This window comes from Solanum dulcamara, chromosome 1 (genome assembly GCF_947179165.1).
Source record: "Solanum dulcamara chromosome 1, daSolDulc1.2, whole genome shotgun sequence".
Taxonomy (NCBI): Eukaryota; Viridiplantae; Streptophyta; class Magnoliopsida; order Solanales; family Solanaceae; genus Solanum; species Solanum dulcamara.
This window is the reverse complement of record NC_077237.1, coordinates 48000510-48072598: the sequence shown is the minus strand read 5'-3', so window position 1 is coordinate 48072598 and position 72089 is coordinate 48000510. Positions and strand designations below refer to the sequence as shown.

Here is a 72089-nt window from a genome sequence, read left to right as displayed (position 1 = left end):
TATTTGCACAATATGATAATAATTAACAACTAATTCTCAAACTTTAAAATAAAATAAATTAAACTTACCTCAAATTGAAAACTTCAAATTTGATAGATAGATAGAGAGAGAGTTAGTATTGAAATTTTTTTTGAAGTAACTCATTTGAATGAACAAATGTTGATATAAATAAGGAAATGTTGATTTTTTGTTTCACATGAATATTTGTGCATGAATTAAAAAGAAAAAAAATTGAGAGAGACAACTGGTTGCTTATTATTATTTCAGATTTTTTTTTATTGAAATGACAATTCAATGTTTGCATTAATTGTAGTTGTATGCATATAAAGACAAATGATTCCTCACATTATTCAAACATATTGTTGCAAAATTGTAAGTATTCAAGAGAGGAAATACATCACACCATGATTATTTATTAAATTTTCATCAGTCACAAACTAATATTTTCTTTGTTGCCTTCAATTCTTTAATATTTTAAAAATTAACAAGCAAATTTATCTATAAAACAAATAATGACCTTGAGGGTCATTTTCGAAAATTGGAGCGAAATTATCATTCTACCCGTATCATTAGTACCCCCGAGTATTATTTGTTTAGTTTGTGTGGTTGAATGTATTAAAGTCTTAATAGATTGTGAAATGGACAAATTCTTGAATTCTATAGAGTTAATTTGTGAAAAGTAGTTTTCAGGACCAAATGAGGGTACGGGTCTCGAAATGGAATTTCGTCAGTTTCATCAACTCCGAAATGTGGAAATTGGTCTAGAAGATTCATCGGAAATAGATTTGGGGTTTGATATGTGAATTTGAGGTCTAGAGTTGAAAAGTGAAGTTGTAAATGAGTTAGTTTAACTATGGTCAACAAATTGAGTTCGGAGACTCAGATTGGATTTCTAATAATTCCAATGGTTTTTTTTTTTTTGGGGGGGGGGGGTAATTCTAACGTTGGAAATGGCTTTTTTGTAATTTTTAAAGGTTCCGAGGGTATTTTGAGTATTTCAAGTGTCAAAACTAATTTAATTGCGACTTATCAAATTTCGAGTTCCATCGAGTTCGGAATATTAAATTTAGTAGGAGTGCATATAAGATTTGTGAGTGGGATTCCAAATAATTTCCAAGGGTCCAACCGAGATCATTTTGGACTTATTATTTCAGCTGTGATCTGGTTTCTAATGCAGGTATCTTTGTTCATCACAATCGCGACCACAGGTCACACGATCGAGATAAGTCAGGGTAAGGGTCTTCGCGATCGCAAAGGTTGGTTCGCGATCGCGATGAGTTAATTCTTTCTGTGCCTTTTGTGATCGTGAGAGTTAATGAATCGCGATCGCGGAGGTCATTTTTCACCTGAACAGGCGGGAAAACCCCCATTTCCACCATTTTTGAGTTTCTTAAGCTTGTTGGGGCAATTTTGGAGAGGATTCTTCGAGTAATTTCGTGGGGTAACTAATATTTCACTAAAATATTTCATATTACATCATTTATATTATGATTTCAACTTCTAAATCTTTAGTTTTAAATCCTAAATTTCTTATTTTCTTCCCTAATCCGAATTTAAGAAAATGGTGATTTCTAACTTGTTTGTTAATATATTTTTATGGGATTTTCAACCATGAGTTCCTTATTATGCATAGAACATGAGTTTTTCAATAAAATTTCAAATTTGACCCTTTTCGAATTTGTGGACTGTTTTACCCCCAATTTCGAAACCTATCAATATAGGTGTCATTGGACTCCTTATGATGCATATGCTTAATTCTTGATAGTGGGTTTTCATTTCGGGCATTGAATTTAAGAGTTGATTGTCTGGTGGAGGTATTCGAGTGTTATTTCGGCTATCGAGGTGGGTTTGGCTATCCTTCTTGGGGCTGAGTTGGGGTGATTAGTCAAATTCTATGTTGTATACTTTGGAATGGGGTCGTAGTGTAGTTTGAGACTGATAATTGATATTGTGATACCCTTGTGGGGGCTCATATGTGTTGTGTAGCCCGTGTGGGGGCATTATGTGATATTTTTTTTGTGATTGAGACTGTGTAATCAATGACTTAATTGAGTGGAACTGTGAAGAGGTTATTTGACTTGTAATGCCCATCTGAGGGGTTGGGTTGGGAGTTTTGAGCATGCCTGAGTATTGAGATATTGTTGAGAAAGGACTAAACAATTAATTTGATGTATTTCCTTTTCATTACTGTCTATTAAAGGTGAATATCATACTTGGGTTAGGTTTTGAGAACTTTGAACATTGTACTACATGTTGAGTTGAATATTACCTCCATGCCTTATACATTGTGATTGCATTCATCCTCAATCATACTATTATTGATCATTGGAAAGTTGAGAACTTTGGAAATCTATAACATCCCTCAAAATTCTCACAAGTGTCTTAAGAATGCCTTGGGAAGAGGTCGTTCATGTAATGCATTATCCTTAATCGTTTTTGGAAAATTTGAGCTCGAAATATCGATCAGGGGGTCAAAACCTGCAGGAAAATAGTTTTGGTGAATTTTTAGGACTCGTAGATCGAAAGATAAATTTCTCAAGAAACTGTACAAAACAGAAAGGTCCGCGACAAGTCCGTGTCGCAGATCTGGCAAGGGTTTTCTGCATGAGTTGGATTTTTAGTAAGGGCATTTTAGACTTCTCCCAATTATTAGCTAATGAACCTAGACATTTTTAGGACCTAATTTAACTCTATAAATTAACCTAAACCCCTTATTCTATTCATTCTTCTACAATTCACCTACTCAAATATTTCTCTCTCTACAAAAGACTCTCAAGGACTCCAGGAATTTTGATTCAAATTATGATTATGAGTCTATTTTGATATAAATTAATGGTTATTGCATTAAATTGAATAGTTTTTTCATGAATTCTCCTATTTTGATCTCTAGGGTTCATGAAGTAAACTATGAGTATTTTGAATTATATTTCTAAAGGATATTATCTATATGAACTATGTATGGGCTGATATAAAGTTTATGATCATGCATGTTTTCAAGTCAATTTCATGATTTTCAAGTCAATTGATCATGCATTCATGTCTTACCCTAATTTCAAGTATAAGCTATGATCATGAATTTCCAACCTACGAAACCAAGGTCGAAAAGATTGAAAAAATCATGAATTATGTCTATGTATGCATGATTTATAATGTGGAAGGAAAATTCCGCATTGGACTTATGTTATGAAAATGAGATATTCTATGATTTTCAAACCTATGATCATGACTATGATATATGTCATTATGATTTCTATGTTATGTATGTATTCCGTGGGATTTGACTTAGCACCGAATGTGGACTTGAGGTGGGGACTCGAAATATGGGGTCCTTATATAAAGTCTCTTATCGCATAACTACGTGCCACCGTAGGTACAAAGGGATTAGAAGCGAATACCCAAATCTCTAAGAGGTGAGTACCCGAGTCTAAGAACTAGGGGTGAGTACTCGGTTCACATAACCGCTTAGTGGATCCACTTAGGCATATAAGAGTCTACCTTGGCAAGTAGTCTCCCCCTTTCCTCCGATGTAGGGGCAACATTGGGAATCCATGTTATAGCTCGCATGGTCTTATTGTCGATTATGGTTCCTACCCACATATGTATGGTCCTTTTTATGATCTAAATAACTAATCCTGTCTTTTACTTCGCCTCCAAAAATTATGAAATTAGTGTCTAAATGACCGTAACAATATTGTGATTCTGTTTTTGACAGCGTGGCAGTGTTACGAGGCCATTTGGAAGGGAAAAGCTCTGACGCAGTAATTTGGAGCGCGTGTTCATCCTACAAGTAGGCTACGACTTTCCTTTCTTTAAATTGAGCTGGAATGTGTGAAAGCATGTTGAAAGAGATGAAATTTGGGTTGGGTAGCTTATTTGTATATATTAGGTGTTTAGAAATCATATTTTAGCCCTTTGTCGGGTTTTTTCGATAATTGGAAGCATGTGTTTCTTTCCATTATTTGTTGGTATTGTAAGAAGAGCTGAATGCTTATGTTATTGATATTGTGGAGCATGTTTGCTTTAATATAGGTTATAAACTTGCCTTAGTTGCTCAGGCGGTCTTAGATCCTTATAGAACGGTGTAGCGGGTTAGTGCTTGATAGTTTGGCCTTAGCTAGATGGTAACCTTGCTTTTATGAGTACCCTTATTCATACCTCCGTATGATTGTGACTTTCAAGATACGTTGGCAACACTAAACTGTGTGAGCATTCATTTTTGTCTACGATTCGAGCTTTGATGGTGTCACAACCCAACCTAGAGCCTAGATGTGACACGGCGAATGAGAACCCGAAAGTACCTCAAATAAGCCTCTTAGCATTCATTTATCCTTTCATAGGTAATGATAAAAAAACAAGCGGAAACCATAATAGTAAATTTTCAACTTACAAATGTCCAACAATACCTCTAACTTTTAGATTTACGGAGGCTAAGACAAGTCCCTAGCTCACCCTCAATCAAAATAAAATGAATTGCCATAGTAAGTATCTAGAGGTCTCAAAATATCATAAGCTAGAAAGATAAAGGAGAATTGTTCCCAAAACATGAGAACTCACCAAAAATGGTCTTCAAACGAAATCTCAACTAGCCACGTGGAGGAGAACGAGGAGGAACACCGGTCCCTACATGGTGATATCATGTAGGCAAAAAAGTATGCGTTAGTACTTTGAATGTACTAAGTATGTAGGCATGCATGAACATAGAGGAAACATTAAAACATTTATGTAATATGAAACATAATGCAATACTTGCATAATCAATCATATAAATATCCTTTAACACATTTATTTTGTGGAAAGATGACCATAACCGACATTTAAAACCATGCGATCTATTACATAAAATCCAACATAACCCCCTACGTTGATTAGGGAGACTACTTGCCTAGTAGAACTCCGTCAACTTCATTCATTTCTTTAACTTTAACTTTAAGGGCTTTCATGGATCCATTAGCCTAAGCTTATAAGGGCTCCTATGTTGGCACATAGTTAATGAGACAAGGGGTTGCTACTAGGATTCACTTACCGAATCCCACCTAAATGCTCCGTTCAGTGCTAAGTCAATCTACGGAATAGTTTAATACTTTAAAATAGTCATAGCATATAACTTGAGAATTCAAAACACCACATTCGGTGGAATAGCCCATTAAATTTTTAGGGATTCAAATATGCAAGAATTGTCCTCATAGCATAAAGAAACCATCATTCATAGCATTTCATCATTCTTAGCATTTCATCATTCTTTTATTTCATAAGACTCCTTTTTTATCATAAACATTGCTTTCATAAACATTTATTGGAGTCAAAGCTTTCAAGTCGAACTTCATTGAAAATATAGTAAAACTAGGTGAGTTTAAATCACTTCAACTTTCAAACATATATGTAAATGAAATTATGCATAAATACTTTGAAATTCATTAATTAAAATCATGCTTTAAACAACCCACCATGAATTTCAAGAAGCTTTAAACAACCCACCATGAATTTCAAGAGCCTTTAAAGAGCTAAATAGAGAAAATACTTGCAAACCATCAATTCATATAGAGAAAATACTTGCAAACCATCAATTCATACATATGAAATCATTTTGCATCAAAATAGACCAATAATCATTAGTTTAATCATGATTCATGCTATTAAGTAGAAATAAAAATTACACATAAGATAATCTTATTTGAAATCAAGAGATTTAGTTGAAATAGTTTTGAACTCCATAGGTGGAAGAACCCATGGATAAACACCCACATACCTTAGAGTAAAACTTAAAAAAAATAAACATAATTTATCATATAATCAAAATACTTTAGTCATGAGAGTGGAAGGAATACTCTCATTGAAGCCTTACATACCTTAGAGTAAAGTTTGAAAAGAATTGGGTAAATAAACATAATTTATCATATAATCAAAATGTTTTAGGCATGAGAGAACATAATTTATCATATAATCAAAATACTTTAGGCATTATAGTAATGGAATGCACCAATTTAAAACATACTTGAAACAACCCACCAATTCACTTTAAAACCTTTTCATGCCTTCATATAAGGACCTTTGATAAATCAACAATTCAATGTATTTAAGAGCCAACATAAGATAATATAAGATAAGTAATTAAACTTCAAATATTTAATAATCTATGCATTTGGAAGCATGATATGAAAACTTATAAAGTTTCATACTTGAATTAAATAGAAAACTTTGATAATTCATTTGGGCTTCGTGGATGAAAGGATCCATGTAACCAATTATCTATCAACATTACCTCATACATTGAAGACCTTTATGAATTCACGTATCTTAGCTATCATTGATCACCTCTCTATTGATCTTATTGTATTCTTCGTTAAAATTTAATTATACTAGTTACCAAACTCGAAACTACAAAAGAACTTATTAACACACTCAAGTCAAACGCCTATAGAGTTATTTCTCAAATCTTATCCAATAATTGTTAACCCATATGAATAATACATAACACTGCCACCATAAACAGAGCAAAATAAACAAAACCACGTGTCACTAAATTTAATTCTCCACTCTCTCTAAAGATACATTCGACCCTAACAACCAGAGTAAATATAATTCTTCTCGCCTTGTTTCGATGGCAAAACTACATTTCACTAATTATTTTCATTTATGAATCTAGATTCTTTCAATTTTATCCGAGCGGTGTCTCAACACATTCTACGATTTTCTATACCACCAGCCACTATAGTAGAAAACTGCAATTTAGATACTTGCAAGTCATTATTATCATATCGAATCTATTTAACCAAAAATCCTTAAAGTATGGTTGTGTCCGGATCATAATCCATCATAAATTCTTATTACCGTTATGCTCAATAACCATTGCCATCATCTCGAAGTCAACCTTCTCAATCGACAAGACACCTTAAATCTAGTTATACCTACCAAATCTAATGGAATAAACCAATTTTATGCACACTCTCACTAAAATTCTTAATTGCCTTCACACAAGTATACTCACTGCTACTTTTTTTATCCATAAGCTTATCATTCTGATATCGATCCACTCCCTTGGAGTTTACGGTTAAATTATAAGTCCTCACATAGAATTCTAGGGATACACTTCACAAACTAAACGTATTAATCATACCAAAATCCACCACTAACATCTTTCTTATAAATAATGCTTACCCTAAGCGTGCGTAGTAACAAACTAGTTGATTTTTTTCAAATGTGAATGCAACATCAAATCTCATCATATGAGAAGATGTACAATTAATAACTCCTTAAGTAGTTAGTAATCACACTTGATAATCGATGTATTTGTTTTTGTATACCAATAGTACCACACCGTGAAAGTTTGATAGATCCACCACTAGAATACATCATACCCACCGTAAAGATCATATCTACATAGTCTACACCTTCCTATCCATTGCGTAACTGTCATACATTACCAACGCATTTTAGTCTCCACTCAAAATTAATATCACCCTTCAGTAGGTAAGGTCAATAGCAGAAACAACACAACCCATAACCCTAACTAAATAATCACAAGTACCGCGGTTGTAGACTTATAATAACCCTTCCCGATATACATCCACCCTATCAAACCGCTGTAGAGATTCTGATCTCGATTAGCGCAAAATCATCCTCATCACACACTATGTAACTCATTCTTTCACGATGAACTTCACAGTCTGTAGTCTCCGAGGGCACATTGCTCACAAAATAGTCATTCCCCTAACTATACCATTCTCAATTGTAGAACCACTTCAAACATCGATTAGGCCAAACAAGCATCATTCTCGATGCTTAACCACTATCCAGAAATATAAGTCGTTCATATAATCCTCCAAACCATTATTCCTCTTCCTATACCCTATCCTTCCTTACTCACTCTTTTAAAATTACCATGCATTACAAGTCTCACCATACACCCTTTCCATAAGTTTATTACTTCTACCTCTAAATTAAACCTAGACCACGTGATGACATTTAAACTATACGCACATAGAATCAAGCAAGAGTCACCACTATATTTGAGAGAATGGAGTGAGACAATAGAAAATAAATTGGATCAAGGACACATGATAGAGAATGAAAAGGTGAAGATATTTCCTAACAGTCTTCATAGCCTCTCGAAGATAAGTACAGACGTCTCTGTACCGATCCTCAAGACTCTACTTAAACTCCGCTTGTATACACGTGAGACTTATGAACCTGGGGCTCTGATACTATTTTGTCACGACCCAAATACGATTGTGATGGCACTCATCTCTACCCACCGAGACAAATCAGCCTAATACCCAATGGAAAGTAGATGCGAAAAAAAGACATAAATCAAAATTTAACTTAACTTAAAACACCTAAAACGACCTCAAAATCCCCCAAGATTGGTTAGCACGTGTACAAGTAACTAATACATTACCAAAGTACAAAAGAAAATATAGTCACAATATCTTTGTCTCTAGAATAGGACTAAAACATAATAAAAGAGTAAGAGGTGCCCGCTAGATGGATGTAACAGTTACCTCAACACTTGAAATGATAGCCTCAGATGTAGTAGAAAAAACTAAGAGATCAAGCAGGTCCGGGATCACAACCTACACAAGTATAGAAGCAAGGGGTGAGTACCAAACAATACGGTACTCAGCAAGTAGACAACTAAAACTAAGCAAAGCTCAATAGATACAAGTACTCCTGTCCTCCCAACCGAACCTCCTTAACTACAACCTGCATAAAACCAGCCCAACTCTACACTTGTACAATAATAACAGTAATACAGTCCACGAATACTCATCAATAGTCTCATCAATGAATCATATCAAGTCAAGTTCAGCATATACAAAGCAATAAAGGGGTAAATACAAATTCAAAAATATCAACAAAATGCGATGCAATGCAATGAGATGATGCATGTCTGTCCTATCGGTACACATTCGCTGAATTACAGTCTAAAATCCATGGGGACATATTTGTCTATTTAACCTACCATGGAGCGTGTGACTTGTCCCCTCAATATATATATCCTGCCACGGAGCATATGGCTTGACCCCTTTATTTTATAATAACTGCCACCGAGCATGTGGACCGACCCTTTTATTTCATAATACCTGCCACGGAGCGTGTGGCCCAACCTTTTTTATTTTATATTATTTTCAGTCTCAACACAATATGTTAGAACCAATGCACTCAATTCATGTTCATATAATTTACGATAATAACATGACAACAATAATATTTTTTCTTATCTCACATCAACATAGTCATTTCACATGTCCAAAATAAATACATAATCACAACATATCAATTCCACCAATACATGTCATTAGAACACCATTTTATATCCCTCATCTCTATTTTTAAGGTCAATCATAAAGTCAATAACCCAGTCCAATTTTCATTACTCTTCAGTACACATAACACGGAAATACAAGCATCTACAAGTTTAAACTGAAGTTTAAAAATTCACTTGCCTTAATTAATCAAGCAATCACTCCGGAACTTGAGCCTTCCCTTTTCATTGGGCCACCAAATCAACGTAATCTAGTCAAATAAATAATCACAATAAGATTTTCGAAATTAACAACACCCTTATTACCATATGTCTAGCCTAGACCCAAAAATTTAAGCAAATCTATAAACACGTTCCTAATCTTGATGCCACTTAACATGTCAATTCTCATATTTTCTAAATTTCAAAACTAAGGTTAAACCTCAATTAAATTGAATAATTACTTTAAAACTTGAGCCTTTCATAATGCTTCCTAACGATTAAAATCTTTTTAAATACATAATCTCCATAAGAATACGATTCTAATGACACCTATATTGCTATATTTATTTTTGGATCAAAAATTGGGTCAGAAAGTCATCCTGAGTCATTGAAGTCAAATCTGAAATTTTCTTTCCGATTATGTTCACTCATAATAAAATAAACTCACATTTCAAATTTCAGCTAAAACGTATCGTTATTCGACCTCCAAATCAAGATTTTATGTGAAGAACCCTAAGGTCATATTTTCTTATTTTAGCATTATTTCTCCACCAATATATCCTAAAATATATTCATAATCGCATAAAAATTTAATGGAAAGGATGAGAATAATTACCTTGACGCTTTGGAATAAAAATCCTTATTTTTCTCTTCTCCTTTACTTTTCTTTTCCCCTTTTTTTTCTTCCTCCGTATTTTTTTTCCATTTCTATTCGTTTTTCTCGTTTTCTTATCTATATCTGATGGCTTAATGCCATCAGATTTTTTTGTATATATATATATAAATTCTTTTCTTTTATTATTTTTTATTTTTTATTCCTTTTCCAAACTAACTATGTATTAAAATTTACAAACCCTACTAACCTATTTTAATAAATATAAGAAAAGTGGTATAGGGTATTAAATAAATTAATACTTTAGCCCATCAATTAAATTAATTCTCTAAAATTATCCCTCAACTAATTAACCAAAGTTACCGAAAAGTCCAAAATTTTCAACTTAAATTTACGAAAAGGGTCTTCTATGAAAGGAGGAACTCATTTTCAAAATTACCTAATGGGTTATTACACCTACTTAGCCTCCGAATCTTAAGTTATTGTCAAAGTTGTAAGTAATGATGTTGGGGTTATTCAGAAATTTGAATCACCTAATTTAGACCATCTTATGAAAAGTTATGCCCAAATTACAGAAGTAGTATTATCTTCGTAATGATTTGGAGCATCCTACAGTGAGATATGATTTTTCTTCTACAAATACTCCATTTCGTCACAACACTAAGTTTTGCAAAGATTAATTTATTTGACCTACTTAGCGTCCGAATTTTAAGCTATTGTCAAAGTTGTAGGTAATGACGTTGGGATTTATTCAGAAATTTGAATTACCTAATTTAGACCATCTTATGAAAAGTTATGCCCAAATTACAGAAGTAGTATTATCTTCGTCGAGAATTGGAACACCATATACAATGTTTTTAGGGGGTGTTACAGGTAGCATATCAGTTGACTCATTGGGAAAGAGATTCTCGAAACTATTATCGTTCAGTTGGAAAGGAGAATATTTGGCACATTGGGATATTTATTTGTGAGCATCCGGGTACCCAGCCCCGGCCTCCATTTTGAATTTCCATCAGGGAGAATTCGGGTACCCAACCCCGGCCTCGACCGTACCAATATGTTATGGCAAGCATCCAATTATCCAGCCCCGACCTTGATCATACTGATACTTTATGGCGAGCATCCGGATATCCAGCCTCAGCCTCGACCACCTTGAATACTCGAGCGTGCATCTAGGTCCCAGTCCCGACCTCAACCCCTAAAGCATTCCTAGTTCATCGATTCTTGGAGATTATTGGTTCAGAAATGAAATGGTTTTTCAAATCTTGGCATTATAGATTCTTGGTTCCTAGCCTTGATAGTTATGGCTATTCTGTGTACTCGATGGGCTTATGAGGGTTCGTTCAGATATTTATTTTAACCTGCGCACGAGTATTCCGGCTAGGCTTATGGGGGCGCAGTTGGATGTAGTTAGCTGTAGTTCTCTTAGCTAGTACTTTTTTCATCTTAGATGCTTATTATGATTCATGTTTAAGCTTATTCCTCTTTTTCATATTGTTCTTACCTTTTCTGCTTAGTCGGCCTATGATACCTACTGGGTACTTGTTATCTTGGTACTCATACTTTACTCTGCATCTCCTTTTGTGATGCAGGATCGAGCACCAGCTACCATCGCGGGTAGATCGAGCCTGTTGTAGTCAGCTTCGGAGACCAGGGTGAGCACTTACCGTTTTGAGATCCTTTCTGTCTCCTTCAGTTTGGATGACCTGTCTTTTGCACTTCTAAGACTTCCCAATTGATGTTTATATTTTTGGTCCACTTTTGAGACTTGTACTCGTATTTTGTGTTGTAGCAGCTTTGTACATGTGATCTCCAAATTTTGGGAGGGATCCTTAGTTGTATATAACAGGTTTTGATTTTGCTTTCGCTTATCTGTTTTTGCTTATGTTAAAAATTTCCTGTTCATGATTAGTTTCTATCCTCAAATCCATTACTTGTCGTCCCGGATTACGGGTTGGCTTACCTACTAGTGAATTATACTAAGTGTCATCATGAACTGAGAAATCGGATCGTGACATCATATTTGCTAGATATTGAAATATATGAGCATTTTAATATCATATTGTATAATATTTTGTCTCATACATGCCACTCATTGTTGCATAACATTGGAATATTTGCTGCCTTAGTTACGTGAGTAGTGGCGTTTTTGCATCATTACTCACATGAGTTAATGGTAGAAAGTGGCCATAATTTTCCTTGTAACCCCTAACTCATTATTCACTCATTATTTTATCTCATTATGTCTTGTAATTTATGTAATCTTTTGGCCATTCATTTACCTACATTATTATCCACATTATTTCTATTCAAGGAAGAATTACTCACCTATAAATAATGGTGTTTCTTTCTTTGTGAAGTGTATGTCAAAAAAGATGAGAAGCGTGAAAAAATATTGTAGTGTGTAGTGAGAGTAGTGTAGTGAAAGAGAGATTTGAGATAAATAAAATATTCTAGGTCTTCAACTAATTCACTATTTATAGAAGAGAGTAATTATATGTTGAAGGAATGTGTTCTTTGTGTGGAGCTTTGAACTCTTCAACTAATTTGGAGTTATTTGAATTGTACGACGTTGTTGGATTGTTGTATCCTGCAGGGACAAGTCAAGAGATATACCGTTGGATCGGTATAAATTATGCTGCAGTGGGCTTGAATCTCCTTAAAGAGAGCAAGATATCTGCGTCTCAGCCTGAATATTTATTTATTCATTTTTATTTTTAATTGATTACACCAACACTATATTTGTAGGTCTTCCTCTCCCATCATCATAGATTTATTTTCTACTAGACATGGGAGCGTTCCTTCTACAATTATTCTTTTTTGTTTTGTTCACATTTTTATCACTTCTTATTTGATATCTAAGCTCCTCAACTTTAAATTTATACAAATAGACATATAAATTTATATAGAGTTGAATAAGTAGACACACATGTTCCGCTTGACTTTCTAAGTGGCAATTCACATCTTATGCGCTATTCTAGGTGCGTTCTACGTGTATTATATCACGTAGAAAGTGTATATCTACTTGTTTAATTATATACAAATTTAAGTATTATACCACATAGGAAGTGTTTATCTACTTGTTTAATTCTATATAAATTTAAATATGTATTTGTGCAAATTTAAAGTTAAGGGGCATAAATACCAAATGAGCGTAAAGCTAAAAAGATGAATTTATGTATTATGTGTATTACTTTACTACTATATAGAAGTGGCTACAACAACCATCTCTTGGTCACATGCTTGCTTGCCGACCAAAGGGTAATTTCTAGAAGTGGCTACAACAACCAGCTCTTGGTCGACATGCTTGTTTGCTGACCAAGGGGTAATTTTAGCATATTCAAAATTAATAGCTTTGTCTAACTTGTATCAAAAGCTATTTCGGTTATACTATTGTTTTGTTGGACGAAAAAGGCCAAAGCATGTATGCTTATTTATTCATATGCCTTGTGGAAAGAGTACTATTTCTCCGACCTTGTAGACCCCACTTCGTGCAGCACATCTATGCTACACGTGTACTCTTTTTTAATGGCTGAAAGGTGTGCTGTTGCTTGAGATTTCTATTGCACGCGCTTCATTTGCAATTCTCTTTCAAAAAAGTGGACCCCTTTAATATTTTACGTGATAGCTTTATACTTTTTCTTGACTTTTAGGGCCTTTTGGAAGGCCAGTGAAACTAAAATTTGGTGTAATTAAATGTAATTACTTGATATGTTTGATAGATCAAATAATTATTAGGTAAAAAAAATTTGAGTGTAATTAAAGTAGAGTAATTATACTCTTTGATTTTAAGAGAGGATAAGAAATAAGTGTAATTACACCATATAATTACAGTGAAACTTTTTAAATTTCTCTTCTTTCTTTTAAATCTATTTGTATTTTTTTATTTTAATTTATTTTTTATTTCTATTATTCTCAAAAAAAATATTTTTATTATTCTAATACTTTCTAAAATATATTTTTATATTTTTTATTTTTATATTTCATTTTCTTCTCATTCTCAACCTTTACTTTTTAATGTGATTCCATGCAATTTTTTATATTATTTATTTATTATTCTATTATTTATTTGCATAATTTTGTTAATTAGTATTCTAATTTTTAAATCAAAGTAGAATTCATTATTGAATAAGGTTATATAATTGCGTTTTTCTTTTCTTTTAAATCATATTTATGTACGTTATATTGAAATTTGATATAGGAGTATTATGTTAGTTTTTTGTTTTGAATTTAGAACTTATGTCATATTTTCAATTTCATTTGTTTTAGTAGTATTGACTTGATATTTCACATTGCAAGCCATTTCTATTTTTAGTTAAACTTGATAGATTATCTTTTTGTCAAATGCTTTAATAATTTTATGAAATTATATTTATAATATTAACAGTTTTGTCAAACATGCATTTCATGATGTTCAAAAATCTTATACTTTTAGGTTTTATGATTAAATTAATTAAAATATACTAATTTAAAAAATATAAATTAATTATTATTTATAATATTAGTTAAGAATGTATGTTTATTAATTAATATATATTCAAAATACAATATACGTCTTAATTTAATTTAATATCATTTATAAAGTCCTTATTTGTCTAATATAAATTTTAAATTTTAGATGATTAAATTTATTTTAAAAAATTAACATAACCTTATGATTGCCTTGCGCAACCAAACAGTACACTTGACACAAACATATCATTACTAGATTATTAATTACTAACATAATAATTACATCAATTTCAATTACTAGGTGGCTTTCCAAACAAACCATTAAGTTGTCTCACCAGTTAAACTAAGATTCTGCATAGTAGTACAATAGCTTTTTAAGTGTTTTACATTGATTTTAAAGAGTTACAACTGATCAAATTTTATACCTCCTCTATTTATTTTATGTGATATTATTTGATTTGGAATAGTATTTAATCAAAAAAAATATAACTAAGCCTTTTAAAATTTATGATCTAAAACAATCCTAAAATATGTGTGTGATTATTATAAATTATTTCATCAAGAGTAAAAAGAAAATTTTAAAGTTAAATTATTTCTTATCACAGAAAAAGTTGATCATTTTTTTGGAGCAGATTAAAAAGAAAAAGGTGCCACATAAAATGAGACAGAGAAAATAATAATCAAGAAATAACAAATAACTTAAGAAATAAGTATAATTAAGTAACATCACTAATGATAATTTTGTGATCAAAATAATTAAATATGTTTATGGATGATTAAATAAATTATGTTGAGTTTTATTGCAATTTTTAATATTTTTAAAAAGTAAGATAAATATTATATTATCAAAAAAGCATTTTCCAAGGTATCATTTTTTAAACTTGTTATATATTTAAAAATTACATAAAAAGTAGTATAAATCATAATAATTAATTATTTAAAAATATTTTTTAAAAAATATATTAAAAAATTAATTGACTCTAAAAATTTTACTTATGTCATATAAGTTAATACAAAATATTATAAATTACAATATTTATAAAATATATAAAAAATTTAATTGACTTTCTAAATTTGCCCTATATAGTTTAAGGAGAAAAGATGGTGTAGGCCTTGTGCGTAAAAATAGGTTCTTTCTTCTACCGCTCCCTGCCGTAGGATCTGTGTGTTAATCACTGTATAGCTCAGAAAAGCCATTAAAGCGAAGGCATCCATTTTCCGCCAAATTCTTTTCTCAAACGATACTGAACAAAACTAACCAAATATTCTCTTTGATCAGCCTCTACAAAGTTAGGGTTCCGGTACAGTGAGGATGGCGGAGCCGGCAAGTCCAGGAGGTGGCGGAAGCCATGAGAGTGGCGGTGACCCGAGTCCTCAGTCCAACTTGAGAGAACAGGACAGGTACCTACCGATCGCTAATATTGGACGCATAATGAAGAAGGCATTGCCTGCTAATGGAAAGATCGCTAAGGATTCTAAGGACACTGTTCAGGAATGCGTATCTGAGTTCATCAGTTTTATCACTAGCGAGTAAGCTTCTATTTTGTCTTTATTGCTTCGATGAATTAGACAACTGTGTAATTTACGTGTTCAATTGTATATCCTGAATAGGAGGAATGCGAATTTTATAGTAAGTTTATACTAAATCATAAAGATCGCTATGTCAACTCAGATTTTGTGGCATTGTACTGGGTAAGTTTCTAACTATAAACTCTATGCTTGGTAATCTTGGTAATTTATCAGTTCAAGAAATTTTGTAGGAATTCCTTTTAGGCGCAGATGGTTCCGTTTTAGAGTTTCTATTTTATTTTTTGTTTTTGTGTATTATCCTTGGAATTTTTTCTCTGTTTATGTGTATGGAGATACATAACTACTTCATATACCTTTTTAGCTCAACAGTCTCTAAGAGTTACAAATTTTTGTGGTGTTTCTCTTGTTTTCTTTCTGAAATTTTGTATACATGACAAAGATAGCCTTTTAAAAAGATTTCTCAACATCAATAGGATGTCTGGTTGGTGTTCTTCCATAGCAATTAACAAATAAGGAGGTAAGTTAATAGCTTTACTTAAATGAAATCTGTTATGACTCCCACTGGAGATTCCATCCACTCTTCCTTGGCTGCTGTCATTCCTTTATTTAATCCCTTTTTACTGTTCTTGCCTGCCACCTCCTCAATGATTAGCAATATCAAGCAGAATTGGTCATGGCATTTACGAGGCAGGAGAATCACGGACATGTGGTCACTTTCTGCTCCGTAAGGGGAAAAAGAACACAGCGAAAGATGTGTTGACAATTAGTAGACAAGGGAATCATAAATGCACGGAGTCCTTAATGGGGTAAGCCATCTTTTTAAAATGGAAAAATATTACGGCAAAAGTGGACATGGCTATAAGAGAGGTGGAGTAGAGTTACGCGCCATTTTATTGATGCTCTTGAGAGAAACATGAAAAACGGGGAGGACAAGAATAGTAGTACTTGGAGTTATGAGACAGTAGGGAGGGAGGATTGCAAAAATAAAATGGAAAAAGGTGGCATTGGCAGCATGTTATCAACCACTCTCTATGGAAAATCCATAAAAAGGAATGACCTGCTGAGTGTGACAATTCTTCCCCATGCTCACCAAGAAAATTTGGAATACAAAGCATTGTCAGAGACATTATTTTTAGTACTTATGACATTTTTTAGAATGGATTATAGTTGAACCAAAAGAAGAATAGCTGCTTTTGCTTTCGGTTAGTGAGTTTAAAAAAAAGAGCTATTGTGAAGCAAGCCCTTAGTTCTTTGTTTTTTGTAGTAAAATATCCCCAATAGTAGAAGGTAATCCACTGCTGCATTTTTGCCTGTGATCATGCAGAGTTTCTCTGTGCATTGTTATTCAAGTGGTCTTGCCATACTGAGTTGTTTATCCCTGTTTGGATGTTCACACTGCAGCCCCTTTGCTAAAAATACAAGTCCTCTTTCCTATTTTACCTTTCTTTGACAAGGTTACTTGTCCCAATTATGTCATTCTATCAAAACTATGACATGCCTAGCTTTCCACTAGTCTGAGTTCAAAGTCGGTTGTGTGTGAGTGTGTGTGTGTCAGAATTTGGGACATCGAATATTTTCCTTTTACTGTTAGGTCTCGTATATACTCATAGGCTATGTCATTTTCAACATGCTATTTACCTTTCTTAAAAAGTATCTATGTAGCTAGGATCTCATGGCTGATATTGTCTTACTGTTATTTCTTTTTCTAGATCATACAGGTTGTATACTAGATGTTGTTTTACCAGTTTCAATAGAAGTTGTGTATTTGATCTAGATGTCTTTATATAAATACTTGGAAACAAATTGCCATTATTTAATGCTTGGGAAGTTAGAATCCAAATATATGTGTTGGTACTTGTGTTGAAGTAGAAGACGTGTTACATTGTTAAATGTTTGTTGTTAGAGGGTGGACTTCTATACATATACATACCAAGATTTAGTAGAATGATGACAAGTGGAAGTAACAACCTCTCTCCTTGCATGTTTCAAATGAATTCTCTTTTATTTTATAGAGCAAGTGACAAGTGTCAGAAAGAGAAGAGAAAGACGATCAATGGAGATGATTTACTATCAGCCCTGGCTACCTTAGGGTTTGAGGACTACATTGAACCACTCAAGGTCTATTTGACTAGGTACAGAGAGGTAAATGCAATTCTTCTTCATGTCCTTAGTTTTTGTGACTGGTTTCTCATATGAACAGCTTTATTTTCTTTATTTTATGTTCTATTAGGCTTCCTCATCATTTTTTTTCGCAAGGGAATTGATAAGAGAATATATGGACTAGTGCATGATCTTCTAAATGTTGCACTGTGTATTTTGGTTTATATGGACTTTACTATTGTAGTTCAAGATTTCGTTCAACTGAATTTTATCTTATAATCAACTAAGTACATGTTGTTTCTGTGGTTCCTGGACAACTTTTTCTTCTGGGTTGCATGGATCAATCAATGGTGTTGTAGATGGAGGTACACATAGTTTTCCACATCATTGAGATAGATTTCCTTATTTCTCTTAAACTCTGATTTTCATTAAAAATGCATTGTGATTTGAAACTAATGTCAGGGAGATGCCAAGGGATCTGCAAGGGTTGGAGATGCATCTGTTAGAAAGGATATAGTTGGAAGTCAGCTTGGGTCCAATACACATGTAACGTGGTTGCATTTTCTTCTGTTCCTTTTTTGGCTCATTTGGTTCACCGTGTAGTAGTTCTTTTGACCTTGAAAAATTAAGTTACATGGATATTTATTATTAAATAAGACGCCTAATATTTCTTATGGAAATTGACAGTTCATGTATGAAGGTTCTTTTGCACAAGGCTTAGACTATGGAAACTCCCAAATATGAATTTTATGTAAGTTTTTCACTTACCCTCAAAGTCTTTCTAATGATGTGCTTTTCATCTTTAAACGTTTTACCGTCAGCTTCTCTCTTTTAGTAAATTCACCCCCTCATGTCATGACTTGGTAGGATCTCTTTTGCGTTTTGTGACACATTTTCTATATCAGGTAACAAATGTTTTGTTGCTCTCTTGCATCCAGTGGATGCTATATTTTAGAAAGTAATATTGACTCATATATAAATAAAACTTAAAAGAGCCTACAAATTTCCAAAACTGATTAACATTATTTCCATCACAATGATTGCTCCAGCCAAAAGATTCACTAAGCAACTAGCCTTCATGGAAGAAATGGTAGCTGGAACTCCTCGAAGTAGCTTTGGTCCTTCCCTTCCATAATGTCTGAAAAATAGAGTTTTTGATGGATTGTCAAAGCCTTTTCTCTATCTTTGCACTATGCCGTTTGCGACACTTAAAGAAATAAGACATTGTCGAAATAAGAAGCAATTAACTCCCTTATATATTCAAAGGACTGTTGTTTCCAGAAGTCCGATAGTATAAGCAAATTGACCTTGATATTTTTTCGTTTGAGGGGGTTTTGGGTTGGGAAGGGGGAAGGAACAAGGTGTGGCTGGACGAGCAAGGGAAGCTTCAATTATCAAGAATCCTTAGTTGTCTACCTATGTTTCACGGACTTGTGATACCTACCGCTAGTGAACTTCGAAATGGTACCAATTAATTCGCTATCTAAGAATAACAATCCAAGGTTATGTTGATCAGATCCTTTACAATCCACGCAACCATGTCAATCCTACACAATTTGGTTGTGCATGTGGTATCGTCATTGGATTTGGTCAACGTATCTTGGGTTCTTTGACGGCACCTATGGCCAAGAAGTATAGGTTGATTAGGTATTTGTTTTGCTTTTTTGCTCACGTCCTGTATATATTCACATATTTACTAGAACACTTTTGTTTTTATATGAGTTAACTTATGAATAAAACACTAAGTGTTTCAAAGAATATCATTACACTAGCTTTATTTAAATAACTTCAAATAGTTGTCAAAATATATTCTTATATATGTCATAATATACCTTAATGGTTGTGTCTTGACACCTGTACCCATACTCCTATTCCTATCCCTGAATCCTAGGATTTGAGTGATAACAAATCTGACTTCTAGATCCGCACTGTTGGGTGCCCACCTGTATGTGAGCAACATGGTGAAAAGGGGCTCAATACATCAGCTAAAGCTTGGTTCACCAAAACCCTAATCTGCTGACATGGTTTTCCTCTTCCATTTTTTTTCATACCCTTCATCTTCTGACTATCTTTCACACACTAATTTCAGAAACTGATGACACTGACATGCAACTCAGGAACACACACGACATACTTGCAATTTTTTCACAAACACATAAAAGAAATACCAGAACCTAGGGCTGTTCCAAACCGTGCCGAAACCGACAACCCCAACCGAAATAAAGTTATTGGTTTATCGGTTATGGATTATCGATTTAGCGGTTTCGGTAATTGTTTTAATTTTTTTTATTATCGGTTAACTGTTTGTAGTTCTTAGCGGGTTAACCGATAACTCGATAGTAAATTAATAAATTATATTTATATCATTCGGTAATAAAGTCCTTGATTTAGGGTTTAGTTTTATACTTTTATTTTTGGCTGTTTCAAACTCTCGATTATTTTACAATGTATAAGTGTTTGCTTTGGAGCAAAGATGCAATCTGTCAACTCATGTGCATGGTTCATTTGGTTTGTCACTTTGTTCGAAGTGATTTTCAATGATTTTTTTGTGTCAAATCTTAATGGTTAAACTAATAAACAAACAGATAACGATCAATAACTGATAAATCAATAACCAGTAAGCCAATATCTTAATGGTTTTATAGCGGTTTCACATGTGTACAAATCGATAATCGATAAGTCAAACCGATAAATTTCAAGTTCTTTTGAAGTTTATTGCTTCGACTTATTGTTTATCGATTTGTAGGCATGCTAAATTGTTATAGAACTATTAAAATATTGATCATTATTGGTTTGATTATCGATTTAACTGTTAAGATTTGACACAATTTTTTAATTGAAAATTACTTAGAAACATGGTGATAAATCAAATGAACCATGCACATGAGTTGACAGATTGCATCCTGCTCAAAAACAAACATTGTCACATTGTAGAATAACTGAGAGTTTTGAGACCATTGGAAATAAATGTATGAAACTAAACTTTAAATCAAGGACTTTATATACCAACAACAACAACAACAACCCAGTGAAATCCCACAATGTGGGGTCTGGGGAGGATAAAGTGTACGCAGACCTTACTCCTACCAAGGTAGAACGACTATTTACGAGAGACCCTCGGCTCAAAAAAAGCATAAAAAGAGGTCAGATAAGTTCAAGAAGTACAAAATGTTATGAGAAAGCAAATAACGAAAGTGACACAGATAAAATAGAGTAATGAAGGTACAGAGAGTAATAGAAAATAACAGAAATCATAGCACAAGAAGTTATAGTGCGATAATGCGCCTACTAATAAGGAAGAATAACGAGGCTTTGTACTAGCCTTCTACCCTAATATGAGTCCTCCACACCCTCCTATCTAAGGTCATGAGCTGTAACTGCGCCATGTCCTGTCTAATCACCTCTCCCCAATATTTCTTCGGGCTACCCCTACTTCTTCTGAAATCATCCATAGCCAACTTCTCACACCTCCGCACTGGGGCATCTATCTCTCCTCTTCACATGCCCAAACCATCTCAGTCGCACTTCCCGCATCTTGTCTTCCACCGAGGCCACTCCTACCTTGTCCTGAATAGCCTTATTTCTAATTTTGTCGCTCTTGGTATGCCCACACATCCATCTCAACATTCTCATCTCGGCAACTTTCATCTTTTGAACGTGAGAGACCTTAACTGGCCAACACTCCGTCCCATATAACATAGCCAGTCTAACCACCACTTTGTAGAACTTGCCTATAAGATGTGGTGGCACCTTCTTGTCATATAGCACACTGGAAGCGAGCCTCCATCTCATCCACCCTGCCCCAATATGATGTGTGACATCATCGTCAATCTCCCCGCTTCCTTGCATGATAGACCCAAGGTACTTGACACTACTTTTCTTTTGGATGGCCTGGTCACCAAGCCTAACTTCCATGCCAACATCCTGAGGTGTCTCACTGAACTTGCACTCTAAGTACTCTGTCTTGGTCCTATTCAGTTTAAACCCTTTAGACTCTAAGGTATGTCTCCAATCCTCCAGCTTAGCGTTAACTCCGCTACAAGTCTCATCGATTAGGACTATGTCGTCTGCGAAAAGCATACACCATGGCACCCCACCTTGAATTTGTCGCGTCAATCCATCCATCACCAAGGCAAATAAAAACGGACTAAGAGCTGATCCTTGATGTAACCCCATCACAACTGAGAAGTGTTCTGAGTTCCCTTCTACTGTCCTTACCTTGGTTTTGGCACCCCCATACATGTCCTTGATCACCCTAATGTACGCCACAGGTACACCTTTAGCCTCCAAACATCTTCATACTATCTCTCGTGGAACTTTATCGTAAGCCTTTTCTAGGTCGATGAATACCATATGAAAGTCCCTCTTCCTCTCTCTATACTGCTCCACCAATCTCCTCATTAGATGGATGGCTTCTGTAGTTGAGCGTCCCGGCATAAATCCAAATCGGTTCTCTGAAATAGACACGCCTCTCCTCACCCTCATCTCCACCACTCTTTTCCACACTTTCATAGTATGACTTAGAAGCTTGATACCTCTAGAGTTGTTGCAGCTCTGGATATCTTCCTTGTTTTTGTATAGAGGGATCATTACGCTCGACCTCCATTCTTCGGGCATTGTTGCCTTCTTAAAGATGACATTAAATAACCTAGTCAGCCACTCCAAACTGACCGAGCTCGCGTTCTTCCAAAATTCCCCAGGAATCTCGTCAGTTTCGGTTGCTCTTCCCCAGCACATCCTACGCACAACACCCTTAACCTCTTCGACCATAATACTCCTGCAACACCCAAAATCGTGACGCCTCCCTGTATGTTCCAAATCTCCCAACACAATCTCTCTGTCCCCTTTTTCATTCCAGAGTTTATGAAAGTATGACTGCCATCTCTATTTAATGAGGGTCTTATCTACCAATACATTTTTATGCTCGTCCTTAATGCACTTCACTTGATCCACATCGCGTGCCCTTCTCTCCCGCGCCCTGACTGGCTTGAACAATTTCCTATCCCCGCCTTTCTCTTCTAGTTCAGCATAAAGGCGTTCAAAAGCTGCCCATTTTTGCTGTCGAAACCACCGACTTCGCCTCCTTCCTCGCTATCTTATAAAGTTCCCTATTCGTTCACTTCTCCACCTCATCCTTGCTTTCTATCAACTTCGCATACGCCATCTTCTTTGCTTCCACCTTTCCTTGCACTTCTCCATTCCACCACCAGTCCCCTCGATGTCGACTACGACTATCTGTCGAGACTCCCAACACTTTCCTTGCTACAACCCTAATACAACTAGCTGTCCTATCCTACATACTGTTCGCATCCCCACTACTATCCTAGGCCCCCATATCCTTCAATTTCTCTCCCATCTTCAGGGCACTAGCCATGGTCAAACTCCCCCATCGGATCCTAGGTCGGTCATCCCCGACCCTCTTCTTCCTCGTCATCTTGATCCTTAAATCCATCACCAAGAGCTTATGTCGGGTTGTAAGGTTGTCGATCGGAATGACCTTATAGTCTTTGCATAGACCTTTATCATCCTTCCTTAGGAGTAAAAAATCTATCCGAGTCTTAGCCACCGAACTACGGAAGGTTACCAAGTGGTCCTCTTTCTTTGGAAAATTCGAATTGGCTATCACTAACCCAAAAGCTCTTGTGAAATTCAAAAGTGAAACTCCTCCATTTCTGTCTCCGAAGCCAAAGCCTCCATGCACATCATCCGAAAATAAACCCGATGTGCCCATTGAAATTCCCTCCCACGAAAATTTTCTCAGTAGGCAGTATGCTTCCCACTAACTCGTCCAAATCCTCCCAAAAACGCTCTTATCCTCATCGCCTAAGCCCGCTTGCGGCGCATAGGCACTTATAACATTCAACGTGTTCCCTTCAATGACCTCCTTAATCGACATCATCCTATCAGTGACTCTCCTAACCTCTACCATCTGATTCCTTAAATTATTGTTTACTAGAATGCCTACCCCATTCCTATACTTCGATCTACCAGAGAATCAAAGCTTATACCCATCTACCTCCTTAGCTTTAGAACCTACCCATTTAGTCTCTTGGACATAAGCTATATTAATCTTTCTCTTCTTTAGAATCTTAACTAGCTCTATGGATTTTTCCGTTAACGTCCCAATGTTCCAAGAAACTACTCTCAGTCTAGACGCTCCTTTAACCCACTTACTCCTCCATACCCTCGTCCCCGTTCCTGTCCCTGAGCGAGAACATGACCCTAGTCTACCATCACTACCCAAAGCCACGAAAACGCGTATAAACTAGTAAGTTATTCGAAGGTCTAAAGTAAACAAAATGTAACTACAACTGTAAGAGCAAAGAATAAATATTGAAAGATATGGAAATCGGAGGTACCAACTCCAGTTGAAATGAACCTGGTTGCTGCCGAAAAACAAGCTCCTTTTCTTCTTAGACAATTTATCGAATAGATGGGGTGCAGTAAGTTCTCTAACTCTTCTTCAAAATGAAACAATGTTGGTCGATGTTACTGTTTCAGCCAAGTGAACAAACAAACAAATGCTCTTGTTCTTTTTCAATTCTTACTACAGCTTCAGTATAGAATCCTCACTTCACCTCTCTGGATCGGTGAAGAAGAAGAAGTGTCGGTGCAGTAGAACGGAGTGTGAATCGTTTTGTTGTGGCCTTCAATTACGTCGAGCTCGTGAAGAAGTGAAAATGAAAATAAAAATGAATATAATTATTTAATTTACTATCGGGTTGTCGGTTAACCCGTTAAGAAAAGCCTAAAATTGTTAAGAATCGATAATCCGATAATAAAAAAAAATTAAAACTGTTACCAAAACCGCTAAACCAATAACCCATTATCGATAAACCAATAACTTTTTTTTGGTTCGGATTATCGATTTCGGTTCGATTTTGAACAACCCTAGTAATAGACCAATCAATAAGAAATTAAATCAATAGATTGAACAATAGATAAAGGACCAGTGGATGAGAGGGGTAGATCTACCAATTGGACCAATAATGGATGGTCCCCACCAACTGATTCTCTCTCTTCCTTACATTTCATTCACGACTATCGCTCTTTCAGGGAGGGAATTACTTGCTGGATCGAACCCAAGGATATGTTTGATCAACTGGGTGTTGGATTGAATGAACACTCAACATTGTCATCACGACACCGATAGATCTCCAAACTTCAGATCTCTTCTTTCTCAATAAAGACGGGTAAATGAAAGTCCAAAGGCTATTCTGGCAACTGCCAGCTAGAAGGCGATAACCACTTTTGCCAATCAAAGCCCCAAAGCTAGTAAGGGCACTCGTGGCCCAACAAGCCACCCCAAACTACCGCCATAGCTTGACTTTACTAAACAAGCAAGAAAGACTCTTTTTATCTTATTAGTCAATCGCTAACGAGCTGTCCAGACATTGCAGGAAGCTTCTATCAACCTTATCTGCATATATAGTAACAATAGTTAAGATCAAATGTCAGAATAAGATTCTTTTGTTAGTTATTGCTTTTCTTATTTTAGCTAGTTCGTATTTTGAACATGATGTAGGTACATTTGATATTGTTTTTGATTCTATTAATAAGATTATCCAGTAGGCTCAATGATTATTGGTCTATTTGTTAAAAAAAATTGGAAAAGGACTCAAAATACCCTTGAACTATAGGAAAAGGTCTAAAATACCCCCAATCCATCTATTTTTGCTAAAAATACCCCTCTACTCACCTTTTTGGCTCACTTATACCCTTGAAACTAACAACTCCATCATTATTTTCTTTTTTAAAATTATTTATTATGTGTCATTTCTTTATTGGGTGAAATAAAAACCCCATCTCATTAGATTTTCCCCTATAATTTATTTGACCCGAAATAATATACCTGCACTATGACCATTTTTCTTTTTAAAAATCACATAATCATAATTCTTATAACAAATATTTATAATGATTAATAGAAATAGTTGGAGCATGTTTAAGATTTTTTTTGGTAATAAATGAAAGAATGTAAAACGAAATTTGATTGAACTAATTCTTGACCCGTTGGGACTGGAAGACTGTAATGACACTCCTTCAATTATTTCTCATTCTTCATGCTCTTCAGTGTCGTCGTCTAGGTCACTGATCGTTAATTAGTGGGTCGAATCCAAATGAGCTGATTGTGTAAGGATTCCTTCTTTCCAGCTGCCCAGCATAGAGTATTCATCTTGAAGAGGTTGTTTATCCCCAATATTGCTAATTATCACCTCATCTTTCTGAACATCCCCAACAAAACAATTCGTCTGCCAAATAGTAAAATCTTCAACAAACATATTAATTTCTTTTATACTCATTGAACAGGTCTTTGGCATCTGGTTTTTAATTTTTTATTTGCTGCTGTATTTTTTAAATAAAATATAATTGAGTCATGGGGCCGCTATGTTGTTTTGGATCGGATACATTATAAGGAAAATTCTAATGTAGGTGGGGTTTTTATTTCACCCAATAAGAAAATGACATGTAATAACTAATTTTTAAGAAATAAAATAAAGATGGGGCTATTAGTTTCAGGGTAAAAGTGAGCCAAAAAGGTGAATGAAAGGGTAATTTTAGCAAAATAGATGAATGTAGGGTATTTTCAGACCTTTTCATTTACTTCAGAGTATTTTTGGCCTTTTTTCCCAAAAAAAAGACTCACTCTAAATGGCTTCTTGTCTCACCCATTTATATATGTGGTAGGACGGGGAATAATTTCTGTTACATGTACCCAGCTTTTACACACATTTTATACGTGTTAAATAGAGTAAGTTGAGGAAAATGAAGAGCCTAGGTAACGTAGGTAGTGTTTCTTAGCCTAATCTACAACACCCGCACAAGAATGTTATCAACTCTTTTGTTTTATTTTTTTGACCGAGAAATGTATTTAGAACCAACCCTTTGGGCCAATCACAACCTTCAGAATTTGGGGTGATGAGCCCGTCCTTACTCCTTTCTCCACTTAATTATTGGAGTTGGTTTGCTGGGCACAAAGTTCGAACTTGTGACCTAAGATATAAGTCCCTCAACCTTTTCTAGTTGAGCTACCCCTCGGGGCAGAACCTGTTTTGGGAATCCGCAGAAGGCTATCCCCTGCTGTTGCAGACAAGGGGTTTCGAGCTTGAGACCGCCATTATGAAAGTTCCAAGCCAAACCATCTGAGCCACCTCGAAGGGACCTTTTTTCTTTTTTTACCCTTCCGTAGGATCTTCCATCTCTTTTGCTCCCTTGGTGACTCGAACCCACAATCTTAGGGTTGGAGGTGGATGGTGCTTACCATCTGAGCAACCCTTTTTGTATGGGTCAGGACCTCAACAACTCTTGCTATTTCTGTTATCCTTTGAAGTTAAGTGGACACTGAGAGATGAAAGTAAATAAAAGAGTGAGTTGAAGGTAAAGTACACGTTCTTCATTGATAGAAAAGAGTGCCTTTTTGTGTGTGCGTGGGGGGTCGGGGTGGTGTGAAAGACAGTATTCCTTAAAGGGTCGTTTGACTGCCAGTTAGGATGTGAATTATTCATGTAATAAAATCAGCATAACTAGTATCGTGTTTGGTATCATTTTAATTGCTATGTATAAAATTCAGCACACCAAATACGATGTTTGCTTACCAGTATACAATCCTGCATAACTAAAACATGTATAGGTTATGAGTCAATTTATGTATTATTTGTGTAGGGTAGAAGATAAACTAACTAAATCCTGCAGTACTATTACCTACATAACTCTAACCAACAACCAAATAACCCATAAGTTCTTTTACTGTTTTGAATTCAATTCGTGGTTTTGTTTTACATGGTTGTTGAAGGATAGGGGGAAGTTTGTGCTTAAGTAAAGATTGATTTTGTTTACTTTTCATGAAACAATATGTTCCTCAATTTCCTTTTCAAGTCGACCTTGTTGTAGAACATAATAAATAGGATATGAGACATTTAAATTGAGGGAGAGAATATATCTAGCAATCATCTTTGTATTTGTTAAAATAGGAATAAAAACAAGAATAATATATACAATCTTACTTAGAGTAGGATTAGGAATAGGAATATGAATATGAATAACATATAGAATCCTACTTGGAAAAGAATTATAATGTAGTGTCCTAGTTGGGAAAGGAGTCTAATGTAATGTCTATTAATAGGGTCCTAGTGTAATAATGTAGAGACATAATTCAATAATATTCTTGTCTTATATTTCTTACATGGTATCAGAGCCTCTACGATTTTGGTAGAGAATCAAAGAGCTTCTGCTGTCGGTGGGCGGCTATTACCCATATATGCCATCAATCTGGCGAATGGTAACGTTAACAAAAGTAGGGCCAATGATATATGCATGAATCCATATTTAGGGGAAGAGAATTCAGTTAGACAGATCACCGTGCGTCAATTTCCGGCGACTTTTTAAGGCTTTTTCTACTTTCTCATATCTGATTTGCGTAGCACCGTGCATCTTTTCGGTGACTACTTTTTCATATCTGATTTGCGTAGTACCATGCATCTCTCTGGACTACTCATATTTAATTTGCGTAGTACCGTGGATTTCTCCGAACTACTCTCATATTTGAGTTGCATAGCACTGTGTCTTTTTGGTGACTCCTCAAATTTGATTTGTGTAGTTCCATGCATCTTTTTGGTGACTCAAATCTGATTTGTGTATGGTTGTGCCATCATAATTATTATTTTCCATTGAGGTTGTGCCATCCTTCCGACCTTACTCATATAATTCTTCCTCGGTAGGGTCGTGCCATCATTTTGACCCTACTTATGTAATTTTATTCTCAAATTGTGACCACTTTCAACCATCAAATCTAATACTCCGACACATGAGCATGTTTCGGCCAATTTTACGGTGACTTTCTTGTTTAATGTCGACTCGTCTATTGATTCCAAGACGATCCATATATTTTATACTAGATTTTGAGTCCTTTCTGGAGACCGCTGCACTGTGAAGATGTCTACATGGAGCAACCACCTACTTTTGTTGCTCAGGGGGAGTTTAGTAGCCTTGTGTGTCTATTATGCAGGTCACTCTATAGACTGAAACTATCTTTTCGAGCTTGGTTTGGAAAGTTCAACATAGTAATTTAGGAGCTTGACATGACTCATAGTGGAGCTAATCATTTTGTGTTTTATCACATTCTGCATCATATCCAATATTTCATGCAAAGACTAAGCACATTGAGATTGATCGTCAATTTTGTGAAGTCGAGTGATCAACTTGCAAATATCTTTATCAAGCCCCTCATCAGTAGTCATGTTAATTACATATGTAATAAGCTAAGGTACATATGACTTATAAGCACCAACTTGAGGGGGAGTGTTAAAATAGGAATAAAAACAAGAATAGTATATACAATCTTAGAATAGGATTAGGAATAGGAATATGAATAGGAATAATATATAGAATCCTACTTGGAAAAGGATTATAATGTAGTGTCCTAGTTGGGAAATGAGTCTAATGTAGTGTCTATGAATAGGGTCTCAATGTAATAATATAGAGACATAATTCAATAATATTCTTCTCCTATATTTCTCACAATATTAAAAATATTAGTTTGATCCACAGAAATGATGAAGCATGAATATAATACTTGAGCGTGACACGGGGTGAGGGGGAGGGGAATTTTGGTTTTTGATACTTGTGTCATGTGCTATTATAACCTAAATTGGAAGCATTATTCTAATAATTAATTGAAAAAAGGTCTAATTTTATTTTATGGATATGTGCTCAACTTGATGATTAAAGTGCCAAGTTGTTTTCTGATAAAACAAAAAAATAAATAAAAAATAAATGCCAAGTTACTTTCAAATTACCTGTGTACCAGTGGTGGTGTATTTCCCTATTACTTATGCTTCAAGCATCCAGTGTTCAGAATCCACTGGCCTGATTAATCTGGATTTGCTCCTTATTAAGCTCACTCTGAGTTTTAGTGCTCCCTACTGGAGGGCACTCCGTTCCCCCGGCTTGAATTGTTAAGGGTGACGGAACCACTGTTCCATCACATGCTTAGATGGTTTGTTGTCTTTCAATAATAGGAGGGAGTAAGATATATAACATATACAGTTTTTATAATATGAGGTTATTTGCTTGCTTCATGCATTTAGCTTCTTGTATTTGGTCGTTTGGGGGAGAAGGAAAAGAATATTCAATTGTCATTCTGCCTACTCTCTTGCCTTCCTGTCGCCCATAATAATGGAAGTACATTATAGAAAATGTTCTCCTTAATTGGCTTATTTACTATAGTTTGTACTCCCTTTTGTATAGAGTAGGATCTCTTACTTTCCCTTTTGCTCTATTCTAGCTTTCCTAAATTTGCTCATAGGAAATCACCTTGTTTTACAATCTGTTACTTCTTGAGTATTACTGTAACCAGGGATGGCAAATGGTGTGGTGCACTGCAGTGCGGTTGTGGGGCAAACCCGGGAAGACTTCAACTTGCCCCACATAGTAAAATGTTCTATTTTCAACCGCCCTGCATAATTTGTTTTTTTTTTAAATAAAAAAATGATTTGAATTTGATAGTCTTAAATTTAATATTTTTAATAAATCGCCAATTTTAAATTAGTAAATAATATAAATAAAATGCAGGTAACAAAAGAAATTACAGGTTTGGAATAGATAAAAGACATCACATAAAGAAAACTCTATTCTAGCTTATTACAAAACAAATATCAAAACACAGGTTCAATATAAAGAAAAAATATAAACCTAGCTAGACGAACTCTAAAGAGACGGAAAAGAAATTAAGGAAGAAATGAATTACAGTAACTTCTCTAAAAAGTTGAAAGTAATTATCATGCATGGTTTCAGGTCAAATGTTATATTTACATCCAAATACTAGTTTTAATATGGAATTGGAAAAAGAGATATAAGCTAATGATTTAAGTTCATAATTTATCCTAATACTTGTGTCCTAAGCTAATACAGATTATATAAGAAATATCCAAGTATTGAAGTTCTAAAGAAATATAGAAGAATACCGTAAACCAAACAATTAAAATAAAACTCAAGATTAACACAGTTGAAAGGGTGCATGCAGCAAACCCACAACTCGCACCGCCCTGCACTAAATTTCAAAAAATTATTTTAAACCCGCACCTGCCCAACTGAAGGCCAAACCCCCCCTGCACCCACGTAAGGTCAAACACTCCCGCCCCATTGCCTTCCCTAACTGTTACTCAAGAAAGAGCTAAGACCTCTTTTACACTTGTAAAATCTCATATAATCAGAAAGTGATCTTTATCTCTACAATTCTCTGCCCATCTCTCTCCTATCTTAGAGAACTGGATATGACTTTTTTTGAACATTATTAAAATCACATTAATAAAAAAGAACTAGATAGGACTACATCAAGTGGGATACAATATACTTGGTCGGAGGATAGTCATAATTCCCGAAGGGAGGATCTAAGAGTGATTTAATTTCTCTTTTGACCTTCGTTATAAAACTTCAGTATAACTTACAGAGTAGCAAATCTTTGATAAATCCAGAGCTTCAATGACGGAATGTGTCGGAAAATGTGATGATTAAGTCATTGAGCAAATTGATGTTAATTTAAGTGCTCTCAATTGTGGAAAATGGGGTATTCTTGCGAGTCATTCGGTATAGTTAATCTTGCCCACATAATCTAGAGAACGTGACATTTCTCTTATAGTGGTGATCATATGATATCGGGTGGTAGATCCAAGGTAGGAAGGTCGTGTGATTGTCTAAAATAATAATAATTCAAAGGAGGATAGTATAGAGCTACGACAATAGTTATAAATCCGGTATATAGTACTTTATCAAAAGAAATCTTGGATGTGGAAGCACATAATAAATTGTTATGAAAATTGAGAGTTATCCGGTAACAAATCTAGTTATTTTTTAAGAGCTTGGAAAATGAAGAAACGGAATGATGTTTTCTTTCAATTATCAAAATGGTAAAAAAATAAACAAGGAAGAAAATGCCCCCCAGGGCTTAGTAGGAAAGATTTGTGACTAAGGTCACATGTTTGAGTCCTGTGCCATGTAAAGTAAGTCTGGCATATAAGTGGTGTAGGGTAGAGGGCGGGCATATTATTCCTGAGCTTCAAAAGTTGCGGTTGGTCCTAATGGTTGACTCCTGGCAAACTTATTTGTTATAAAAGAAGTAAAAAAAGAAAAGAAAAGAGAAGTCGCTTCCTATGGTTAAGGTCTTTTGAGGTCCTTCCTTTAAAAGACTTCAACCTTGTTGCTCGGACTTGGGTACGTGTATCCGATACAAGTGTGGATCTAAAGGTTGGAGTTTTTATCATATAAATTTTAAAATTCAGGGTATGGATCCAAGTGCAGATAGGGGTGCTGGGATACGACCAATAAATGTGTATTACGACCTATATAAGTACACATTCCATTAATTGAAGTTATTAAACTAAACTTAATAAAATTTTATTATTTTATTAAATACCTAATATTTTATTTATAAGATATCTCGCGTAATCGCAAAATATTCTCATATTTTATATTACTATATATATGATATAAACCCAAAAATTAAACTAAATATTGGATCGATCTATACTTCTTGATCATAAATGTAGTTAAAACACCCATGGTAATTTGATCAAATTCGATGTGGATCACACCTACATCCACAAGCAAATCAAACATGGATGCGGCAAGGATTTGAAGGGTCTAAGCAACATAGCTCCAAATAGACTTCAATTGATCGTGGCTTCTTCCACCTCTTGCCGTATAGTTATTGATTCTTCTCAACATTTGATAATTCTTGGGTTTTCTTTTATATTTTTTATACTTACATGAATGTACGGCACTTTTGAGGCTCGATTGCTCTCAGATTTATTCAAATTTGGCATATTTCTCCTTGTAGCTTATTCAGTTTCTGATCACACTTATTTATTTGTTCATGTAGGATGAACAAAGAACTTTGGATGCATACCAAAAAAAAGCTCAATACATAGGTGACTCCTTAAACTTGTTTTTTTTTCCCTTTTTCATTTTGACACCTAAACCTAGTGTAGTACCTATTGAACACTTGAAGTGAAGACAAATTGTGTCAATTAGACACACTTCTTACATGGCACAGTGTGACACCACTTTTGAGCGTGTGAAAAAAAGTCGTCGACGGGGGACACGTATAAGCTGTGATAGAGGTTGGTGTTGTGATTTTTGGGAATGAACCAGTGGATAGGGCTACTAGAGCACTTATCTAGTGAGGGAATACAACGGCGACACAATGCATTTGAGTGCCCCTGATAAGGGAATCTGTCGATTTTCGTCACTGTTTCTCTTTTTCTTTTTGGCTTTTGTTTTTTTCTCAGTTATGTGTTCTTATTGGTCTTTCTTTCCATGTTGGCAACGAGTGATATACACACTTTGTTTGTTTGGAGCTGCAAAATATGTGTCTAATTGATACAATATGTATTCATAAGGTGTTTAATAAGTACTAATCTTGATTTTGGTTTCAAAATGAAAACCAAATTGACAATTAGGAGGCTGCCTATATATTCAGCCAAAGAAAAAAAACCTTCCGATGCATGTTATTATAGCATCAAGTTTGCCTGGATATGCTTTGTGACATGCTTGCCCCTCACTTTGTGCAATTTTAAACCACTTCTACTGCTTCTTTTCTTTATATGAAGCTTTTAGTTGTAATTGTGTCAAGTTTTCCAAGCTCCCCCCGCCTTTGTTTGGTGACGTAAAATTTTCACTTTATTCCTCATTTTAGATAACTTTTCCCTGAAGTAAAAAGAGCAAAACCAACATTTTAGTGTTACCCAATTTTTCCATTATAAAGTAGCTTAACCTGCCAATCTTAATTATCTTTTGTCCTTAACTATAACCAGATCTTACCATCATACACAAACACAAACTTGACCTTAAAAATATCACCATCTGTGTCAACTTCCAACTGGTTATTCATGTGCTTTAATGATGGGCCTAGAAGTGGATGTTGGGCATTCTTGTGCGGAACTCTGGATTATGGAGAGCCCTATTGTGATTGCAGGACTAAGATTTGGTTGTGTAAATACTTTACAGTTTTTGGTTCTCTGTGTGGTCTTTCTGAGGAGCTTTGAAAGATTTTTTAAGATGAGGCTGCCTGAATGCAATTTTTTTAGAAACTGATCAGAAATTAGGAAATGAGTATCTTTTAGAGAAACAAAAAAATGAGAATATTTTCTTTTGCTGAGAGGAACTTTAGGTTATTGCCTTTTAGGAGTGTCAATTGAAATGTATGCTCTGAAAGTTTGACACAAATCCTTTCTTGTCATTTTGCAGAACAGTGATTAGTCTTCTGCTCGTACAGATGCCAGAGTAGAGTATCTTCCGGTTTCTCTTCTTGCTGATCTCTGTATTAAACTGTTCAACAGCAATGTTGATACTCGTTTGAGAGGACTAGACACCTAAAGGATTCCTACTAATTTCTGGATCAACTTCTGCAAATATTTTGTTTGCTATAATTTGATTTTAATTTTCTTCCGCTCTGTACATACGGTTTGGTTTTGAATGTCACTTGGAACAAACCATCTATTGTAGTTTGTACAGCACCTAAGTGCCCAAACAATTGGATCTGTTTAATTCCTCTAGTGTTTTTTTGATGTTAATTTTCCAAAAAGAATGTTATATGGATTTTCTAGTTTCAACTATTTGGGCTTAGTCAAAATGTCTTCCTCCCTTCCCCTTCTTGTAAGATTCCTCCTTAGATGTGTCCTCAAAATTTGGAAAATACTTGTTTGTGCGAGGTATGAGATTCCATATTCCTATAGTCTTGGACTATCAGGCCCATGGTGATCCAAGACCGGAAATATGCGACAGTTTCACCGGGTACCCTATTTGGTCGCCCATTGTTTAACTTGTATTTATTTTTCCTTCAAAAAGTCTTACTGACACTCAGAAGTATAGGTAACTTCGGAGTTCGGACAAAGTTGTTTCTGCTCTGCTTTTTCTTCTCCTTAATTCTTGTAAAATAATATTTTACCTATCTCAATTTATGTGATACTATTTGATTTGACACAAAGAATAAGAACATAAATTAAAATTTGTGAATTATAATAAATCTTAAATATTTGTGTCTATAAATCATTTTATAAAGGGTAAAAAAAAAATTTTAAAGTGATTTCTTTTTAATTGAATTCTAAAGGTGACATTTTTTTTGAGATGGACTATAAAGGAAAGTACGTGACATAAATTGGATAAGTTCTTCTTTTATTATTATTATTTTTTAATTTAGAGCAATTAAAGTATAATATTTTGAGAAATGATCTTGAATTTCAAATATAAAAAGTATTGTCAGATCGGTGTTGGAAAAGTTCAAAAATAATAGCATGTTACTATCGTTGTAAATTGAGTTTGTTAGATTTTTTATTGTTCTGATTAATTGAGGATTGAAATTTGTTCTTTATGATATATGAACTTGTGTTTTAAATTTAAACTTATTTAAAATAGATTTGATTGTTGAAATTTAGAGGACAATTGCCAATTCTAGGCAACCAAAATATCTGCAGTGGAACCAAGTATACGTCAAAATGGCTGCAGTGCAACCAAGTATATGTCACCTCAAATGTATGAAGTGCAACATTATATGTTTGAAACTTGACCTTATCAAGGCCATAACTTCAGTAAAAATTTCTGAAGTTTGACTTTGACAAGTCATTATACTTCCTTTGTTCTTTTTTATTTGTTAAATATTGATTTGACACACTTATTAAGAAAATAATGATAGGTATAGTGAGTTTATCATTTTATTCCTATTAATGATAGAGTCTTAAACATATTTACTCAATACATTTTTCAAAGGCATTAACTTAATGTTAATAAATTGAGGTATAGGAAAAAAAATTATCCTTTCTTGATTTGTCAAAATTGACAAGTAAAAAGAGAAATTAAATTAGAAAATATTTGTCTAAGTAAATAGAAATGGAGGGAGTATGTCTCAAGGTCAATCATTCTATGTCTGTTTGATATTGCAAAGGGCATAACTTTCATTAAAAAAAATGTTAGAATTGGTCATCAAGCCACAACTTAAATAAAAAAGATGTTTGACGTAGACTTTGACAAATTTTAGGTAACAATGTTTGATGTTTAGCCTTGACAAGACCACACTTCACACAAAAAAATAACTAGTAATTTGCCTAACTTTAGATTAGATTTTTTATAGCTTCAGCCTCGTATGTCTGAGATGGTTTCATAGTGATATAATTGCACTATTAAAAAAGGGTGAAAAAACGACTAACAGAAAAGCGATGGACTACGTTGATACTAAAAGGCGATTGACAATAGGACACCGTCCGTCGCTTTTATTTTTATTTGTTTAGTTTGTATTTTTTATTTAAAAAGCGACGGACAGTGACTCAAAATTCCTCGCTTTTTTGTTGGATTTTTGAGCGGAAAATATTTTTAATTAATAATTAATTATTTAATATAAAAGGCAACGTCGTTCGTCGCCCCAATAAAAATAATTATTTTTAATTTTAAAGAAGCGACGGAGTCCTACGCTTTATAATTTTTTAATTTATAATTTTTTTATAAAGTTTTATTTGATTATTTATAATTTTTTATTTTTTTTAAAATAGTGACGGATTGTGTCGCTTAGTCCGTCACTTTTTTTTTCAAAATTTGGTCAATTTTTTAAAATAGAGTGACGGACTTTGCGACCCTGTCCGTCGCCCCCAAATTTATATCAGTCACAACCGCTTTTATTTTTCTCACTTCATATCTCCCTTCTCTCTCTCTCTTTTCGATCGATCCCCTCTCCCATACCCCGACCCCGACGCCCATCTCCACCACCGCCGCAGCCCGCTGTCGCTCCGCCGCCGTCGTCCCTACCCCTCTCTGAGGTACTCGTTTCGTTCTTCCCTCTCTCTCTTCTCTTTTTCTCCTTTTTTAAACTTAGTTATTAGGGTTTTATTTTTTTGTAAATTGTGAAAATTTTGAATTGTTAGTTAGTTTATTTTATTTATGTTGTTGAATATATGTTGTTAACATAGCTAATTTGTAACATTGATTGTAGTTAGTGAACAAAAAGTTATAGTTTTGATTTTAGGGTTATACTTTGAATTGGAGTATTGTGAATTAGTTTGTGATTTTTTTTTAGTTGGAATTGAAGTGTTTTTTGAAGTTATAATGTTATTAACATTGTTAGTTTGGATATTTAAATGTGAATTAGTGAATGAAGATTTTTTTGTTTTAGTTGAATTAGGTTTTTTAAATTAGATTGTAAATTTGGGTATATTTTTAGTTTGAATTGAAGTGTTGTTGAAGTTAAAAGTTAGATTTAAGAAGTAATAATAGAAGTTAATTAGAAGTTAGAAACTTAGAACTTATTTAGGGCTTCTAATTACAACTTAGAACTTAATCATAACTTCTATTGAATTTAGAACTTTAAACTTGAATTTAGGCCAAAATTTTCAAGTACAATTTTTTTTGTGGTAGTATTTACTTATTTGAACTTAGGTTGTGAACTTTATAAATTGTGAATTATTTACATTGTTTCATTTTGGTTTCAGATAACTGCAATGTTTGAGCAAATTGCAAAAATTGCACGCGCATTGACGGAATCTAAGAAAAAAAGGGTTGAGGAGAAAAAACATATGAATGAACAAGTTGAACAAATTAAAGAACAAGTGCTCAACCTCACCCGTCAGCCTCCGCCCCGTTGTTCAAGAGGGTCCACTCCGGATGAATCCGACGATAGTGATGAATACATAACAAATAGTCCTTAGGTTCCCTATGCTAGTTTATGAACATTTTGAAATTTTTTGTTAACTTTGAAGCACTTTAAATCGTTCTAAATTATAACTTTATTCGTTTTAAGTGTTTAATTATGTTTGTTATTATGTATTTTATTTATTGTTATTTGTGTTTGAATGAGCTGAATTGCTATGAAATGAAATGAATTTTGATTGCAGGTGGGCAGCAGAAACTGCAGATTTTTGCTGTCAACAAATTTTCAGAAAGGCGACGGACTGGGACTCTATGTCCGTCACTTTTCTGGAATTTTTTAAGAACACCAAGTACAAAAGTGATGGATGGCGACCATTTATCCATCGCTTTATATTAAATAATTACTTTTTAAAAATAAATAAAAAGACGGAGTCCGTCGCTTTTTACGACTCTGTCCGTCGCTTTTATAAATGCTTTGAGCAAAAAAGCGATGGAAGTGACTGCGTCGCTTTTCCGTCGAGTTTGACCAAAAAAGCAACGCAGTCTGTCGCTTTTTTGTGTCGTTTTTTCACCTTTTTTTTAGTAGTGTTATTGGTGATCCTTCTAAAGGTTTAAAAAATGTGAGCAATGTAATAAAGAAAAATAATGCCAAAGAAATTGCTTTCAGTAGCAAGAATTTTCTAATGAAAAAGATGTTGATTCTGGATTGAAGGATAAGAATATTGTCGAAGAATTGGCGGTATCCATAAATTTATCAAAGTGTATCTGATACATGAAATAAATTTTGTTTTAATGTATTTCAATGTGTCTGGTATGATTTATACATTTGTTATTGATGTATGTACTATATATATAAACATTTATATTAGTCTAGTATAGTTATGTATTCATGCATACAATTTATATTAATGTATATAATGTGTATTTATATTAAGGTAATGTAGCGTATATGATCATGATCATATTTTGTATCAAGCTATCAATTCTATCAGTTAATGGTTATACATTGCTATCAATTATCTTGGATAGATTAGGTCCAGGGTAAACCTTTGTATTTGTATAATAAATTGTATTTATTCATTATTATACATTTGTATCATGTATTTGAAAGTACCCGATCCTAGTTATTTCTTTGTATTTATATATTAAATTGAGTCTGTTCATTGTTATTAATATGAAATATATTTATGGATTTGTATATTATATATTATTATTCATGTCTTTTTATAGTAATATATTTTATTTAGGAAGACTTGAAGTTTTATTTCATGTCCAACAACTTTCTATTCACATGTGTTGTTACACAAATAACACAATAATAGCGGGCTTGGGGAAGTTTTACCGATACACAATTGAAGCATTTTTGTGAAAGCACTTGTTTTGCTGCATACACACGCATGCACAATTGTTGTGTTCAACCACAACTCTTTAGGTGTTTTATGGTCTGAGAGTTTCAGGGTAGTTCTTCTGATGCCCTCTTGATACATTTAAATAAGGATATACTACGTTTTACAAGTAGGAAATTTTTTGTCATATCTAGTCTAAATTGTGTTGTCGAGGAGTTGGACTTTGAATTTAACATTGAAGAGCCAAATAGGATACTTGATTTTGGAGGTGAAAAAAATGTGTTTTGATTCATTGCTTTACTGACATATATGATTGGATAATGATGATGATGAATTAAAAATAACATTTTTGTATTACATGGATTACTTTATTCTCTCCGGTGAAAAATAATGTAACAATATCAAAACTCCATTTTAACCTGATCGAGAGTGGTCGGTACATGAATTATCTATAGGGAAACAAAGCTTTTGAAAACCTGCCCAAAAGTATCACCAAGAAGATGACACACAGTGAAAAATATTATCGAATTTACGGTATGCCTCTTACTATGCATTAGTTGTATGAGTGTTGTTTTAAGGCAATCCAAAATTATCGTCAAGGCTTTCAATCGAATTTCCAAATTGCTCAATTAGGACACTAAAAAGGTTCATCCTCGATATGAGTACTTGATGAAATGCATGCATGATTTGCGATGTCAATAACCCTGTATGTTATTATAAATCTTATTCTTGATAATTTGATACATATTTGTACTTGCATATTCGCAGAAGTACATATAAGATATTTGAATATTTTTGGTGTACACAATGACCTGATTATAAGTTATTTTTCAGATTATTTATAGCAACATAACGTCAGTTGTAAGGGAACTTGCAATTCTTCAATTTCCACCGGAGTATGTTGAAATACATACAACCCCACCTCCAACCCCCACTATAGCAACTTTATCATATGATGGTTTCCAATAACCCCACACACTATTAAGATAGACAAAGAAAAAAATGGTATTTCTTCCTCCCCCTTAAAAAAAAATGAAAGCAGCAACCTTATGTACTCCCAAATTAAAAAAAGTCACCACCAAAAATTGTTGCAAAACAAATCGCAAACAGGAGATCCCCGCATCTTTTTGCAAACTCACAAATTAAGAAGAGACCATCCAAAATGACCCAAAAGTTGATTCTGAACTTCTACAGCATAAATGAGTTGCTAGGATAAGCCCCTAACTAACTCCAAAATTTGAAAACTGAAAATAAATTATTGAAATCATGAAATGATAGACCGTTCTTGGAGAATGAAGGCTCACCAAACTAGATATGAGCTGATCTGAGATAGCACTAACTGCGCGCTAGATATGGACCATCAGAACCTATATTATAAAATAATATAGGAAGAAAGTATGTGGTCAGTACTTTGAATGTATTGAGCATGAGGAATAGACATAATGAACATGCTATTTGAACATACTAAATCTTGTAAAAATTAATGATGCAATGATCAAGTAAATAACATGAAAACTGATAATTGAACTGAAATACTGAATAAACTGAAATACTTGATCATGCAAAAACTAATAACTGACTGTGGGAGATATCATTAACTGACACATAATTATGTGAGCTACAACATGAAGTATGATGTATTTCCCAACCAAAAGAACCCAATATACTTGCCAAGGTATTAAGGCATGAGTCTGAACTAATGTGGATCCACTAAGCTAATGTCTAATTGGACAAACCTACAGTGACACGTAGTTTTGGGAAGTAGAGATTGCTACTAATCACGGCCGCTGATCGAAATTTCTCATCCCTAAGTTCGCTTGGTGCTAAGTATTTAATTACTCCCATGAAAATATGCATACAATTGATATAGTAATAATCTAATAATATTGTAATTTTGATAAACTGGTAGGTAGGTATGGAGTAGCTCCTAAATCACGATTTAAACTAATAATAACTAAAGATACTTTATCTGAAAGTATTGTAAATCATGATAATTGATAATATATTGAAAGATACTTTATCTAAAAGTATCTAAAATCATAAAAATCTGATAATTATAGACATGCATGTGAAATAGCATAATTCTAGGTCATAAAAAAAACTTGTATGCTATGGGTTCATGAAATTATCATTGAAAACATGAAATTATACTTGAAAGCATGCAATTTAGAGATCATACTCAAAGAATAACTGATATTCAATAAGAATCCATGAAGATCATAAAAACACTAGGTTTGGAGAATTATAGAACTTTAAGAATTTGGGATTTTCTTAAGACTCATTGGGTGAAGGGATGCTCATTGATGCAATACCACACACCTGCAATGAAAATCCCTAGCTTGAATCTTGGATTGGAATCTTGAAGAGTAAAGCTTGCAATTCTGGTTCTTAAGAGGAAATTTGAGAGAGAAGAAATCTTAATTGGGTGAGTTATGGGAGACTGAGAGACTTACGCTAATAAAAATCCCCTAATCCCACTTAAAATAGTCCAAAATGATGTAGATAGATAATAAAAAAGGTGAAAGACTGAAAAGCCCTTGATTAAAAAGTTGTCTGAGACATCTACGAACGACATCTATGGTTTGTGGTTTCATCTACGGACCGTAGAACACTATCTGTAGAAATTAGAGGAGAAATCTTGAGTTTCTGAAATCAATCATGAAACACAATTACAGACCATAGAACATTTACGACCTATCTTGTTGGCTCGTAGAATGAAAGTACTGAAATGTCAAAACTCTGATGATTGATCCATGAAACCCGTCTTTGACCCCATTGATCAATTTATGATCTGTAAAATAGGAGTTCATAAAGATCAGGAAAGATTTCTGAGTATAGGTCTTTTGGCTTACGAGGTCCATCCACGGCCCATAAAATCAACTACGGCTCATAAAACTAACTCATCCTGTACAAGTTCAAATTTCCCAAGTCTTTGAATTTACTTTACGATAGGTGTATATGACTTGTAAATGGTTCTACGATCCATAAAATCAGCTCGTAAATTCCAAGCCCAATTTTTGATTTTTCTAAAGTCCATTTATAGATGGCTTTCTACGAGCTGCACTTCCAACTCCGACCCATAAAAGCTCATCGTATATGCCCAAAATATTGTAGACTTAAATTGTTTCACGACCTGACCTAGGGCCTAGTCATAACACGATGATCAAAACCCCAAAAGGCTCCAATCAAGCCTTAACATTTCGTAAAGCATGCATAAGGTAAAGTAAATGTTGAAATATCATAAGAGAGTGCCATGATTCATAAAGTAGAATGTAACTCGACAACATAGATTCAAACACTTATCCAACTAATGCCTCTAATCATGAACATGGGTGGTGGCTAAGACATGTCCCTAGCTCACCCTTAATATGAAATATAATGAAAAGTATTTGGAAGAAGAAATAACTCATAAACCGTCCTCGATGGATGAGGACTCACCAAGACTTCGCCGTATGAACTCAATTAGCCACGTGTGTGGGTATGATCCTCAATCTCAACCCCTATATTATGAGACAATGTAGAAAATAATATACGTTAGTAAGTTTGAATATACTAAGTATATGGGCATGACATGCAATATAAATCATAGGATGCAATGAACAAGAATATGCATGATAGAAAGGATAAGTAAAACTATGAGGAAAGTCATAATGATCAAAGAATTTAAGAGACATAGTTGAAGATCATAAGATAATATAATAATCATATACATATGTGGGATAGGATCCATAACCATTAATAAGACCATGCGAGCTATAACGTGGAATCTCGTTGTCTCCCCATACAATAAAGAAAAGGGGAATCTACTTGTCAAGGTAGACTCTACCCCTCTAGACAGGTCATGTACATACGCTAATGTAGATCCACTAGCTAAGTGGTGGAACATAGTTTATGGGACAAGAGGCTGCTACTAAGGCTTTTGGTAGGGCCCTACCATTAAGTTCACTCGGTACTAAGTCAAATCTCACGGAATACGTTACATAGTAAACATACATAGTATATATCATAACTTGTTCATAAACTTTATAATTCATCGAATAGCTCATTTCATAACATAATTGCAATGTGGGTATTGACCTTTCATCATTACAATATCATACTTGCATAATTCATATCATAAGGTCCTAGGTCACCACATAAGGCCCTAAGTCACCTTTTCCCATAACTTTCATGAAATTCATATCTTGAACATACTAATAATTCATGATCATATTTCATACTTAAATTTACAGTAAAACTCATATACATAATCAATTTGATTGAAAACCATAAGAACACCTTGAAAACATTGAACTCCATAATCATAATTCATATAATTCATCATAGAAAATAGCTTCATGCATGAGAATTCATAATTCAACTTAAAATTGTGTAATTTACGTAGAAACATACTTATAGTGATCATACATAATGATTAAAAATGAAAATGAAATAGCCCAAGATAATTCATAAATATTAAAGTTTAAAAGTAGTGAGATTTCATGAGATTTTGAAATAAACCTTGGGCTCCATGAGTGGAAGAGACTCATGAATCAATCCACACATATCTTGATTGAAATTGGACTTGAATTTGAGAAATGAGACTTTATCTTGAAGAAACCCTTATCAAAGCTTGAGGAACTCTTGAGAAACCTTGGGAGAGAAGTCTAGAGTTTGTTTGGGAAAATAATGAGGGAATAAAAGAGCTTAGGAGTATTTAGGATACAATACTTAATGAATCTAGTCCTTAAAAATGTCCACATTCATTATTAGAATGTAGGGAAAGTACCAAACTTTGCCTCATTAAATTTTGAATCGATCAACCCTACGACTAGGTCTACGAATCGTAGATGCAGCGACGAGTCATAGGAATGACTTATCCTACAGGCCCTAAGAAAGACCTAAAAAACAAGTCTCTGAACTTTTGTTATGAGTCATTTCTATGACTCGTTCTCAGGTTTACGATTTGTCAAAGTGACTCATCTGCAGGTCTGAAAACCGACAATTTGGACAGTCTCTGAAGTTCCCATATGACTCATTTTTATGAGACGTAATCTTCTCTACGACTTATCTTGTTGAGTCGTAGATGAAGTCTTGAGGCTTAGTAGTTTGCAGGGTGTAAGGCCTACACTACGACTCCTTTCTACGAGTCGTCATACGACTTGTAGACCCTCTATTTGCCTTAGTGAATTTCCAGCCTTGAACTCATGTCTAGGACTCACTTCTACAACCCATAAAGGTTCCTACGACCTATAAAGGTCCCTACGAGTCGTAGACCCATTCGTAGACTTGGGGTCAGTCGGCTTTTCTTGAGATTTTCCTTTTGTTTGACTTTTCATCTTACAGGGTCTTACAATATCTCCCTCTTGGGAACATTCTTCCTTGAATGAGATTCAACTAGCGTAGGAAAGACATGGAAACAGGACTAGCAATCCCACATGAACATAAGGACACCTTAAGATGCATAGAACATGTAAACTTCACACTTAACATAAAACATGGCTTTAAAAATCAACTTTCATGAATCATGCATGCACATGAATGACATAGGAGGGACTGAATACGCAGGAGTTTAATCGACTCGATCATGAATAACTTATTACCTTAGGCTTGAGTGGAAGGAAAGAGATACGGATAACACTTCATCATTTCTCTTCCACTTTGCATGTAGCACTTTCTACTTGTTTATTTCTCCACAACACCTTAACGGATGCAAGATCTTTATTCCTTAATCTTTTCACTTGCCGGTCTAAGATTTCCATCGGAATCTCCTCATAAGTCAAATTCTCTTCAACGTTCATAATTTATAAGGGGACAATAAAGTTTGGATCACCCACAAACTTTCTCAACATTTAACACATGAAATACCGGATGAACCATATCCAACTTCAATGGCAATTCTAACTCATATGCCACTTTACCAATATGTTTCACTATTCTATAGGGTCCAACATATCTAGGACTCAACTTCCCCTTTTTACTAAAATGCATTAGACCCTTCATAGGTGAAACCTTCAAATACACCCAATTATCTACATTAAATTTGAGTTCTCTTCTTCTAGTGTCCGAGTAGGACTTTTGATGACTTTGAGCCGTCTTTAATTTTTGTCTTATGAGCCTCACTTTATCCATTGTATAAACTACCAAATCTGGACCAATCAATGCTATCTCACCCACTTCAAACCATTCTATAGGGGATCTACATCTTCTTCCATTCAAAAGGAGCCATTTGGATGCTAGAGTGATAACTATTATTGTAGGCCAACTCAATCAATGTCAAATACTCATCCCAACTTCCTTGCAAATCAATGACACATTCCCTTAACATATCCTCCAAAGTTTGGATTATTGTTTCAGCTTGTCCATCGATTTGAGGATGAAAAGTATTACTTAGCTTAACCATGTTACCAAGACCCTTTTGAAACAACTTCCAAAATATGAAGTGAATTGAGTACCTCTATCCGATATAATCGACAAAGGAATACCATGAAGTTTCACAAGTTCACAAATGTACAACTTAGCATATTCTTCGGTGCCATAAAAAGTCTTAACCAGTAGAAAATATGGTGACTTAGTTATTCGGTCCACAGTGACCCAAATCGAATGATGTTGTCTTCTAGTGCGAGGAAAAGCCATCATAAAGTCCATATTCACATCTTTCCACTTTTAAGTAGGAATGTCTTGAGATAAACCTTCAGGTTTTTGATGCTCAACTTTAACTTGTTGAAAATTAGGACACTTAGCCACAAACTATGTTGTGTCCTTCTTTATATCATTCCACCAATACACTTCTCTCAAATCACGATATATCTTGGTGGATCCTGGATGAATTGAATATCGAGAACTATGGGCCTCTTTTAATATCAACTCTCTTAACCTATCAACATTAGGAACACATAAATGACCTTGGTAACATAGTACCCCATTTCCCCTTGGGAAAAAGCCTCAATGGCTTTTTCGGTAACCAACTTCCTAAAGTCAACCAACAGCAGATCCTTATCTTGTTTGTCCTTAACATCCACCATAAGAGATGATTCTGAGCCATTATGTACAAGAACACCTCTATCATTGGAGTCAACCAAACACACACCTAAACGTGCCAATATATAGACAGCTTTAACCAACTCCCTCTTACTTTCCTCAACATATGCTACACTATCTATGGACAACCGTCTAAGAGCATTGGCTACAACATTTGCCTTACCCATATGGTATAATACACTCATGTCATAATACTTTAGAAGTTCAAACCATCTCCTTTGCCTAAGGTTCAATTCCCTTTGGCTAAACACTTATTGCAAGCTTTTCTGGTCGGTAAACACATCAACATGCACCCCATGAAAGTAATGATGACATATTTTCAAAGCAAACACAACTGCCACAAGTTCAAGATCTTGGGTTGAATAGTTTCTTTCATGGACTTTAAGTTGCCTAGAAGCATAAGCTATAACCTTACCATATTGCATTAAAATACAACCCAAACCAACACGTGAGGAATCACAATAAACCACAAACCTATCTGAACCTTCGAACAATGTCAAAATAGGAGCCGATGTAAGATGGTCCTTCAATATTTGAAAACTCTTTTAACATTCATCCAATTATTGAAATTTAACCTTATTTTGGGTAAACTTAGTCAAAGGTGAACCAATAGATGAAAACCCTACAACAGACCTCCTATAATATTCGACTAGGCCTAAAAAACTTCTAATATCCAAAGAAGATAATGGTCTAGGCCAATTCTTTATCGCCTCTAGTTTCTTTGGATCAACCTTAATCCCATCACCGGATACCACATGGCCAAGAAATGCAACTTCCTTCAGCCAAAATTTACACTTACTAAACTTGACAAATAGTTGCTTATCCCTCAATGTTTGCAACACAATTCTCAAGTGACCCATATGATCCTCCTCATTCCGAGAGTAAATCAAAATGTCATAAATAAACACAACCACAAACATGTCCAAGTATGGCTTGAAGATACGATTCATCAAATCCATGAAGATAGCGAGAGCATTAGTCAATACAAATAACATAACTACAAATTTAAAGTGACCATACCTTGTTTGAAATGACATATTAGGAATAACACACTCCCTCATCCTTAATTGATGATAACCAAAATAGAGATCAATCTCAGAGAAGTAACTTGCTCCTTGTAATTGGTCAAACAAGTCATCTATCCTCGAAATTGGATGGTTGTTCTTTATGGTGACCTTATTCAATTGCTGGTAATCTATACACATTCGGAGCGAACCATCTTTCTTCCTAACAAATAATACAGGATCACCCTATAGTGAAATACTTGGCTTTATACAACCCTTATCCAATAAATCATTCAATTGCTCTTTCAACTCCTTAAGTTCCACCGGAGCCATACGGTAAGGAGGAATAGAAATAAGTTGAGTATTGAGAAAGAGATCTATGCCAAAGTCAATTTCCTTTTGGGGAGGAACATAGGGTAAATCATTGGGAAACTCATTAGCTATAAGGAGCTATTCAAGAGTAGGAGTTTTGGAATCCACATCCCTAACTCGCACAATATAATAAATGCACCCTTTGGAAATCATTTTCCAGGCCTTAAGACATGAGATGAATCGATCCCTAACCACTGAATCATTACCCTTCCATTCAAGAGTAGGCTCATTAGAAAATTGAAATGTGATCCTACGGGTTCTACAATCAATAGATGTGTAAGCGGCATGTAACCAATCTATACCAATGATGATGTCAAAATCAGTCATGTCTATTTCAACAAATTCACATGGAATTACTTTATGCAGGACTGACACAAGACAACTTCTATAAACTCTCTTGGCTAATACCAAATCACCAATAGGAGTATAAAACAAAAAAAGGTTTTAATAATACTTCGGGGCACTCATCAAATCTCATAGGAAGGTAAGAGTAACAAAAGACAAGTTGGCACCCGGATTAAGCAATGCATAAATATCAACTTAAAGACTCGTAACATACCCATGACCATATTGGGAGTCTCATCCACATCTTGCCTAGCATGAAGAGTAGAATTAATTATTTTATTGGCCAACCTTCGACTGAGCTTGGGCGCCTTGTTGAACTTGGCCTCCCTATAGACGACCTTGTCCACCTTTATGGGCAATATGAGAGCCCTCAGATTACATGTGGCCCATCTTTCTTCATCCATAGAAAACACCCATTCCCATCAAATATTTCCTTTCATGATTCTTACCACCCTTTGCACACTTAGGAAAAGAGGGGATATTAGCATTCACACCTCCTCCTCTTTGAACTTTAGGGTATGAAACCCTATCTTTAGAAAACTTCTTCCCTGAACCTTGGCCTTGTTGAAAAAGGCCACTACTACTACCACCGATCCTAGAATTGGAGAACCCACCTTCCTACCTGGCCCTCTTAGAATCTCTCATCCTCATCTTCTTTAGATTTTCTCCTTTAATTTGTTCGATGAAAGTCATAAGCTGATATATGTCCATCTCCTTAACAAGCATAGTGGTACGACATTCCTTAACAACCAAATTAGATACCCCCAATATGAATTGACTCATTTGGGCACGTGGATCGGCAACCAATGAAGGAGCATACTTAGATAGCTTAGTAAACTTGAGGGCATAGTCCCTCATTCCCATATTTCCTTGTTGAAGGTTAATTAACTCTAATACTTTAGCTTCCCTTAGCTCAAGAGGAAAAAAATGATCAAGGAAAGCATGTTTGAACACTTCCATTCAATAGGACCTTCGTCTACTCTCTCTAACTTCTATTGAGTGTACCAAACTTGAGCAACACCCTTGAGTTAGTAAGCTGCCAACTCCACTTTCTCCTCCGAAGTCACCCCCATGATACTCACTATTTTATAGACCTCATCAATGAACTCTTGGGGGTCCTCATCGACTTTCAAACCATGGAACGCGGGAGGGTTCATTCGTGCAAAATCCCTCACTCTTAAAGTAAGAGTAGGAACATTAGGAGGAGCCGCAACCCGTTGGTTGGCCACTACTTGGGCTAGCATGGTAAACGTGGTCCGGAACTCCATATGTATCACTTGCTCGAGCAAGGGGACATTGCCTTGAGGAGCCGGAGGACCTTGGACTTCATTAGCATTGTTCCCCCTTGGAAACAGTGGTCTTCTTGGAGGCCATTTTTTGAAAATCACAAAGGAAAAATGATAGGGAAAGAGCTCTCACCTTGATGGGAGGATTGGCAGGACGGAGATCTAGAACGAACTCGAGACTTGAAATGAATCCAAGTGGGTCTTAGAACATAATATATTGCATGACATACATCCTGAAAGAAGTGAGGATTCCTAAAATGCCTTATAGCCTCTTATTCATAAATGTGGTGCACTGCACATCTATGAATTAGACTCTACGTGACACAGAAGTTGAACACCCTAGGAAATCTTAAACCTTGTGCTCTGATACAAAGTTTGTCATAACCCAACCTAGGAACTAGTCGTAGTACGATGATCAAAACCCTGAAAGGCTCCAACCAAGCCTCTTGATATACCATAAAGCACTCATAAGGTAAAATAAATATGGAAATATTTTGAGAGAGTCTAATCCATGATTTATAAAATAGAATGTAACTCAACAACATATATTCATAAACTTGTCCAACTAATGCCTCTAATCATGAACAAGGGCGGGGGCTAAGACATGTCCCTATCTCACCCTCAATATAAAATATAATGAAAAGTGTTTGAAAGAAGAAACAACTCATAAAATACATTCGATGGATGAGGACTCACCAAGACTTCGCCGTATGAACTCAACTAGCCATGTGTGTGGGTATAATCCTCAACCTCAACCTCAACTCCTATATTATGAGACAATATAGGCAATAATATGCGTTAGTATATTTGAATGTATGAAGTATGTGGGCATGACATGTAATATAAATCATAGGATGCAATGATCAAGAATATGCATGATAAAGAGGATAAGTAAAACCATGAGGAAAATCATAATGATCAAAGCATTTAAGAGATATAGTTGAAGATCATAAGATAACATGATAATCAAATACATATGTGGGATAGGATCCATAATCGACAATAAGACCATGAAAGCTATAACATGGAATCCCGTTGTGTCGCCATACAACAAACAAAAGGGGAATCTACTCGCCAAGGTAGACTCTACCTCGCTAGGCGGTTCATGTACATACTCTATATATAGATCCACTAGCTAAGTCATAAAGGAAACCTATGGTGGCACATAGTTTATGGGGCAAGAGGCTGCTACTAAGTCTTTTGGTAGAGCCTCGACCTCAAGTCCACTCTGTGCTAAGTTAAATCTCACAGAATATGTAACATAGTAAACATACTTAGTATATATGATAACTTATTCATAAAATTCACAATTCAAAGAATAACTCATTTCATAACATAATTGCAATGTGGGTATTGACCTTTCATCATTATAATATTATACTTGCATAATTCATATCATAAGGTCCTAGGTCACCACATAGGGCCCTAAGTCATCTTTTTCCAAACTTGCATGAAATTCATATATTGAACATAATTAAAATTCATGATCATAATTCATACTTTAATTTAGAGTAAAACTCATATACATAATCAATTTGATTTAAAACCATAAGAATACCTTGAAAATATTGAACTCCCTAATCATAATTCATATAATTCATCATAGAAATTAGCTTCATTCATGAGCATTCATAATTCAACTTAAAATCATGTAATTTATGTAGAAACATACTTTTAATGATCACACGTAATGATTGAAAACGAAATTAAAACAATCCAACATAATTCATAGAATTTGAAGTTTAAAAGTAGTGAGATTTCATGAGAGTTTTATAATAAACCTTGGGCTCCATGAGTGGAAGGGACTCATGATTCAATCTGCACATACCTTGATTGAAGTTCGAGTTGAATTTGAGAAAGAGACTTGATCTTGAAGAAACCCAAACCAAAGCTTGATGAACTCTTTAGGAATCTTGGGAGAGAAGTCTAGAATTTATTTGGGAAAATAATGAGGGAATAAAAGATCTTAGGAGTATTTAGGATACAATACTTAATGAATCTAGTCCTTAAAAACGTTTACATACATTATTAGAATGTAGGTAAAATACCAAACTTTGCCTCATTAAATTTCTAATAGGGCAACTCTATGACTAGGTCTACAAATCGTAGATATAGTGATGAGTTGTAGGAATGAATCATCCTGCAGGCCTTGAGAAACACCTGAAAAAAGTATTTGAACTTTTGTTATGAGTCGTTTCTATACTCGTTCTCAGGTTTACAAGATGACAAAGTGACTTGTTTTGCAGGTCTGAAAATTTGCAAGTTTGGACAGTCTCTAAAGTTCCCATACGACTCATTTCTACGAGTCGTAATCTTCTTTATGACTTATCCCATTGAGTTGTAGATTAAAACCAGAGGCTCAGTAGTTTGTAGGGTGTAAGGCCTTCACTACGACTCCTTTCTACGAGTTGTAGACTCTCTCACGAGTCATCATACAACTTTCCATTTGCCTTAGTGAATTTTCCATCCCTGAAACTCATGTCTACGTCTCGCTTCTACAACCCATAAAGGCCTTTACGAGTCGTAGACCCACTCATAGACTTGGGGTCAGTCGACTATTCTTGAGGGTTTTCTTTCGTTCGACTTTTCATCTTACGGGGTCTTATAATTTTCATGTACTATCTAATATAACCTATACTTAGGGAATTTTAAAGTGTTAAAATATCTCTCCTTGGGAACATTTGTCCTCAAATGTACTATAACATCGCGTAAAAGAGTAAGAAAATTATTTGCAACCAAATATTGAAAATCTAAACATGAAAACTGATGGAGTGACAGACTCTGAGCTAAAACATGAATACTGTACTAATTTCATAAACATGCATGCATACTGAAATATGAGAAAACTTAGAGACATGAATCTGAAAGAGTATCATGGAGGAACTATTACCTCACACTAGAATTGAACTGGAGGGAAAGAGATGGGGGTACTTGGCCATCATATTTGCTCCGGCTTCCCAAGTAGCTCTCTTAACTAACTGATTACTCCAAATGACTTTCACTAAAGTGACTTCCTTATTCCTCAATTTATGAACATGATGGTCTAGAATATCAACTGGGTCCTCTTTGTAAGAGAACCTTTCATTCACATCAGTACTCTCTAAAGGCACACCTGATGTTGGATCACCAATGAACTTCTTCAACAAGTACATATGAAACACTAGGTGCACTAATTCTAACTCTACGGGCAAATCCATCTCATAGGCCACCTTGCCAAAATACCTCATAATTCTGTAAGGGATAAATATCTTGGTCTAAGCTTTCCTTTCTTATAAAATCTCATCACCCTCTTTATAGGTGAGATTTTCAGATAAACCCAATCATCAACTTTGAATTTAAGATCTCTTATCGTCACATAAGCTAGGATTTTTGCCTACTCTAGGCAGTTCTCAACCTTTCTCTAATAAGTCAACCTTTTTTCATAGCCTCATCAACTGACTCGGGCCATATCAAAGCCACTTTACCAACCTCAAACCACCCTATTGGAGACCTACCCCTCCTACGATAAAGCGCTCAAATAGAGCAATCATAATACTAGAGTGGTAACTGTTATAATAAACAAACTCAATCAAAGGCAAATAATCATCCCAATTACCTTTAAAGTCAATCACGCAATCTATCAATATATCCTCCAAGGTTTGAATTATCCTTTCATCCTAGACATCTGTCTCTAGATGAAAAGCTATGCTAAGCTTAACTTGAGTACCAAGGCTTTTCTGAAATGATCTCCAAAAGCGAGATGCGAACTAAGTACCTTTATCTGAGATGTGGATAATGGAACTCCATGCAATTTCACAATCTCTTGAATGTAAAGTCTAGGATAATCCTCGGTTGAATATGAAGTCTGAATTGGAAGGAAATATGCCGACTTAGTCATTCAGTTAACAATCACCCATTTAGAATCATCTTGTCAATGTGTTTGAGAAAAACCTGTGATGAAGTCCATATTCAAATATTTCTACTTCCAAGTATGAATACTGATATCCTAAGTCATATTACGTCATTTTTGATGCTCAACCTTAACTTATTGACAATTTAGACACTTGACCACAAATTCCGTAATATTCTTCTTCATCCCATTTCACCAATTGACTTCTTGTAGGTCACAGTACATCTTAGTACCTCTTGGGTGAATAAAATATCGAGAGTTGTGGACTTCCACTAAAATTTATTTTCTCAAACCATCAACATCTGAAACACATAACCGACCCTCATATTGAATCACACTATCATCCCTTGGGAGAAAGTCACTACAATCATTTTAAGAACTGCTTCCTTTAGTTCAACCAAGATTGGATCCTCATTTTATTTTGCCTTAACATCCATCAACAAAGATGATTTTGAACCATTCTGAATGATAACTCCACCATCTTCTGCATCAACCAAACAAACTCCTAAATAGGCAAGTCTATGAACATCAAAAGCTAGTTCCTTTTTCTTATCCTCAACGTGAGCAACACTCTCCATGAACAATCTACTAAGGGCATCTTTCACAACATTTACTTTACTCGAATAGTACTAAACACTCATGTCATAATCTTTCAACAACTCAAGCCATCTCCTTATGTTAAGATTCAAGTCTTTCTGATTAAAAACATATTGAAGACTCTTATGATTGGTGAATACATCCACATGAACACCATAAAGATTGTGCAACTATATCTTCAAAGCAAACACCACTAATGTCAGCTTAAGATCGTGAGTTTGGTAGTTCTTCTCATGAACTTTAAGTTGCCTAGAAGCATAAGCTATGACCTTACCATGTTGAATCAACACACAACCTAGGCCAATTTTGGAAGCATTACAATAAACTATAAAACCATTTGAACCTTTAGGTAGAGTCAAAACTCTAGCTATTGTGAGTCGAGTTTTTAACTCCTGAAAACTCTTCTCACAAGCATTGGACCACTAAAGAATTGACTTTCTTTTGAGTCAATCTGGTCAAAGGAGAAGCATTAGAAGAAAATCCTTCCACTAAATGTCTATAATAACTAGCTAAATCCAAGAAACTCCTGACATCTGAGGGAAAAAAGGGTTTAGGCTAGTTCTTAACCGCTTCGGTCTTTTAATGATCAGCTTGTATGCCCTATGCAAAACAAATATGTCCAAGGAACTCTATTAACCTTAACCAAAATTCACACTTATTGAATTTAGCAAGCAACCGATATTCCTAAGAATCTGCAAGACAATCCTCAAATGGCCTGCATGCTCATCCTCACTCTAAGAGTAAATCAAGTTGTCATCAATAAAGACAATGACGAACATATTGAATAACTGTTTGAACACCTTGTTCATCAAATTCATAAAAGTTGTAGGCACATTTATTAGTCCAAAAGACATAAAAACAAATTCATGGTGACCATATCGAGTCTTGAAGGCTTTTTTCTGAATATCATACTCTCTAACTCTAAACTGGTGATAGCCTCACCTAAGGTCTATCCTAGAAAAGAAACTAGCACCCTGAAGCTGATCGAACAAGTCATCAATCCTAGGATAGTACACTTATTCTTGATTGTGACGTTGTTCAACTGATGATAATTGATGCATATTCTAAGAGAACCATCTTTCTTATGCATGAAGAGAACTTAAGCACCCCATGGAGAGATGCTGGGTTTGATAAAACCTTTATCTAGGAGGTCCTTTAACTGATCTTTCAACACCTTAAGCTCAGTTGGAGCCATTCTGTAAGGAGGAATAAAGATAGACTAGGTATTTGGAATAAGGTCTATTCCAAAGTAAATTTTCCTTTTGGGAGGGACTCTGAGAAGATCTTTTCGACACATTTCTGGGAAATCATGCATGACTAGAACTAACTAAAGAGTTGGGGTATCGGATCTGGTATCCTTAACTTGATCTAGATGATAGATACTACCATTGTAATTAATCTTTTTAGCCTTAAGGTAAGAAACAAACCGATCTACAGGCACTGAAGTACTATCCTTCTATTCAATGACTGGCTCATTAAGAAACTAAAATTTAACAACTCTTATTCTAGAGATGATTTAAGGATAACATGAGTGTAACTAGTCCATGCCAAGAATAATATCAAAATCAAGCATGTCTAGCTGTACTAGATCAACTCGGTGATTTTCTAAAAAGCTTAGACCAAGGGATTTCTGTATGCCCATTTAGCTGAAATTGAGTCACCAATAGGAGTATGAGTAGCTTGGGAAAGGTTCTAACAAGATTTCAGGACTGACATCAAAATTCATAGCAACATATGAAGTCACCAAGAAACGATTATCTTTTGGATATAACAATGCATAAACATCAAGATGGAAGAATCATAATATACTAGTAACCAAATCAGGGGAATCCTCCTAATCATGTCAATTCTGAAGAGTATAAAACTTTCTTTGGCACTTTTCGCCACCAAAACAAGATGAAGTAATTTATTGAGACAGGCGGCTAGATGAAGCACTATGCTGAGTATGTTGGCAAAAATTCGTATCCTTGCCTTAGGCTGATAATGAATCCCTTAATCTATTTTTAGTATTACCACATCCAAAACAACCATCTGTACCGACCATGCTATTATATTCCGTATTTTGCATATTGGACTATTCATGAGCTAACAGACATAAATTCAAGGACTTTTAATTTTAAATTTTAAAATAGCATGATTCGTTGTAAATGATAATTTATATGTATGATATATGTGAAGTTAAAGACATATTATGAAGTGCCCTTGAGCCAAATAAAAGTGGAAGCCATCAAAGATTTTTTTCTTAAAGTCATATTTTGAGGTGGGATGACTTCGGGAGGCCATAACCCCTTTAGAATTTTGGAATTCTGGAAAACTCTAAAAATAAAAAATGTAGAAAATTGAAATATATTACCAACCATAGGTCGTGGTCCTATATGTGACATTGGGATAAAAATATATGGACGTTTTAAGGTAGAAGGGTCGAGCTGAATAATGGATCATCCCAACCCGATTCCAACTCGGGTTAGGCCCAATTCCCACACCCTTTAAGGAGAATTTTCAGCCTTATTTCTCATTCTCAAATCAAGAAACATCCAAAAAAATTTAGAGAGAGAGGGAGAGAACACTTAGGCTAAGAAAACCCAATTTGACCAAAATCTGAGTCCTAAAATCCGATGCTTGTAAATAGAAAAGTGTTGTACGTCGCGTTGCCTTCAATTTGAGCTAAAAATCAACCAATAAAGAGAGTTTAAATATGGTTGATGCATACTTAAGGTATTATTAAAGTCACTGTTTTATTCTTAACAAGTTTATTTAGAGTTTTAATGGATTAGAACGGAGAAAATAACGTTATAAACTCGTTTGTCATTTTATTGAGATATATGGATTAAGGGGCTATTTTGGATGGATTAAATGGATGGAATTAGTTGAGTTATGATGTATAACAATTTTTGATGTTATTGATGAGTTGTTTTTCTTGAATTTGGAAGAATAAACTGTATGAAGATATTGTATATATTTTGGAGCGGTTTGGTATAAAATTTGTGGCTGTTTTGCAATGATGTTTTGGGGACTGTTTCGTGTTTGTTACGAATTGTTTTGAGGGATGAAATATCAGAGTATTGGCTATATTTGGTGTTGTTCTTATACTATGGGTATATGAAAATAAAGAAGTGAATACAAACATTGACATCCGAAGGTATATTGGGCTGTTTTAGAAGTAACTTAAGGATGGATTTAATTTTATATTGATTTGGAATTATTGGTATTGTTGTTGTTGATATTTTAATTGGTGTTTGACTAAATTAGAATTTTGAGGATTATTACGTTTGCATGGGAAATGCTGCTAGAATTTTGTTAAGTTTCATTTGTACTTAGCTTAGTTAGTAAGTGATGTGGATATCTAATTATGGCCTATGTCATCTTAATTTTAGACCCACAAGCTCGAGAAGTAGACGTTGGACATTTCTATAGAGTTCAAGGTATGCAAAGTTATCCCTCCTTTCTTTTGACATGTCTTAGATTAAGTAATAAATGATATGAGCTTGGGATAATTCTATTCATAAATTCCAAATGTAATTCACGATCCTTATTTAATTCTTGATGTTAGAGATCCTAATGTGATTGAGCTATTTCCCCTCAAATCCTCTATATATTGGATAGTTGCTGGTGTATAAAGGTCCATATTTTTACAGACTTTATCATAATTAGCGCCCTTAACTTACAATAGTTGTTCGCATTATCTATTTACATTACTCATACCAGGTCCGCGATAGGGACTTGTCGCCAACTACACTGCCTCGTACATTAAATTCATACTTCAATTTTGGCCACTACATGTCATAGGTCTGTGATGCAGACCTATCGCAGACCATACTGCCTCATGTTTGAAGTCTTGATTTTTCTTGGGTTATTCCTCATGGACAAGTCTGCAATGCGGACCTGTCGCGGACTACACTGTCTTTGCAAATAAATTCTATACTTTAAGTATTGGAGTGTTAGTTATTCTACTCATTCTATTGAGTCTCAGATGATGATCTAGTTGTACATGGTTGCTCATGATATGCTACTCGTGTCTACTGTTATTGTATTATCCATCGAGTCCCGGGCTAGGTATGTTATCATGCACAGTTTTACTATATTATTCACTGAGTCCCTTACTAAAGGTCCGGGTATGGTAAATGATGATACGATGTTATAATGATATAGTTATGACACCAAGTCCCATAATGGGTCAGGTACGGTATAATGTATGCTTCTTTATTCACTGAGTCCCTTACTAGAGGGTCGGGAACAATATATATATATGAAAATATAATAATATGATTGTAACATCGAGTCCCATAATGGGCTGGGTATGATATATGATGATGATATGGATGATTTCATTTCATAATATGTAGGTACAGTGATTTTTTGATTATACTTGTCTCCTGAATCTTTATTTTAGATGTGATCTCCTTTATGGTATTTTATGCTTTATATACTCAGTACGTATTTCGTACTGACCCCTTCTCTTCGGGGAGCTACATTTCATGCCCGCAGGTACAGATACTCTTTTCGGAAATCTGCCAGCTTAGGATTTTCACTTAGCTATTTTGGAGTACTCTATTGTACCGGAGCCTAGATTTTGGTACCAATCCTTTTGATAGATATATTTGTTTATTCCAGGGTACAGAAGGGGCCCTATCCTACCATATGATACTATTGATACTCTTAGAGGTCTGTAGATATATGTGTAGGTTATGTGTAAGTTTGTTCAGCTGTGTCTATACGATGTGCTGTGGATATTAATATGTAATAGTAGCCTTATCGGCTTGCGTGTACCTTCATAATATGACTAGTGGTGACTCCTCAGTAGACAAATGATAGTGATGTATTTATATGAAGATGTTATGAACCATTGGAGTTCTTATGTAAGTTATCATATTGTTCGTGGTTCTGCTTGACTATATATGATAGGTATGTATATGGGTGTCCAGGTCAGGCCCCAGTCACGGCCTACAGGGTTGGGTCGTGACAAAAGTTATATCAGAGCAGTACATCCTCAGAGTATCTATAGACCGTGTCTAGTAGATTCTTGTTTATCGGTGTGTTGTGCACCACATCTATAAATAGGAAGCTGTAGGACATTTAGGATGTTGTCTTTCTTTCTCACTCTAGATTGTACGATAGAGCTATATTATTAGGAAAATCCCCCACTAACAGATTATTATGCCTACAGCTATGCCTCCAAAGGAAGCGACAGCTTCCCAGAAGGGCAAATCAGTAGTAGGAGAGACTAGTCATACTAACAGAGTCACTAGGGCCCATGCCTAGTCTATGCCCGAGATTATACTTTAGTCAATGAGCTCTTTTACACCACCTCTAGAGGAACCTAGAGCAATGGCAGTTATAGATAAAAGGGGGCGGCTCCACCGCTAGCTCTTGAGGCCCAGTACTTGAGCCTTTAGCTCCCCAGCTAGAGGCGGAGGATAGGGACATGAAAGACGCAGTTCAGTTACTGGCCAGGTTAATGGCAGGGCAGGCTCGCAGGCATGGGCTAAGAGTTGATTATGCAGATAGACATGATATTTTAAGGGTTTGTGACTTCTTGACTTGTAACCCCCTAAAGTTTTATGGGTTAAGGCCCACGGATGACCAACAGGAGTTTGTATGATAGATGCAGCGTACATAGAGGATAATTAGGGCTTTTGAGACTGAGTTTGTTGAGTTGACTTCATATCTGTTATGTGATGTAGCTATGAATTGGTATGAATCTTGGGAGTTATCTAGGGGTGAGGGTGCTTCTCCAGCAGTATGTGATGAGTTTTTGGAGGCCTACCTTGGAAACTTTCTACCTATAGAGATAAGACGAGCCAAAGTTGATAGATTCTTACATTTGAGGTAGAATGGCAGGAGTGTTCGAGATTATAGCCTTGAGTTTGATTCATTGGCGAGAAATACATCTACTGTTGTAGCTGATATGGCTGATGGAGTGCATCATTATATGTTGGGGATGGATCGTTATTTGATTGATAGCTGTATGGCTATGGCTTCTCAGCCAGGTATTGATATTGCTCGGGTACAGGCATATGCGTTGGGGGTAGAGGATCAGCACAGGGCATGTCAGCCCGATAGAGATCATGACAAAGGCCAGCATAAGAGAGCTAGATTGGCTGGTTATTCTGGTGAATTTCTAGATGGGCAGCCTTAGCAGTATAGTAGATATCCTTATCATCCATCCCAGAGTGCACCCCCAATGTTCACAGGAAGGAGATTGGATAGCACAAGATATTCAAGAGCCAGTCAAAGCTTCAGGGTTTTTGGTTCATAAATGAGCAGGGGTTCATGCTAGTAGAGGCCACCCTTGCCTCGATGTTCTCATTATGATAGGTCCCATTTTGTAGAACATCATTATGACATAGGTTCTTGCTTTACGTGTAGCTGTCAAGGCCATATGATGAGGGAGTGTCCATTTAAGGGTAGTCCAGGGGATGCAGCTCAGCCTACAGGGTCAGTTGTTAGTTCTTCTTCTTTGGTGGCTATGTGTCACCAAATGTGGTTACATGTATATTATCGATTTTTTCTTAGGACGTATATGCATTGATAGATCTAGTCTCCACCTTATCATATATATCTCCCTTTGTTGCTAATAGAATTAGAATAAAACCTAAATTGATAGAACCATTTGAGGTAGCTACACCGGTAGGAGATTCTATTATAGCCAAGCAAGTATATAGAGATTGTTCAGTGATTATATATGGTCTCCATACTAAGGAAGATTTGATAGAGTTAGATATGACAGAATTTAATATCATTATGGCATGGATTAGTTAGCTTCTTGTTATGCTACTGTTGATTGTAGAGAAAAAGCAATTCAGTTTTAGTTCCTAGGAGAACCAATTATAGAATGGCTGGGGAATACGGTATCACTGAGAGGTAAGTTCTTTTCATACCTCAAGGTAAGGAATATAGTTAGAAAGGGGTATATTTACTATCTAGTTCGTGTACATAACTTTGAAGCAGAAGTACCGACTCTTCAGTCAATTTGGGTAGTTAATGAATTTCCAAATGAACTTCTAGGTCTTCCTCCTGAGCGGGAGATAGAGTTCCCCATAGATGTATTGCCAGATACTCAGCCTATATCTATTTCCCCTTACAGAATGGCACTCGCAGAGCTGAAGGAGTTAAAAGAGCAGCCAAGAGACTTGTTAGAAAAGGGCTTCATTATGCCAGTACATCACCTTGGGGAGCACTGGTATTATTCATGAGAAAGAAAGATAGGTCGTTGCGAATGTGTATTGATTATAGGCAACTGAACAAGGTAACAATAAAGAATAGATATCCCCTCCCCAAGATTGATAATTTATTTAACCAGTTACAGGGTGCTGAGTGTTTCTCGAAGATAGACCTGCAGTCAGGCTATCATCAGGTAGGGGTGAAAGAAGCGGATATCCCAAAGACTGCATTCAGGACCTGATACGGGCATTATGAGTTTAGGGTCATGTCTTTTGGGCTAACCAATGCTCCAGTAGTGTTTATGGATCTAATGAACTGAGTATTCAAGCCATTCCTAGACCTGTTTGTGATTATATTTATTGATGATATTTTGGTATACTCACGATCTGAAGAAGAGCATACAGATCATTTGAGGATGGTACTTAGGGTGCCACAAGTTGTATGCTAAGTTCTCTAAATATGAATTCTGGTTGACTTCAGTAGCATTCTTAGGGCATATTATTAGAGCTGATAGTATTCGAGTAGATGCACAGAAAATTAAGGCCGTAAAGACTTGGCCTAGACTTATGACACCTACTGAGGTACGTATTTTTTTGGGGCTAGCAGGATATTATAAGAGATTCGTAGAGAAGTTTTCTTCAATTTCAGCGCTTTTAACAAGGCTATCTCAAAAGGCATCTAAGTTCCAATAGACCGATGCTTCTAAACAAAGCTTTCAGTTGTTGAAAGATAAGTTGACTACAGCCCCAGTCCTAACTCTTCCTGAGGGACTAGATGGCTATGTCATTTATTGTGATGCTTCTGGTGTTGGGCTAGGTTGTGTATTAATGCAACATGGCAGAGTCATAGTCTATGCCTCCCGATAACTCTGAAAATACGAAAGAAATTATCCTACTCATGATATGGAGTTAGCAGCAGTAATTCATGCTTTGAAAATATGGAGGCATTACCTATATGGCAAGCATGTCAGCATCTACACAGATCACAAAAGTCTCTAATACATCTTTAAGCAGAAGGAGCTAAATTTGCGACATAGAAGGTGGCTAGAGTTGCTAAAGGACTATGATGTTGACATTCTATACCACCCAGGGAAAGCAAATATTATAGCAGATATACTCAGCTGTAAATCTATGGGTATCTTGGCAGATGTACAACTAGAACGGAAGAACATAGTCCATGAGATTTTCCAGTTAGCTAACCTTGGAGTCCATTTGGCTGATTCTAATTATGGTGGAGTTTCTATTGAGGAGTTACTGAATCCTTTATCATGGAAGAGGTCAAGCGACGCCAGTACAAGGACCCTGTTTTGGCATAGTATAGGGATGCAACCCTTTATAAGAAAAAGGCCCCATTCAAGATCACACCTGATAGAGTGCTAAAATATAGGGGCAGACTATGTGTACCTGAGATTGCAGGTCTACAACAATAGGTTATGGGAGAGGCACAGTATGCCCGATATTCTATTCATCCAGAGTCAACAAAGATATATCATGACCTTAGATGTTTATACTGGTGGGATGGTATAAAGAAGAACATAGCAGAGTTCGTAGCCCAGTGCCCAAATTGCCAATAGGTTAAGATTGAGCATCAGAATCCTAATGGACTATTACAGGAGATGGAAATCTCCTTGGAAATGGGAAGCAATTAATATGGACTTCATTACAGGTTTACCTCGCACTCCACAGAAGTATGATTCCATATGGGTTATTGTAGATAGGTTGAAAAAATCAGCCCATTTTCTTCTAGTCAGGACTACATATTTAGCTGAGGACTATGCGAGGGTATATATCAAGTAGATAGTAAGACTCCATAGGGTTCCCATGTCTATTATCTCAGATACAGGAGCTCAATTTATAGCTAACTTCTGGAGGTCATTCCAAAAGGGATTGGGAACACATGTGAATCTTACTATAACATTTCACCCTTAGACTGATGGACAGGCAGAACATACTATTCAAATGATAGAAGATATGTTACGGGCATGTATTATTGACTTCATAGGTAGCTAGGATGATTATTTGTAACTTATTGAGTTTGCTTATAATAAGAGCTACCATTCTAGTATCCAGATGGCACCGTACGAGGCTTTGTATGGAAGGAAGTATAGGTCACCTATTGGTTGGTTTGATATTGGTGAGACTAAACTAATAGGCCCAGACAATGATTCAGTAAGCTATGGATAAAGTGAAGCTCATTCAGGAGAGATTATTAGCAGTCTAGAGTCGACAAAAATTATATATAGATAATCGACGCTGACTTTTAGAGTTTCAAGTTAATGATTGGGTGTTCTTAAAGGTATCACCCATGAAGGGGATAATGAGATTCAGCAAGAAAGGAAAGCTTAGGCCGAGATACATTAGCCCTTATTAGATCATCCGTAGGGTAGGCAAAGTTGCCTATGAGTTGGACTTACCATCTGATTTGGAAGCAGTACATCCAATTTTTCACATGTCAATGCTTCACAAATGTCTAAGAGACCCTTTGTCATGACCCAACCCCGTAGGACATAACTTGGGTCCAACCTGGACCCCCCCGTATGCATATAAGTCAAGTGTAGTCAACCCGGACTACAAATAATATGATAACATACATGAGAACCTCAATGGGTCATAACATTTCATATATCTATAACCTCTTTCATTCGTATCATAACATGAAAGGGCACGCAAGCCAATAAGGCTGCCATAATATATACCGCTATAATACATCATGTAGACCAAGCTGAACAAAACTTATACATACAACCCACATATACATATCTATAGACCTCTATTAAGTAGTAACAATAATATATGGCGGGACAGGGCCCCCGCCGTACCCCTAAATAAACAATTATATACATAGAAGGTTTGGTATCAAAAATCGACTTCGATTCAATGGAGCTCCTTCCAAACTTGCTGAGTGGAATCCTAAGCTGGCGGATTCCCAAAACATGTGTCTATACCTACGGACATAAAATGCAGCCCCCTGGAAAGAGGGGGTCAGTACGATATATGTACTGAGTATGTAAGCATACAATATTATTGTTATAACCCGTACTTTGCACTTAAGGAAATGTTAGGGATACTTGTAACAATTCAAGGGTAAGACTATGCTTGGTCTTGGTATATACAAGCTTTTTATGATTAAGTTGGGAGGCAGAATTATTAGGAAAGGTTAGGGGTAAAAGTGGAATTTCACATGTAGAAATACTATAAAAGGTTGAGGACAAAATTGGAATTTGGTGATGGGAATATTGGAAAAGGCTAAGGGAAAAATTGGAATTTCATAACATGTAGTTTTTATGAAAATGTATGGGTTAGGTGCTTGGGCTTGGAACTTAAAAACTAAAAAAAAAATGGGCAAGATAGGCCCAATCATTAAGCCATGGCCCAAAACAATCAAAAAAAAAGATCCAAGCCCATGTAAATTCATCCATGTGATGAATGAAATAAAGAGGGCTCTTAGTCAAACAATCCTAGAAACTTCAAGACAAATTGAGAAGGAGAAAAACAAAAGGAAGAAGAGAAAAAAAAGAAGGGAAAATCGGCCAAGGGTCTAGGATTTTTGGTCCTTGAAATTTCATCCCAAAACTTATAATTTCCTAGTATTTCTACTATATCAAGGGTCCTTTATAATATGGTAAACTTATTTTGGAAGATAGAAGGTTTGTTTGGTTGATTTGGAGATTTGGTTAAGTGAAGAAGTTAGAAGGAAAAGATAAGAATTAATCCAATTTCTTTGTGTTAAAAAGTTTGTGGATGTTGTAGTAAGTAGAGGTGTGTAGAATTTTTGGAAATATGAAAGTTTGTATGGTAATATGGTGCCATGTATATATGTTCTTATATGAGTAAGATTTACTCAATTTTTGTGCAGTATTTTTGTGTAGTATTTGAATAGTAGTATGATAAATATTTGATGTTGAAAATGGAAGTTTGATGAAATTAATTGAAGTTGGAAATATGAGTTAGGTGATGAGATGAAAAAAAATTTAAGGTTGTATAGCTTGTTAATTGTTGTTGTGATTCTTGGAACATAAGGGAAGCTTAAATGGTTTAAGTTGATATTGAAATGAATTATAGGGAATTATGTATTTTTAGTATGATTTTATAATATTATGGAAGTAAAGTTGTTCAAGTATGGATTTTTGTTGTGGATTATAAATTTGAAAGAAGAAAATAAATTATAATAGTTTTGTTGCATTTATGGAAGTTTTGGGTGAAATATGGAATTGATGAATATGGAATAGCTTATTTGGAATATTGTCCACCTATGTTTGAATGAGTTTAAATTAGTTATGAACATGAAATATTCATATTTATTTGGAAATGCAAAGTTGGGTTGAAAGTTGTTGCATTAGCGGGAAAAGAAACCAACTTATGTTATGGTGCATTTTAAACTGATTATTGATGGTATTGGTGTTGTTGTTGGCTTGGTTGTTGATATTGTGGCCGAGTTGTAATCTCAGGGTTGTCATATATATAGGGGAGATGCTGCCGAAATTTTTATAAATAAATATTGGTAGAATTGAATTCTTAAAGTCTTATGAATAGTAATTGGTAAATGTGACTAATTGTAGATTTTGGAGGAAATGGGAATTGAATTTGGACAACCATAAAAGGACAATACGGTATGTAAAGCTTTACCTTTTCTTCTTTTGGCATGTCCTAGATATAATAGGTGTGGATACGAGCCTCGGGGATCACTCTATTCTTCGGAATCGGCGCTCAAAATTTCCCCTTTTCTATTCAGTAGAATTGAATTAGGTATTTATGAATATTTTTGGAAAAATTGTCTAAACTTCTAGAATTTGCGCAAATGAAACCCGACTACTTTGAAACTCTTATAAATAATGTTATGAAGTTTAACGCACATAATTGGTGTACACCACCTCATTCAACCGAGGTGGGCCCCCTATTCCCAAACTTTCTTTATTATTCCATTTGGCATATGTTGAGTAGAATTCAAAATATTAAACGACTATTATTTTAATTAGTCCACTAAGCTCCATAATATATTTTAAAATATGAAGACGATTGCAGAAAGACATGTGCTATGATTATTGAGTCTCTATAAGTGTTTTGTATATTAAATTGCATTTAGTTTCTCACTACTCTACTCGTGTATACTGTAACCACTCTTTCACTAAGTTTGGGCTAGGATATGTTTTCGTGCGTATTTCTCTGCATTGTTCGCCGTGTCCCGATGTGAGGGGGCAGGTATGACATGTACATGAGGTGGTGTATGTTATGCCACTGAGTTATGCTGTGCCATGTACACATATGGTTGGGATATGATACGATCTGATATGATATGATATAATTTGATATAATTTGATATGGCCATCTGATATGATATGATTTATTATGGAGATATTTCCCTACTCTGGTGTTATGCTGTGCTGTGGCACCGGTGAAGGGAGGGCGATCACCTTTTGTTCATCGAGTCCCATAATGGGGCCGGATATGGCATATGTCTTTGCATATATGATTTGAGATTATGATAAGCATTTTGAAATTTTGAACATTTATTTCATTTTTTGCACATACTATTCAGATTATGATTTTATACAGTACAGTTCATGCTTTACATATTCGGTACATTTTCCGTACTGACCCCCTTTGTTCGGGGGCTGCGTTACATGCCCGAAGGGATCTAAGTTTGATTTCCTGACCCGCCTATTTAGGACATTTGCTGCGTCATTGAAAGTGCTCCCTTGTTTGGAGCTTATATTTTGGGTACTGACTTTATTTCTGTATATTTGGATACGTTAGTTAGGGGTACGACGGGACCCTGTCCTATCTTATGACTATGCTATCATCTGTAGAGGTCTGTAGACATAGTTATGTTGTTGGTTTTGTATATATATGGTTTGGGTTTTTTGTGTTTTTTGATGGCCTATCATCCCTCGTACCTATATCTATTTTTATGATTTGTTTAGCAATTTCTTATAATCACTACCTATGTTTATTCAGTTAAAAAGGCTAATTTGGGATAAGGGTATGTTAGGGTGCTCAATTCGGGCATCAGTCATAGCCTACGAGGTTGGGTCGTGGCAATTATAAAGAAATTACAGTTAACATAGGAATGCAGGGGCTAAGTATAATGTTTAGCCATTCACCGTACCCGCATCTTATAAAATAAAGTCATACATACTATCATCACGTACTGTAGCTGACCCGTTCAGGGACTCGATGCAACAACTATATCATTCTGTCATCATGAGCCCATGTGTATTATCAGTGCTGTGGAACGCACAACCTGATCCATGTATTTAGCAAGTACCTACCGAGGAATGACGACCCGATCCACATATCATATAATAATGCCGAGAAATGATGGTCCGATCCGCATCTCATATAATAATACTGAGGAGCGATGGCCTAATCTGTATATCATATAGTGATGCTGAGGTACGATGGACCGATTCGTATAAAGTAAAATCTGCCGAGGTACATTCGGCCCTATCCTCATATACTAAAATATACCAGGTACGTTTGGCCCAATCTACATATATCATAATGCATATACATGCACGTAAAACTTGATAATATATCAAACATCTCTCAACATATTATCATAAAGTATGTCCAAGAGACTCTAGGTATAGGATCTTATACATCCCATCATTATTCAGTATGTAGAAGGCTCGAGGGTCGTAGTTTAACTACTTTAAGACCCTTACCACCCAAAAGTGAGTACAAGTCATGAATCACATCCAGAATCTATAAATAGAACTGTCTCTAACTCATATCATATATCATTTCACTTACATTAATCATTTCAAGAGAAGGAAGGGATAGGCCTCACATGTAATACTTTTCATTACGTAAAAGGCTTACAAGACAATAACTCAACTATTGCAGGAATTCTAATATCAAGAAGTGAAGAAGATGTACGAATCATGCTCGGGTTTCTAAGAATGGAATCGTCCCCAAATTTCATACACCAATCACTTATAGCTAAGACATGCCAAGAGAGAAGAAGAGTTAAGCTTTACATACTCATCACTTTCTAACGTATGGAAAGCTTGAGAAGCCCTAGTTCAATTACTGGAAGAGTTCTTTCATTAAGAATTAAATAAGGACCGTGAATTATGCTTGGCATTTATGATTAGATTTACCCTCAAGCTCATATCATTCTTTACTTAACTTGAAGACATGCCAAAAGAAAAGAAAGACAGGCTTTACATACCTTTTATCGAGTAATCATAACCACTCTTGCTTCGTCGCCTTCTGAACCTATTTAACACAAAGGTAACACTAATATTAATAACCTTCAACTTTCCAAATACTCAAACCATCACTAAGCATCCATAGGAATAATTTCCCTAGGTGCCTTTCTCAAGTAGTTTATTAATCGGTTAAGAAGTTAACGGAAATCAGGCAGCACTTCCCCTATAACTTGCCCTATATGAATTTCTAATTACATCCTCAACCACTACAGCCAACTAACAACAACAATCAGAAGCTCGTATAAAAGTAAACCACTTCAATATTATACAATAAAAACTCCAAATGACTCGCTTAAAACTATGATACCAAAATAAGGTTTGCAATCGTTAATTCATAATATCTTTAACCATGCGGAAAGGAGGGTTAGGTGGTTGAAACCAGAAGAACCCACACCTATTTTTACCCACATTACATCCCTGCCATATGCCATAAAACTATCTCCAAAGACAATGCCACAATCACAACAACACTATACAACCTTAACAATTTTAACTCGGCTAGAACGACTTCAATTTCGTTCTCTTACAACGTCCCGCATACTTATATATTTTTCCTACTTAAAACTTCATTTAACACATATAATAAACTCCATAACAACATTATTAACTCCACTTTGAAAGGGAAGACCTTACCTTGTCCGAACCTTGCCAAAATTCGCCTTGGAAGTCCTCTTAACGTGCTGAAACTTAGTGGACTATTTGTGTCACGTTTTTGCTGCCCCAAATAGAAATTGTTCTTTATTAAACACCATCATATCATCGTAGGATACCTTAAATAATTAATTCACAGAACGAAATCGGGCCTTACCTTGGTAGCCTCTCAAACCCGCATCTCTCTCCTTCTTCTTTTCCTTAAGTTTCTCTCAACTCTCTCTTATTTTTCTAAGTTAAAAGAAATAAAAGTGATGACTTAGTCATATTATGTACATGTATATCCTCCCTTAGAAGTGACACATGTCATCCCCTAAGGGTGACACATGTCAAACTCTCATTGGGCCACCGTATCTATGTTTCCTTCCACCTCTTCTGTGTGCTTGTAATGTTGTCTCACTTTAAGAACCTATGCAATCGTTGCTATGCAAGCTCAACATGTACACCAGTATCTTAAGTATATAATACATCCAAGTTGGTATCTTACACAAGTAAGTCGAGTCCAACGCTTTATTATTTTGTCCCCCAACTCAGTTTAAATCCTTATAGCCCTATTTCCAACCTTCACTCTTATGGGGAATCACGTCCCCCCTTCCTTAGAGTTACTTGATAATATTATAGATAATCTGGGACATAGGGAAACCTTTAAGAAGCTTAAGAAGACATTCTGAAGTACAAAGGTACGGGGTATAACACCCTTCCAGAATATTTCCCTCAGATGATGTCCAAATAACAGAGGATTTATCCTACAAGGAGCAACCTATCACCATCTTGGATTGGTAGATTCAAAGGTTGCGAACTAAGGATGTAGCTTCCGTCAAAACATTATGGCGAAACAAGAATAGAAAAGAGATGACCTGGGAAGCCAAAGAGGAGATGAAGAATAAGTATCCTCACTAGTTCCCTATGCCTACAGGTAATCTAAACCTCTAAATTGATTATATTGATTGATAGATGAAACTATATGTTGTAGCAATAAAAGAAATTCCCCTAAATTCCTTATAAGACTTTATGAGGATAATTTAACATTTGAGGACAAATGTTCCAAAGGGGGGAAATGTTATATTTCGTATTTTTGCATATTGGACTACTCATGAGCTAACGGACATAAATTCAAGGACTTTTAATTTTGAATTTTAAAATGGCATGATTCATTGTAAACGACAATTTATATGGATGATATATGGAAGTTAAAGACATATTATCAAGGACCCTTGAGCCAAATAAAAGTGGAAGACATCAAAGATTTTTTTTTCTTAAAGTCACATTTTGAGGTGGCCTGACATCGGGAGGCCATAACCCCTTTAGAATTTTGGAATTCTGGAAAACTCTAAAAAATAAAGATGTAGAAAATTGAAATATATTTCCAACCATAGGTCATGGACATATATGTGATAATGGGATAAAAAAATATGGACGTTTTAAGGCAGAAGGGTCAAACTGAACAGTGGATCGGCCCAACCCGATTCCAACTCGGGTTAGGCCCAATACCCACACCCTTTAAGGAAACTTTTCAGCCTTATTTCTCATTCTCAAATCAAGAAACATCTAGAACATTTTAGAGAGAGAGGGAGAGAACTCTTAGGCTAAGAAAAGCCAATTCGACCAAAATCCGATGCTTGTGAGGAGAAAAGTGTTGTACGTCACGTTGCCTTCAATTTGAACTAAAAATCAACCAATAAGGAGAGTTTAAATGTGGTTGATGCATACTTAAGGTATTATTAAAGTCACTTTTTCATTGTTAACAAGTTTATTTAGAGTTTTAACGGATTAGAATGGAGAAAATAGCGTTATAAACTCGTTTGTCATTTTGTTGAGATTTATGGATTGAGCTGCTATTTTGGGTGGATTAAATGGATGAAATTAGTTGAGTTATGATGTATAATAATTTATTATATTGTTGATGAGTTGTTGTTCTTGAATTTTGAAGAATAAAGTGTATAAAAATATTGTATATATTTTAGAGCGGTTTGGTATAAAATTTGTGGTTGTTTTGCAACTATGTTTTGGGGACTGTTTTGTGATTGTTACGAACTATTTTGTGGGCTGAAATATCAAAGGATTGACTGTATTTTTTGTTGTTCTTATACTATGGGTCTATGGAAATAAAGAAGTGAATACAACCATTGACATCCGAAGGTATATTAGGCTGTTTTGAAAGTTACTTAAGGATGGATTTAATTTTATATTGATATGGAATTTTTGGTATTGTTGTTGTTGATATTTTAATTGGTGTTTGACTAAATTGGAATTTTGAGGATTATTACGGTTGCAGGGGAAATGCTGCTAGAATTTTGTTAAGTTTTATTTGTACTTGACTTCGTTAGTAAGTGATGGGGATATCTAATTATGGCCTATGTCATCTTAATTTTAGAGCCACGAGTTGGAGAAGTAGATGTTGGACATTTAGATAGAGTTCAAAGTATGTAAAGTTATCCCTCCTTTCTTTTGACATGTCTTAGATTAAGTAATAAATGATATGAGCTTGGGGTAATTCTATTCATAAATTTCGAATGTAATTCACGATCCTTATTTAATTCTTGATGTTAGAGCTCCTAATGTGATTGAGCTATTGCCCCTCGAATCCTCTATATATTGGATAGTTGCTGGTGTATAAAGGTCCATATCTTTATAGACTTTATCATAATTAGCGTCCTTAACTTACAATAGCTGTTCGCATTATCTATTTACATTACTCACACCAGGTCCACGACAGGGACTTGTCGCGGACCACACTCTCTTGCAGATTAAATTCATATTTCAATTTTGGCCACTACATATCACAGGTCCGCGATGCGGACTTGTCGCAGACCATATTGCCTCATGTTTAAAGTCTTGATTTTTCTTTAGTTATTCCTCATGGACAAGTCCAGGATACGGACCTGTCGCGGACTACACTACCTTAACAAATAAATTCTATACTTTAAGTATTCGAGTGTTAGTTATTCCACTCATTCTATTGAGTCTCAGATGATGATCTAGTAGTACATGGTTGCTCATGATATTCTACTCGTGTATACTGTTATTATATTATTCACCGAGTCCCGGGCTGGGTAGGTTGTCATGCACAGTTTTACTATATTATTCACCGAGTTCCTTACTAAAGAGATGGGTATGGTAAATGATGATACGATGTTATGATAATATGGTTATGACACCGAGTCCTATAATAGGCCGAATATGGTAAAGTATACACTTCTCTATTCACCGAGTCCCTTGCTAGAGGGTCGGGTATGGTATATATATATGCATGATGATATAATGATATGATTGTAACATTGAGTCCCATAATGGGCCGAATACGGTATATGATGATGATATGCATGATTTCATTTCATAAGATGCAGGTACAATGATTTTTTATTATACTTATCTCCTGAATCTTTATTTTAGATGTGATCTCCTTTATGGTATTTTATGC

At 35.2% G+C, this 72089-nt stretch overlaps 1 protein-coding gene across 3 annotated transcripts; it reads left to right on the top strand.

Moving 5' to 3' along the window:
• Window positions 1-15631: 15631 nt before the first annotated feature.
• Window positions 15632-34749, top strand: LOC129881906 (nuclear transcription factor Y subunit B-10-like). Of its 3 annotated transcripts, XM_055956053.1 has the most exons (7): window positions 15632-16058; window positions 18071-18200; window positions 18447-18523; window positions 18621-18704; window positions 18846-18909; window positions 33034-33082; window positions 34401-34749. In XM_055956053.1, exons 1-4 carry the CDS (start codon window positions 15841-15843, stop codon window positions 18673-18675), a joined length of 480 nt encoding a protein of 159 aa, XP_055812028.1. In that variant the 5' UTR covers window positions 15632-15840; the 3' UTR covers window positions 18676-18704; window positions 18846-18909; window positions 33034-33082; window positions 34401-34749. The 3 variants fall into 3 exon arrangements, with proteins under 3 accessions (XP_055812028.1, XP_055812076.1, XP_055812136.1); XM_055956101.1 differs by lacking the exon at window positions 33034-33082; XM_055956161.1 differs by lacking the exon at window positions 18447-18523 and having other exon boundaries at window positions 18071-18206.
• The last annotated feature ends 37340 nt before the right edge of the window (window positions 34750-72089 follow it).

Coding starts and splice junctions, on each gene's coding strand:
- LOC129881906 (XM_055956161.1), top strand. CDS start 15,841: ATGGCGGAGCCGGCAAGTCCAGGAGGTGGCGGAAGCCATGAGAGTGGC. Junction 16,059..18,070: donor ATCAGTTTTATCACTAGCGA/GTAAGCTTCTAT, acceptor TTTATTTTATAG/AGCAAGTGACAAGTGTCAGA. Junction 18,207..18,620: donor CTAGGTACAGAGAGGTAAAT/GCAATTCTTCTT, acceptor AACTAATGTCAG/GGAGATGCCAAGGGATCTGC.